The 72,089-nt window shown below is 40.7% G+C and overlaps 4 protein-coding genes across 4 annotated transcripts; 1 reads left to right on the top strand and 3 right to left on the bottom strand.

Moving 5' to 3' along the window:
- Positions 1 to 11,941: 11,941 nt before the first annotated feature.
- Positions 11,942 to 16,467, bottom strand: LOC104211776 (autophagy-related protein 8f-like). The gene is made up of 6 exons (XM_070165359.1): positions 16,415 to 16,467; positions 15,742 to 15,786; positions 15,589 to 15,644; positions 13,439 to 13,491; positions 12,945 to 13,063; positions 11,942 to 12,299 (listed from the first exon to the last, which is right to left on the bottom strand). The coding sequence occupies exons 2-6, from the start codon at positions 15,776 to 15,778 to the stop codon at positions 12,196 to 12,198; spliced, it is 369 nt and encodes a 122-aa protein (XP_070021460.1). The 5' UTR covers positions 15,779 to 15,786; positions 16,415 to 16,467; the 3' UTR covers positions 11,942 to 12,195.
- A 21,847-nt stretch (positions 16,468 to 38,314) lies between these two features.
- LOC104225811 (uncharacterized) lies at positions 38,315 to 39,067 on the bottom strand. The gene has a single exon (XM_009777675.2). The coding sequence runs from the start codon at positions 39,065 to 39,067 to the stop codon at positions 38,315 to 38,317; it is 753 nt and encodes a 250-aa protein (XP_009775977.2).
- Positions 39,068 to 48,656: 9,589 nt separating this feature from the next.
- On the top strand, positions 48,657 to 49,085 carry LOC138882627 (uncharacterized). The gene has a single exon (XM_070163230.1). It carries the CDS (start codon positions 48,657 to 48,659, stop codon positions 49,083 to 49,085), a length of 429 nt encoding a protein of 142 aa, XP_070019331.1.
- Positions 49,086 to 59,466: 10,381 nt separating this feature from the next.
- LOC104225810 (vesicle-associated protein 1-2-like) lies at positions 59,467 to 64,077 on the bottom strand. The gene is made up of 8 exons (XM_009777674.2): positions 63,881 to 64,077; positions 63,708 to 63,778; positions 63,540 to 63,621; positions 62,550 to 62,665; positions 62,180 to 62,335; positions 62,025 to 62,066; positions 60,473 to 60,550; positions 59,467 to 60,045 (listed from the first exon to the last, which is right to left on the bottom strand). Exons 1-8 carry the CDS (start codon positions 63,936 to 63,938, stop codon positions 59,932 to 59,934), a joined length of 717 nt encoding a protein of 238 aa, XP_009775976.1. The 5' UTR covers positions 63,939 to 64,077; the 3' UTR covers positions 59,467 to 59,931.
- Between the last annotated feature and the right edge of the window lie 8,012 nt (positions 64,078 to 72,089).

A 72,089-nucleotide genomic window follows, 5' to 3' on the forward strand; every position in this document is an offset into this window, starting at 1 on the left:
AAAGCTGAGTAGTAAGAAATCAGGAAATTCCATGTTATAACACTACAGCAAAATAGTATATGTCCAAAATAATGTAGAAATCATTTATCTCGTAAAACAAACTCAGTTTCAGTAAAACCTTTCCTTTAAACATCTTTCAATAGTTTCAAACAACTGATGAAAACAGTAAGTGAAAATGAAAGAACGTAAACGGACCCTCGGGAAAAATGTGTACCATAAACCGCCCCTCGGGCAAAATATAATATCAATAGAACCAGCCCGTCGGGCTATAATATCAATAGAACCAGCCCCTCAGGCTATAATATCAACAGAAACAGCCCATTGGGCTATAATATCAACAGAACCAGCCCCTCGGGCTATAATATCAACATAACCAGCCCCTCGCGCTACCTTACAGTCATTCATAGTCAGCCCCTCGGGCAACAACATGAATCAATAACAACCCCTCAGGCTACATCACATCACTCACACTAGGTACCCGCGCTCACTGGGGTGTTCAGACTCCGGAGGGGCTCCTACAGCCCAAGCGCTATAACAAGCCATCTCGTGGCATAATCAATCAGGCCCTCGGCCTCACATAATAACAAGCCACCTCGTGGCATAAATCAATTAGGCCCTCGACCTCACTCAGTCAGAAACCTCTCAAGCCACTCGGGAAAAAGTAAAACAGGATGCTCAGCCCAAAATATCATTTAAAGTATCAAAACAGAGTAAATACGGCTGAGTTATGAAATTAGTAAAATACAATATGACTGAGTACAGATATTAAGTCAAAAACAGTGAGGAATAGTAGTAAAAATCCCCTGAGGGTCCAAATAGTTTGCACAAGGCCAAAATACAGTATTCAGCCCGAAACATAATAATATTTTCCAAAATATAGTGATATCAAACAAGTTTCAATCAAATATGCGACTTAACAGTCGCACAGGACGGACCAAGTTACAATCCCCAACGGTGCACGACCCCACGCTCGTCATCTAGCATGTGCCTCACCTCAGAGTAGCACCACGATGTGAAATCTAGGGTTTCATACCCTCAGGACAACATTTACAGTCATTACTTACCTCAAATCGGTCCAAACTCTAGCCTGCGATGCCCTTGACTCTCGAATCGGCCTCCAAATGTTCCAAATCTAAGCAAAATCAGTATATTATCATCAAAATACGATAAAGGAACAAAGCCCAAGCAAAAATAATCAAATTAACTCAAAAATCCCAAAATTGGCCAAACCCGACCCCGGGGCCCACGTCTCGAAATTCAATAAAAATTATATCACTAGAATCCTTATCCTACCACGAGTCCATACATACCAAGAACATCAAAATCGGACCTCAAATGGCCCCTCAAATCTCCAATGAAAACTCTCCTAAACTCAAGCCCTAGCCTTCAATTTTTAACCTTTAAATCCCACTAATTTCATGTCTAATTAGTTAGAAATCACCATAGAATCGAGTATTGAGTTCAAAAATATTACCCCCAAGTGTTACCCTTTGAATCCCTCTTCAATTCCTCTCAAAAGGCTTCAAAGCCGTCCAAAAAGGGTAAGAAATGAGCTAAAAATCGCGAAGGAAGGCTTATATAGTTTCTGCCCAAGTATTTCCGTACCTGCGATCTCCAAGTCGCTTCTGTGATGCTGCACCTGCGGAAAATCCATCGTAGGTACGGTTTCCACTTAACCCATGAAATTTTTCTTCTGCGACCTTTTTCACGCTCCTGCGGCCTCGCACCTGCGGTCCCCAATCCGTAGGTGCGGTTATGACAGAAGCAGCAACACCAACTGCTTTTTCTCAAGTTCAAACTTTCCAAAAGGCGTCCGAAATCATCCCGAGGCCCCCGGACCTCATCCAAAAATACGAACAAGTAACATATCACTATTCGAACTTATTCTAACCTTCGGAACACTCAAAACAACATCGAAATACCAAATCACCCTCGAATTCAAGCCTAAGGGTTCTAAAACTTCCGAATTCTGCAACCGATCCAAAAACCTATCAAACCTCATTCGAATGACCTAAAATTTTGCACACACATGAAAAATGACACAACGGACCTACTTCAATTTCCGAAAATTTCATTCCGACCCCACTATCAAAAATTTCACTACCAACCGAAAAACGCCAAAATTTCAATTTCGCCAGTTCAAGCCTAAATCTACCACAGACCTCCAAAATTCATTCCTATCATTCTCTTAAGTCCCAAATCACTTTACAAAGCTATCCGAACCATAAAAACCAAATTCCGAGATCATATACTCACAAGTCAACTACCAGTTGACTTTTCCAACTAAAGCTTCCAAAAAGAGACTAAGTGTCTCATTTCTCTCCAAAACCACTCCGAACACAGAACAACCAACACGATGCAATGAAATACAGCTGATCAACACATAAAGAAGCAGAAATTAGAGAAACAGAGTGGTAATTCATGAAACAACAGGTCGAGTCGTTACAATCAAACACCTAGAGAAAGACGTGAAGAAGCTAGGGAATAGTCATTGAAAAGAAATGCTATTGCTCATGCCATGTTTACAAACTATAATCAGAGGAAAAATAGATGAATTTAATCTATCAAGAAATAGATTTTTCATAGTCATCTTAGTTTTAATTGTTTGTGTTTAATTGTTTATGTTTCCATATACTCTTATGTATAGCAACTTTACATTCTGTATGATTCAGTTGTCTTATACCTATTTATCTTAAATTTCATGTTTCACATGTTTCCTATAACAGTTAACAATAGTTAAAAAAGGAGACAAACAATTTAGGTGGTCAAAACCAATAGAGTATTTGATATTGGAGATCCTGGCTGATGAAGTGAAGCAAGGGAAGAAATCAACTAATCAGTTTACGGCCATCTCATTCAACCATGTTTCGGATGCCATTAAGCAACAACTAAGAATGGAATAGTGTACACCTAAGCATGTGGAGAATCGTCTCAAAACACTAAGAAGCACATGGAATACAATGCAAACTCTACTAAATAAAAGTGGTCTTGGATGGGATGATAGCTTGAAAATTATGTTGAGAATAAATCCCCTACAGAAATAATATTCAGTTTAATAAAAGAGGAATAATAACGTAGCACCGAGCTACGGTAATTAACAAGAATAAAATATTAACAACGACACCAGATTTTTACGTGAAAAACCCTTTTGAATAAGGAAAAAACCAAGGCCCCGAGACGAGCAACTAATATCACTATAGCAAAGAATTTTACACTCTGTAGGTCCAAGTAAAATACTACAAAGACCACTACAACATTCAAAAGAAATAACCCTCTTTTGATATTCCCACCTCACTACAATATCACTCATTCTATATTTTTCTCACATACTATTTTCTTATATCCTGTTTGTGAAACCTTACTCTTTCTTCCTAACTCTTAAATATATTTTTCCTCTAAGATTAGTGTGTAGAGATGAGAGTCGAAGCTCTCCTTTTATAGGCGGGGTCCCACTCTCTCAAGCCTACTATAATTGACATTTTCCTCTCACGCCTACAATGTTGACAATGCAAAAGAAAAGGTAGCTGCCAATTTAGAAAAAAGACATAGAAGTCTTTATCAAAGGAAGAAAGTTATCTTCCTTAAATTATGGGATGGACCCCACAAATCTCCCCCTCTAGCCTCATTCACCTAAAGGAGGTAACACCTGAGATTCTAGTTTGAGCGCATGCCGATAAGTTCTTTGCATAGCTCAAATGTGTCTCTTGGTACTACCTTGGTCAGCATATCCGCAGGATTCTCACTTGTATGGATCTTCTTGACCTGCATAGATCTATCCTCTATCCTTTCTTGAATCCAGTGATATCTCACGTCGATATGCTTTGTCCTTGCGTGATATATGGTGTTATTTCTCAAGTCTATTGCACTTTGACTGTCACAATAGACGACATACTCATTTTGATGTAGTCCAAGCTCTCGAAGGAACCATTTTAGCTAAACCATCTCCTTGCCAGATTTAGTATCGGCAATATACTCTGCTTCAATTGTAGAGAGTGCAACACACTTCTGCAACTTTGACTGCCATGATATAGCTCCCCCTAAAAATGTGAACAAGTATCGTATAGTAGATTTACGATTACCAAGATCACCTGCCATATCAGCATATGTGTAGACCTTCAAGATTGGATCAGATCCTCCAAAATACAAGCAATCTCCTACAGTACCTCTTAGGTACTTGAGTATCCACTTGACTGCTTCCCAATGTTCCTTTTCAGGATTTTCAAGAAATCTACTAACAACACCAATTGCAAGAGCAATATCAGGTCTGGTGCATAACATTGCATACATCAAGCTTCTGACTGCTGAAGAATAAGGAACTCTAGCCATGTTTCCTTTCTCCTCCACGTTGTAGGACACATATTCTTGCTCAACTTAAGATGACTAGCTAAAGGTTTGCTGACTTGCTTAGCATTCTTCATGTTCAAGTGTTCCAGTACACGTTTAATGTTCTTCTTCTGATATAGCCACAACTTTCTGCTTGTTCGCACTCGAACTATCTTCATATCAAATGACTTGGACAAATCTCCCTTCAACTTTACGATCAGATCCTTGTGTCCTATAATCAACATGTCATCCACATACAACAATAATATAATAACGTTATTATCATAAAATCTTTTGAAGTATACATATGGATCAATATATGTCTTCATGTAGGTTTGACTTCTCATAAATGAGTCGAACTTCTTATACCACTGCCTTGGCACCTGCTTCAACCCATAAAGACTTTTATTCAGTTTGTACACTGTATTTCCTTTTAGCTGCTTCAAATCCTTCTGGTTGCTCCATATAAATCTCCTCTTCTAAATCTTCATGAAGAAATGCAGTATTCACATCCAACTGCTCCACTTCAAGATCTAGGCTAGCTGCTAAGCGCAAAATTGTTCGAATAGAAGTCATTTTGACAACAGGTGAGAAAATTTTGTCAAAATCAATACCTTTCTTCTATTCGAAGCCTTTAACCACCAATAGAGCTTTGTATCTTACCAGCTTGCCATTTCTATCTTTCTTTAGTTTAAAGACCCATTTGTATTTGAGTGATCTTTTACCCTTTGGAAGTTCAACCAGCTTGTACGTGCTATTTTGTTTTGTAGAGATTCCACCTCTTCTTGCATGAATTTCATCCACTGGTTCTTTTCTGGATGGGACAGCACCTCCTTAAGACTTTCTAGCTCCCCCTCATCACTGATGAGCACATACTCTTTGGAAGGGTACCTGCATGACTCTACCCTTGGCCTCTCTGATCTCCTTAGAGGTTGAGGTTGTTCTTCTCCCTGAGTGGGGTGCTCCACTTGCTCGACATCATCATCAAGTTGCTCCCCCTGCTCAATAACCTCATCACGTTACTACCCTTGCTCGTCAACCTCGTTAGTCGTACTTTTTGTACTTGTGGGATAGTTAGAAGAAGAAGGAATGGTAACAAAGTTAGGAATTATACCATTCTTGGAATTCTCTGGCACATCATCAGCAGTTCCAACTTCACTTTCTCGGAAGACTACATTTCTGCTTCTGATGATCTTCTTTACAAGATCCCACAATCTGTACCCGAACTCTTCATCTCCATATCCGATGAATATGAAGGGAATGGATTTATCATCCAATTTTGTTCTTTACTCCTTTGGTATATGTGCAAAAGCTCTGCGACCGAACACCTTCAGATGCGAGTAGGATGCCTCTTTGTTGGTCCAAACTTTTTCTGGGATGTCAAACTCCAATGGAACTGGTGGACTCCTATTGATTAGGTAACAGTCTCTATGAAGTGCTTCACCCTAGAATGACTTAGGTAGTTTAGCCATTCTGAGCATGCTTCTCACCTTCTCAACAATGATGCGATTCATCCTCTCGGCTACGCCATTGTGCTGTGGGGTTCCAGGAACTGTCTTTTCATATCTGATCCCATGACTTGAAAAATATTATTTAAATTACCTTGAAATGTACTTACCTCCATTGTCACTTCGGAGACGTTTTAGCTTTCGACCCATCTCTCTTTCCACTAGAGCATAAAACTTCTGGAAAACTTGAAACACCTGATCTTTGGTTTTCAAAATATAAACCCATAATTTTCGTAAAGCATCATCAACAAAAGTAACAAAATATTTGTTATCGCCCATCAATTCAATTTCCATTGGACCACAAACATCAGAATATACCAAATCAAGTATATTCAATTTTCTTTCAGACGATGTTTGAAATGAGACTCTATGTTGCTTACCAAATAAACAGTAGTCACAAGGTTTTAACGTTATACCTTTGGCATAAGAAATGAATGATTTCCTAGAAAGAATCTGCAATCCTTTCTCGCTCATATGACCCATCCTTTTGTGCCATAAATCTGCAAAAATCTCATATTGTACCTTATTCAATTCACCTTTGGCATATTTATGCATTTGTCCTGTACAACGTGCCATGAAAAACTCCTTTTGCAATTACAAATGATCCCTTGATGAGTCTCCACTTTTGATTAGCAAAATAGTTCTCGTATCCATCTTAGTCTAAAGAAATTTCCGAGATCAAGTTCATCCGCAAATCAGGTACATGCCGCACGTCGTTTAGAACCAATGTGCATCCGACATTTGTCTTAATAGAAATGTCACCAATCCCCACAATCTGTGAGTAACTTGCGTTACCCATTCTTAATGCTGAGATCACCAGCTATATATATGCAAAAAAGATCTCTTACAGGTGTGGCATGCAAAGATGTCGTTGTGTTAACCACCTATTCCAACTCTGGACCTGACAGGTGCATGCATTCCTCTTCCTCATTTATAAAGAGGACAACATTATCATTGTTTTGAACTATGGCGGTTATGTTGTCGTCATTCTTCTGGCCACTGGTTTCACCTTTGCCCTTCCTTGGATTTGGGCAATCTCTTTTGAAGTGACCAAGTTGATCACAATTGTAGTAATTTCTGGATCTTGATTTGGACCGGTTCTTAGACTTCCCACGAGCTCTGGATCAACCGTAGTTACTCGAACTCCTTTGATAACTTCTTCCTTTAGCTTTTGTGATGAAAGCATGTCCTTGATTTTCAGTCTTCTTTCTCATCTTCTCATTGAGTAGAAGAGTTGATGTGATATCTTTCAACTCAATGGTAGTCTTACCATAAAGAATGGTTATTTCCAAAATATCGTACGAAGATGACAACGAGTTCAATAGCAAGATGACTTTATCTTCTTCCTCGATTTTTACTCCGAGATTGGCAAGCTGTGTGATTAGTCCGTTAAACACATTTAAATGTGACAAAAAATTTGTACCTTCACCTATGTGTAGGGCGTATAGCTGCTTCTTCAGGTATAATTTATTTGTTAGTGTATTGGACATGTATAGGCTTTCCAACTTTGTCCAAATGCCACATGCGGTGTTTTCATCAATGATGTTATTTACCATATCATCTGATAAGTGCAACTTGATTGCACTAGCAACCCTTTCATCCAAGTCATCACAATCCTCAGCTTTTATGGTATTAGGATTTTTGCCATCAGCATCTAGTACCTTTTGTAATCCTTGTTGGATGAGCAGATCCCTCATCCTTCTTTGCCATGTTGAGAAACCGCTATCTCCATTAAACTTTTCTACCTCGTACTTTACTCCGGATATTTTTGTTTTTCATCGAGTATAATACTACCGATGGTGAATAATATTTTTGTGAACGAGCAGAACATGTGCTCTGATACCAATTATTGGGAATAAATCCCCTACTAATAATATTCACGTTAATAAAAGCGTAATAATAATATAGAACCGAGATACGGTAATTAACAAGAATAAAAGAGTAATAACGATACCAAGATTTTTATGTGAAAACCCCTTTTGAATAAGGAAAAAACCACGGCCCCGGGAGGAGCAACTGATATCACTATAGCAAGGAATTTTATACTTTGTAGGTCCGAGTAAAATACCCAAAGGCCACTACAACACTCTACTATGTGTCTTATGTGAAAAGGCAATTTGTATCTATTGTTACCCATCAAATTGTTAATGTTTCATGCATTTGCGCCTTCAGGAGGAGTTCGAGCAGTATGCTGAGTAAGCTAAAACTTTGCCTGAGAACACAACTAATGAAAACTTATACTACCATTATTTTATTTTATCCATTTTGTAATTCTTTCCTTTAATTTGCTAGTAACTTCTTGTTAGCTTGATAAGGATAAAGAGTAACATTTTTAATCCTAATAAATGTGTCTGTTTGTTGGGTCACATAGCCTTGCATTGGATTTGATTATTTTGTTACGTTAGAATTTACATTCTAAATTCGATGGATTGAAGTTTGGAGCTAGTCTTTCCTGTAGATTCTTCGTTTCCTTATGTTTCATTGGGCAACAAATACATGGTCTTTGTACAGGAACATCTTGCTTGTAAGATATTTATATAAAAATACTTTTTTGCTCATATTAAGAAGGAATTCAAGTGGCAAAGACTGAGTTACGATAGTCGTGGTTAGTCCCAAGTCACATAGTCGTTTACTGTCTGTTTAGCTGGATTAGCTGCTATATTGGTGATTTTCTGTTACTGTCTTGCTTGTCCCGTTTCTTAAACTTTTTGCTTTGTCGTTGTATTGTTGGCTCATCCTACTCATAAGGAGTTCATTAACAAAATGATTGAAATATTTGAAAAAATATCCCTCGTGTGTGGGAATGATCGAGCTAGGAATGATTATGCTAAGTCGCTTGATGATATAAGCTTGGATTGTAGTTCAGAGAAAGTTAATGATAATGACATTGAAGGACCATCAAAGGAAAAAGATGTGCAAGACGTAGTAAGTGAAACTTCTCAAGTCAAAGCACGTCGTTAAAGAAGTCGCTTCTGATGCGCAAGATGTGTTCGGTAATATATCAACAAAGCTTGGAGAAGTAGCAATGACAATTAGTAAGATAAATGATAGTCGACTAGATATGACAAGATTGTATGAAAAAATTAACAGAAGATTCTAAAGAAGAGTTCTTAGGTGAAGGTTTTGATTATTTGGTGCAAAGTGATATGTTAGCTAAGGCATTCATGAAAAAAAATCAGAATCTCCGCAAGGTTTAGCTGGAAAGATTCAAGTGACAACATTAAAATACACAAATGGAGTTGGAAGAACAAAGCTAGAATAGGAAGCAATTGCTTGACTGAAAGCGCTCTCCGATGTCACTGTTGAAGCTTGAATAGTTAAAATGTCTCGGGTCATCCTTGAAAGAACCGGAAAGTGTTTTTCTTTATCCTTCCACCATTGCAAAAGATTAAAGGAGCCCAAGCAATAATGGGTCGTTTGGTAGAGTGTATAAGAATAGTGCGGAATAAGGTGTATAAGTAATGCATGGATTAGTAATGCATGGGTTAGTAATGCAAGCATTAGTTATGCAAATATTATTTCTTATCTACTGTTTAGTATCGTGTATTAAAATTATAATGCATTGCATAATTTTTAAAAAAAATAGTTGCTTACAAAAATGCCCTCCATATTTTGTAGCTTTAAGGGACTTTAAGGATAATTTTGTCTTTAACCACGCTAATGCATGCATTAAAGCCTGGGTATTACTAATGCCATGGTTTTCAATGCATTACTTATGCATAGGATAATGCCAAGTATGATGTATAATTAATACAAGTATTAGTTATACACAAGTTGAAAAAATGTACCAAACAAGGTATTAGTAATGCATAAAGTTAATGCTTGCATTATTTTTTCTAATATCTCTTACCAAACGACCCCTAAGTGTTCTTGCTCCCCCAGTTCTTCTAGATGATTGAGAATCATAAGAAGAAGGAGTTGGAACATTTGGTCTAGCATGATTTAATGCAACTTGATAAGCATTATAAATAGTTTGAGCATTTATTCTAATTGAGGCTATTGCTTCCGGAAGTTGAGGCAACTCATCATCTTCAAGTGCTAAACCATTATAAATAGTTTCATACCAAATTTGAGGACATCCTAATTTCATACAAGGATTTAACAAAGCAGCAACACCATAAATAGGGGAAATAGGAAAAAATATTTTTTTAACTTTTTTCTCATAGATACAATATCAAGTTTATTAATTTTTCCACCCTTTGAAAAATGAGCAAACAAATTTGCAAGTTTTGCAATATAAACTAAACAGTTAGAAATAGTAGAATAATATTGCCCAGAAAATTCATTTGTAGAAATATGAAATTTTTCTAAAAAATCAACAAGTATTTTAACATTAGCCCAATCCCCATTCATAAGGCGCTCATCATCATCACTTACATGTGCATTAAACGTTGAGTTTATGGGGTTTCTATATTCATATGCAACAACCAAACTTTCATACATATAATTCCATCTAATTGGACAAGGTTTAAGAACCTTCCTTTCTCTTAGGCCACATTCATCGCATCTTTTAAAATATTGTCTCAGTCTACTTCTATGGTTTGAATAAAAAAGTCAGTTAAGAGCCATCTTATCCTTTTCAATTTAAATATTTAAAATTCTCATACCATCACCCACAATTAAATGGTAAATATGACAAATACTTCTAACATGAAAAATGTTACTAAATGCAGGATTTAGTATAGTGGTAAGCAAGTCTATAGCATTTGTGCTATTAGTAGCATTATCCATTGAAACCGACATTATTTTATCACTAATGCAAAAATATCTGCAAATATCTGTAACTGTGCTAGCAATAAACTGTCTTGTGTGATGTGAAGCAATTATGCGTTTTTGCATTATCCAATCCTCATCAATCCAATAACTAGTAATAGTAAGGTAATCATAATCGTTACCACTTCTACCAATATCAATTATAATAGCAACACGACAATTGTATGAGTAAATAAATAGCACAAATATTGTTCATATTCATGCTTATATTTATAAATATCGCTTTTTACGGTTGTGCGAGGAAAAAACCTTTATAAGTAGGATTAAAATATTTTCTAATATAATGCACAAACGAAGGGCCAAAAGGAAAACTATAGGGTAAGCACATAACAGTTACTATTTTTGCCAATTCTTCCCGATTTTTTTTGGATCATAACATAAAATACTACCGATAATAATGTTAATTCCCAGTTAAAATTGATTTAAACTGGTACTAGGGTCAACCTGTCTAAGACTAGGTACACTTTTCCCCGGGCCAAAGCTTTCTATTATCCTACTATTTCAATCTTTTTGCCAACGGTTGTTTTTTAAATTAGCCAAATGGTTACCCTTTTTTCAAAAAATTATCATTGGGCCCATTTGGCCCGCCAAGGGACCAGTTCGATCCCGGTCCCTTGGCAACCCAAACGGTCCCGGTCCTAACAGTTTGTAGTCAAGAACCGGCCTACGAGACCGGCCCGAACCCACCTCTAATGGTCCTACCAATCCCAGCCCACTTAGCATGTTTGGCTCGTTTGGCCCGCGGTTCCGGGCTTGGACCAGCCCACTTGCCACCCTTTTGGACAGTTAAAGTAAGGAGTCACTTGATCAAGTTTTATATAACTTCCAAATGTCAAAAAATTAATATATATATATATATATATATATATCCTATATTTGAAGAAAATGCATTTTCAACTTCATACCCGAGGACTTCCACTCTCACTCGGAATCCCTTAAAGTAAAATTCGACATATTGGATTCCTTTTACATAGAATGGGGCAGAGAGAGTAACACAACTTGAAATATAGTCCTTTCCTATTTATTGGATTCCTTTTACATAAAATGGGGCAGTTAGAGTAACACAACTTGAAATATAATCCTTTCCTATTTAGAGCAAATTCTTTCACAATGTCAAAAACAACCAACAACAAACCCAGTATAATTTCATAAGTAGGGTCTATAGAAAATACTGTGTATTTAGAACTTGCGAAGGTAAAGAGACAGTTTCCGATAGACCCTCGACTCGAGCCAAGACCGTCATTACAGTAGTGGAAAAGCCTCTCTACCTTCGCAATGTCAAAAACACCCAATGGAGTGAATGATGTTGTATACTTATCTCATCAAATCACAGATACTGATCCAGAACAGTAATACCAATATACCATTGTTAATGAGATTGAATCCAACTGGTTATTAAGATCAGTTGCCAGGAGATCCTGGCATTTGGTTTTCTTGAACTATACACAGTTATAGGTTATATACAAATTTGTAATATTATTAAAACCTATACAAGATGGAGGCAACAACTGAATATTAGCAGGACACAGCAGCGTCGATGGACGATGAAGAGAACTTTTAAGAAAATGACCGGAAGTCGCTGCCATGAAAGCTACACTAAGTTGAGGTCGCCAAATGTGTTTTCACCACTGTAGGTAACATAGAGGAAACCATCTTCATCCTTCTTTTCATCATAGATTGAAGACATGATTGCCCCTGCAAAAAAAAAAAGAGCTTGTTGCTTTAGATTTAACTATTATACGCTTTTCTTGCACGATCAGGCTGCGTAAAAACTAATTACACGTAATTATGGTATGACACCCTAGGCAAATCTCACATCGACAAAACACGAGAGATGCTGGATATATAAGTAGACAAGTCTTAGACTCTAGTGACGCGTTTTAAAGCCCTGCAAGCCTAGGCCCAAAGCGGACAATATTACTAGTATGTTGGGCTGTTACAATTGGTATCAGAATCACTCCGTGTGCAACCTTGAACGGTGGTGAGGCAAACCTCAGCGAGGACGCGGAGTCCCCAAGGGAGGGTGTATGTGACACCCTAGGTAAATCCCACATCAACAAAATATGGGAGAGATGTTGGGTATATAAGTAGACAAGCCTCAGATTCTGGTGACGCATTTTAAAGTGGGCCTAGGCCCAAAGCGGACAATATCACTAGTGGGTTGGACTGCTACATATGGATAGGTAACCTGTAAAAGATGGTAAGTGACCTATTACATATAGTAAAAAACATTGGTAGTGTGAAAATCTTTTACTGTGTTAGTGTATATAAGAATCCTAAAAAACTGCCCTACTGTTAATAAACGAATGTAGTATTAGCACATTAGTGATTAGCACTCACCTGTTGGTGGAAGGACATTATCAACAAATATGAAAATTGCCTTTTCTGCACTCAATTTAATCCTTTTGCGAATGACATAGACAAACTGCCCTACAGTTAAGTCGGCTGGGACAAGATACCTGCAATTTTGTCAATTCGGCAACATGAATAAGCATTTGCTAGTAACAAAACCAGATGCCAAGATATTATGCGTTAGTTCGGTGGTGAAGATAGCCGTTGTTATTTAGCCAAACTAGTGCATAGGTTATTTTAATACGTTACATGATTGTTACCAAGAATTAGGTAATTTTACGGGCAAAACTAAAAATTCATAACCAGGTAGGAGAAGGTAAGACCAAAGTTTTGGAAAAGGTCATTTACTAAGTAGAAGTGAATATACCGCATGAAAACGGCGCATAACTAACAAAAGAAACAGGAGCAAACATTTACAGCATGACGTAGCATTTCAATCTTTATTACGAAGAAAAGATTACTAATAATTGATGAGTGCTCACTTTTTCTTGTCAATGTTGGGAATATCACTCTTTTCAGCCTTTTCAACGATGACCTGCACATCATAAAAACAGAGTCAAGAGTACGCAAAAAGAATAAAATATTAAAGCAACAATAGTTGAGCCAAATTGACTACTCCACCAAACATGAGAAGCCCAAATCCTGTTGTACATAGAGATAATTCTGAACAATGACGATCATGTATTTTGTAATGTGTCATACTCTAAGTTGCTTGTTGATATGCATCGTAGATTTATACTTATAATTATAAGAACAAAATCTTCCCAGAGCAAAGTCTAAGCCCTTTCTGATTCAAAATGCAGTTAGGCATCATCATATGATCGACAATGTTGCTCAATTAGCTTCCAATTTAACCATAGTCATAAATCCCCTAAAATGGAAACATCAACAGTCTTCGAAAACTCGAAAAGCATAATTAGTATAAATACTTAAAAACTACTTTGAATTTGATGTGACATGTTTAAATCTTTTACACATCTTCCAACTATACCATATGTTTAGTACTCTCATATATAATGACTCATTCAAACTTCAAACTCAATTCTCCGTGAAGTAAACTAGATGAATGAAAATGGGATGGAGGGACATTTCACTTTCCAGGTTGTTCATTGATGTTTAACCATGCATCATCTCGCAATATGTTCCCATATTAATGCTTATCAAAACTTCCACTCCATACCTTTATTACTTGGATTTCTGCATTATATCACATCATAAGGTAAAGTTGTAAAGTTGCTGCCATGTGACCAGGAGGTCACGGGTTCGAGCCGTGGAAGCAGCCTCTTACAAAAATGCAGGGTAAGGATACGTACTATAGACCCTTGTAGTCTGTCCCTTCCCCAGAACCCGTACATAGTGGGAGCTTAGTGCATCGGGCTGCCCTTTTATCACATCTTAAGGTGGAATTTCAGTATATGAGATTAGCCAATGAACGTTAGGCTATTCCTAAGGATATTGGAAAGGGCAGAGGGCAGCCCGGTGCAAAAAGCATACCGCATTCATGTAGGGTCCCGGAAAGGGCCGCATCCTAAAGAGTGTGATGTAGACAGCCTAACATAATGCAAACATTAGTAGCTACATGCAAAGAAAAAAAAAAAAAGATAAGTTCTAGCCAACTTTATATTTGTCAAATTCCCCACTATGAGGTGCATTTTATTTCCTCGGGACTCAGAACAAACAAGATATGCACACCTTTGCAAAACATTAATACAGTAGCTGCAATTTCGAACTCACCAAATACCACCAGTCCACAACACCTTCCCAAAAATGAAATTAAAAGCATATCAAAAAGGAATAAGGCAAATTTGAGGGCGACCACAACCTTCATTTTGTACAGTAAGACTTCAGTGGTATTAGACATAATTAGTACTTAAGGCAATAGCAAACTAAGAAAAGGAAGTCCAACAGCTAATTTGAACATTATGTATCAGATTTACTCATTTAAATTGTATCAGAAATCGCTTAAATGAAGGTAGGAGTAGCCAGAAAGCCAAAAAGGCAGCTGAAAAGTGACACTAAATATTCAAAGAACATATAGGTATCCAATATTTACGAGAGACGCAAGCCCTCGTAAATAATTTCCACGACAATCTAGGATTAGACACCAGACAAAAGTCTCCACTAGATGGCCATAGAAGATTATTGTCATGGACAGTGGCGGAGGCAGGATTACTGCCAAGGGTGTTCAAAAAAAGAAAAAAGTTAGAACGGTAATCGCTTGTTGGAATAGAACCAATGACCTTTCAAAGGTTTTGAACCCCCTTGACCACTAAGCTATGCTTTTGGACTGCGTCAAGGGGATTCAAAACATAATATATAGAGGTAAAAAACAAATTTTGCCTTACATATACAGCGTAATTTTTCGGCGAAGGGGACTCGGGTGAACACCCTTCCGCCCCTGGTCATGGATCGTGCATTCTGCACACTAAAAGATCAAGAGACAGCAATTTCACCTCGCCGACAACTCAAACTCACTGTGCATAAACAGCATACTTATTTGTTACTTTCTGGCAACTATTCCAAATACTTTACTCCATCAAAGTCACTTACATTCACATTCAACCAAGCAGCTAGAAAACAACATTAAATCTATATAATGCAATAAAAATTCCAGTTAAAACTTAATTCTCACCGGAATCCTATCGGGGTACTTTTCCCTAATCCTAGAAGCTTCAGCACGCCTCTTCTCTGCATACAGAATCAGATACTAGTAATAACCCTAATCATATTTAGAAAAAAGAAAAGTATAATAACTAAAGCCAAAAATCAGAAGTTCAATATATACCAAGATCATGTTCTTGCTTGAATGAACTCTTTGCCATATTTGCCTGAATTCAACCATCAAAAAAGCATAAATCTTTATGTTAAATTAACATACCCTTTTATCAGAAAAGCCAATTTCTTCAACCGAAAAAAAAAAAATACAACCCATATTTCTCTACAAAAAAAAAAAAAAAAAAAAAAAAAAATTAAACACCTAAAAATTTGGAAAAAAAAATAAAATGATACAAAGTTAAAAAGACCATCAAAAGAGCAAAAATCTTTATGTTAAACTGACATACCCTTTAACCTAAAAAAGCCAATTTCTTCAACCCAAAAAAATAAAAAAAAAATAAAAAATACAACCCATAGTTCCCTACAAAATAGAAACTAAAAAATAAACACCTAAAAATTTGGGAGAAAATAAACTAATAAAAAGCTAATAAGAGCATCAAAAATCTGATTTTGCTGCTTCAAAAATAACTACAGAAATTAAGTAATACAGTAAACTCTAGCGAAAAAAACACCCAACTGATAAAGCAAGAATTTTGGACTCAATAAATCAAATTAAACCTTAATTCCAAATTAGTTCTATGCCAATCCTTAAAAAAAATGAAATATCTGCAAAATAAAACTAGAAAAAAAACATAAAAAGAAGATTAGGAGTAATAACAACTAAAGAGAGTAAAGATTATACCTTTTTTGTGAAGAATGATTGAACAAGAAAGGGAAAAAGGAGAAATAAGATAGGAAAATTGGATGAGTTGATTGTTGAATAAATAAGCTTTGCTTTGGCTTTGTTTTTGGACTCTTATGTATAAATAAATAAATAAATATAATGTATGTGGACTAATCTTTAATCATTATCCAAATTCCTTAAATATAGTTTTTAAAAGTATTATATATTGGGAAAACTTGTGTGGGATTGCTTAGAGATATGAGCAGACGTGGGTTTCAAGGCAAATAAAAGTCAAAATCCTTTATTTTAGTTTTTTTTTCTTTATTTGTATTTTAAAAAAAATTAAAACTTTAGGAAAAGGAAGTAAATATTGAAGGTGGTTCAAAGTCAATAATGACTTCATTATGTCATAAGTTATACTTTTCTTATAAAATTTTGTTGCATAAGGGGTAGGGGAAATAAAAAATGCTCGGAGGGGATTATAAGCAGAAAAATCAAATTCTCACTGTTTGCAACAAATTTTAGTAAGACGAAAATAAACTGTCACAAAAAAGAGATTTTATTGATAAATATTTGTGAGTACAATTCTATGTATTCTTTGATAAAATCGACAACGGTTTCCTTTTTCACCTCCTTGAGTGGAACAACTTCAGCCCATGTAGAGAAGTAGTCTGTAGCGGCCAATATGTACATCTATTCTTTTGATTACTTTGGAAGTAGTCCAACAACGTCAAATCCCCATGCATCAAAAGTCCATGAAGCTATAGTTGGGTGAAGAGGCTCTGGAGGTTGGTGGATGTAGTTGGCATGAAATTGACATGCTTGACATCTTTTGGCATGATCCATGCAATCCTTCACCATTGTCGCCCAGTAGTAGCTTATCGTTGTCAAATCCGCACTACTACAAAGTAGGAAGAGAGAGTCGCAATAGTTTTTTACCCGATATGAGGGTCGAGATCAAATTCCTCAGGGAGCTACGAAGGGAATTGAGTATTTGTCTAGACTAGAATCGTGTAATTGTTCCAAATGTCACTTCCAATCATCTTTTGATTTTTCTTTAACAAACTAATATTATCAACTACTAATTAGAACTAAATTATGCTAATGAGAAAATTGCTAGAGTTGTATCTAATAGGTAGAAAGACACTAGGGTAGTGACTTTCACCTAGGTGGCTAATTGACGGGTAAATGCTTCTAAGGTTCGATTGAGATGATTGGGGAAATATGCTATAATCGTTGCACAATTTTACTCACTCTTACACCTCTCGATAGAGAGAGTGATTTTGCCTAATTGACTCTTTCGAAACCAAATAGGTAGGCAAATTAGCTCAAGCAACTAGGGTTCAAGTCGGGTAATTACTCTCGAGGTTTAACCCTTTAATTGGGACTATCAATTCTCTTGAGTCCATCCCAATTCCTTGTTGGATCAATTTTGGAGACTTAGGCTTTCTTTCTCAAGAAGAGCCAAGTCAACTTAGCATAAACCAGTGTTTGCAACCACCAATTCATAGATTAAACCATAAAATTATCCCAAATAGCAAACTTCCATAGTCAATCTAACCCTAGATGGAAACACCCATCAATTACCTACACTAGAGTTGAGCCACAACCCTAGCTAATGGGTTTAGCTACTCATGCTTGAAGAAGAAAATAGAGAAATAGATGAAGAACAAGACATATTAATTAAAATCTAATGTAAATACAGAGAATCTATCATTAAATCTAAGTTGAGATGCCAAAAATGGTTACACAATAGCTTCTCACGAGCGCAACCTTGTTCAGAAAATAGCTGATACCCTAAAAAATAGAAAAATATTCTATTTATACTAAGCTGGAAAAATTGGACACAAATGCCCCTGCGGGGTCAGTGCGGACCGCACAGAATGGACCGCGGTCACACTAGGCTCTTGGACTTGAAGTCTTGGCTCTTTGAACTCAGGCTTCGTGGACCGCGCAGAATGGACCGCAGCTGCGGAGGTCTCTAATGCGGTCCGCACAAACATGACCACGGACCGCGCTGGTTTGATCCTTATCAAATTACATCTCTCTGATCTTCTCTTATGAAGATCACATAATGGCAATGCGGAAGCGGAACCTTCAGTGCGGGCCGCGCAAGATCGAATGTGGCCGCACTGCCTTGAAGCTTGATTTGCTAGCTCTCTGAATCCTTTAGTGAGGACCGCACAAAGTGTAGTGCGGCCGCACTAGGCCTTTTTGTCCTGAGTTTGCCTTGTCTTTGGTACTTGAGCAGGTTTCACTCTTTTGAGCCGATCTTTGACATTTTGTCACTTTGTCGATCAAACCTACAATCAAGCACAACTTATGAGCCTTTTGAGACTATTTTGTAAAATTTATAATCAAAGCGTAAGCAGGAAGGAGCATAAAACACGTCAAAATTCCTAGTTATCAACTCCCCCAAACTTAAGCTTTTGCTTGTCCTCAAGCAAACGAAATAAGACCCACCCTTTTAAGGGAAAATCCAAGTATTTTTAGCTATCCTAAAGTAACCTCAACAAGCATCAATTGGGACTAACAATTGCCCTCAATTCGAATGAATCATTAACAACATTTAATCTTTGATAAACCATGGATCAAGTGTGACACAAGAGCATCAAGAGTTGACTCATTACATCAAAGAACTCTCTCAGTTACTTTGGTCATTGTGGAACCCAAACTCACATATCTTCAACTCTCCCTAAGCAAACCTCACCTTTTAGAGTATTAGCACACAAATCGAGGTCAATGGGAATTCACTCATCTCTCTCAAGGAAAGGTCACAAGTCCGGCTCTAAGTACCATATGCTTGCCCCTCATGTAAGTATACACTAATGCAAGTTTCATGCTACTCAAGATCATATAGGGCTTTTGTTGAGTCATTGTGAAGGTTTTTGGTTCAGGGTAGGACATGTTTAGATCTAAGTGGGTTCCATCTTCCCTTAAGCACTTCTTTTGATTCATTTGACACAATTCTCTTGACTCTTTGAGTCATATTACTTCTTTCTAAGGGGTTAGAGAGACACACTGTCACTCTTTCTCATGCAATTCAAAACATTTCTCCTTTTTCAACTTTCCACACCTTTTTCTCTTTTGCTTTTTCTTGAATCCCTTTTTATTCTTTTTCACATTGGGCTTTCTTTTTGTCTTTTTATTTTCTTTCTTTTTCATTGTCTTTCCTTTTCTTCACTATTGTACCTTTTATCACTTTGTTCCCTTCCTCGTCTCTCCCCCCAAACTTATACTTTTGCCATGTGCTCAAGGAAAGATCGGGTGCCAAGAGAGAGTATCTTTTAGAACGGGTATAGGCTTGTATCATGGTTTCTAAAAAAAAGGTTTAAGGCTCAAAAGGGTTTACTAGGGATCATATCATTGGTAGGCTATGGAATTGTTCGACTATCATTTGGATCAAGGAGAGCCTATAATCACTTCTCAAGTCAAATTTCACCTAAGATTTCGCCTCAACAAACATTCAGGGCAAGTTCTAGACCAATAACTCGGGGCTTGGACTCGTAATTCGATTTCTCACCACATAAGCTAAAGGATTGCTAAAGACATAGAGTCGGGGGGCCACAACAACCTTAGATGTGATTTGAGCACACAATGGTCCCGAAAGTCCACTTGATGATTGTTGGTCAATGCAAGAGTCTTAAGGTCACGACTTTCACCATCCTAAACACAATATTTTGTCTTTGACCATGGGATCAAAGGCAAATGTGCTAGGCCCAAGTGAAGCTTTGCTTGAGGTATCCTTAACTATAAACTACCAAAAACAAAAACGGACTCAAACCCTTAAGAAGGTTGACATGCTATCCATCATCGGGAAGAGCCACCCGGTTCACATAATACTCCACCTTTGGAAAGAACCGTGGCATTAAGAAGACCAAACGCTTATTGAAAGCGTCAAAAATGAAACAAAAAGCTATGAATATAATTAAGAAGCTAACAGCGAAAAATATTGCAAAAATAGAACGAATATATACAATAGGGGATTTGAATATACAACGGGGAATGAATATATACAATGATGTAACTTTATATACAGACCAAATGAAAGATAAAAAGTGCGATAAAAGTAACTAAATGTAAAGTTATATATATACCCAAATGAAAATCAAAAAGGTATAAACTAAATTAGTATATATGTATAGTCATCCAAAGATAAAGGGCGCAACCCCTCAAATAAAAGTTGGCATTGTCCCCAATGCCAACTAAATCAGATAAGCGCCAAAAATAAAATAGAGGAAAGATATACAGACTCCCTTAGCCGTGTCCCTCTGCATCGGATCATGGGTGGTCCCTGGGTCCTCTATATGCTCGGGAACCTTAGAGTGGTTCCTGGTATCCTGCTGCTCAGCTGCTGGGACCTGTGCCTGGACCTGGACAGGCTGTGTATCAGATACATCCTGTGGCTGACTGGAGGAAGCCTCCGGTGGGTCCGTCAACTGGATGATGGCATCATCTGCGCTCGGGATCATCCTCCTCCTCTTCGGAGGTCGTTGTGACTGCTCCTACTGTGGCTCTGCTGCTGGCACTGCTGCTGGGGCAGGGTCCTCAAACAATAAGTCTAAAGGCAGCTGGTCTGCCTTCAGTCTATCCATATCCGCCCGTAGATCCTTCACGGACTCCTTGGAGGCCCGTGTCTTGTGTAACTTCTTGTTCTACTTAGCAAGCTCCTTTAGAGCCTTGACATGTGAATCCACTGCCTTTGCCAAATCAGCCTGGGTACTGAGGATCTTCTCCTGGTTTTCAATTATCTTCTTCAAGGCATCCTCACTGTGGGACCTGTGCTGGCTGAGGGGCCGACTGAGCTGCAATGGTGGAGGTCAAGGTAGATAACTTGGATGATGCAGTATATATCCAGTTGTTTAAACTCTAAAGCGTCTGGCTCAGCCAGTGGGCAGTGATAGGATGGGCCCAAGTAGATGGAATCTCTAGGCCCGCTGATGTGGAAGGGCCTAGAAGAATATCTGAAGTGGAGGGTCCGGGAGGCATCTCAGTATGAGTGGAGGCAGGCTCAGCTGGGGTCTCTACCACAACTGGCTCTTTAGACTGGCTAGTTGAGGTAGAAGCAGGGGCTTTGTAGTTCTTGTCCTTTGGGTTGTCATTCCCCTTCAAACTATACTAGGAGAACGGGGATGTCGCCTTGACCTTGATGTCGTATGGTCTCTTGTCCACCTGCAAGTCCCGGAAGTACATAGTAAGGGTGTTGGGGAAAGGATAGTTCTGGTCGCTCTCGGCACCTACTATAGAAATGATCCGGAACATCACATTCCCCACGTTGATGGGGTACCCCCACCATAATGAAAGCAACCAAAACAACCCGGTGGAGAGGAAGTGTCTGGTCATGGGTAGTAGGGTCTAACCGGCTGCACACAAATGTCTCCCAGCCCCTCGCCTCAAAGTTTAGGGTCCTCCGTAATATTTTGACCCCAACAGTCAACCACTCCGGAACGGTACCTGGGATTGCCAAGTATTGAGCTAACCATGTACGGACCTCCTCGCCCATCTCCAGCTTTGCCATATAAAGAGATTCATCCTCCTCATTGAAGCCCAAATATTCATCCAGAGACTTCCCATCGAACAACACCTTTTTATTTCGAACCTTAGTCACTTTGGAGCCATTGACGATGTAAGCACGTGATTTTTGCTTCACGGAAATTACTCCGAAAATTAAAAAAAAAAATCAAAATATATGCATAAGTGTTTCTTGTCATTAGTTGATTTTTATTAAATATTAATTTGTGGGTGTATAATTTTATTTTTTGTTGTATTTAAGGGTTTTGTTTGAATTAAAGTGGAAAATAATGGAGGATACCCGGTTTTGGGCCAGAAAATCAAACAAAAATAGGCCCAAAATGAACTGGCCCAATGAGCAAAATGGTCCGCCCCCTTTAAGCGTCCAAACGGCATCGTTTTGTCCCGGTCAAGCTGGGCCGTTGATCTCAAGTGGATCGACGGCCAGGATCACACCCCCAGATCCATTTAACATAACCCGACCCAATAACCGGTTCAGCCCAGCCCCTCACTTAAACCAAACGACCCCGTTTAAATATCAAACGACCCCGTCTCATTTCTCACCATCAGATCCAAGCCGTTGAGATCATCTGATCTAACGGCTCAGATCCAATCCCCTACTCCGTATATAAGCTTTCCCTCACACCCCACGCCCCCTATCCGAACCCCACCCTTCACTCGTCTCCTTCCCCAAGCCCTGAAACCCCCAAACCCTAGCAGCCGCCCTAGTTTCCCTTTCACCAGAACCCGGCGGCATGAACGCCGGTGACCACCTCCTGAACACCCTAAGACCCTCTCACTCTCCTGAGCATGGATCTATTACCCTCTAGCCTCGAATCACCTTCCTTCGTCTCGAATCTTCATTTGAAGATTCGAGTCGAACCCGGACCTATACCCAAACCTCACCATCTTCATACCAGACACTCCCCTGACCCTCCTCGTGACCAAGCCAAGCTTGGTTTGGTCCGAATCTACCCACAACTTCTAAAAAACCAGATCTGAAAATCCAGACCTTAGAACACATGCACCTGGGGATCCGGTTAGCCTTAACGGGGGTTTGAGGTCTAATAGACCTTAATCAAGGTGTTCTCATGTGAGAACACCCTGATTAAAGTTTGTTCGGCCTCAAAGGGTCAGAGTTGAGTCAGATTTGGATCAATTTTGTTTGGACATTTCTCGGTAAGTTTTTCTTTTCCTTTTTGTTTTATTCCACTGCTAATTAAGTTGTCAGCATGTTTCGTTGTGTTTGTTTGTTATTTTGTGATTTTTTCATTCTGATTTCTTCCATCTCTGTCAAAGACCTTTTATTTGGTCGATTGTTTTCTGTGTGTGATTTTAATGTATCCTATGATAAACATGTCCGATTAGGATAGTCGTCGCATAAATAATTCATATAGGTTCCCAGTGATGGACCAAAGTTATCCGAAGCCCTTTGGGTCCCTGTATGTATTTGTTTATATGAACGACTGATTGTTACCTGTTATAATTAGTATAGTCGACTTGATAAATGTCGTCGATTAACTTCCTACGACTGAATGTTCAAAATATTCTAATACGTACAACCTCACATGACTGAACAAACCTGTATTGTGATTTGAATGTTGGACATTATCTATGAATGCTAGTTTATAACTGCATTGTAAACAATTAAAAGAACTAGGCTAGGGCAGTTCTGAAATTGAACTTTCAGAAGTTCAAAATGCCCTGAGGCTGCAGTGATGTAGGACAGTAATAATCAAGGGCTAACAGGGGTGGTCTGGGTTTGAAAAGAACAGAAAAAAATTAGCTGACAAGTAGGGTACTAAATTAAGATTAAACTAATGCCAATGGGGAACAAGACACAAGAGTATGGGGTTTAAAATGAATACTAAAATGAGCCCATAACTCTTGATTAAAGAATAAGCCAGGCGTGGGGAACAAATGGCTGGCATCAAAAGATGCTTAGGCATGGGTTTAAAGGGTATGGGCAGTCTGCAAATTGGCAGAATCCAGGCAGCTTGCTGCACTGGGTCGTTTGGCTTATAAATAGGCCATTTCAGAACTTAAAAGGCTGGATTTTTTTTAGTCTTCAGAAAAAAGAGAAAACAAAGTGAAAATTTTCAGAACACTTTAACTAAACACTGCCCAAAACTGCACGAGGAACTAAGTTGGTTGAGCTATTCTGGCCAAGTCAGTTATTCTAACTAGGGTTATTACTGTTCCATTAAGAGAAGGCTGTGTGTTTTCTGCTGTGATTGTTACTACACTGAGTTTTCTGTGTGCTGTGGATTGAGTTTTAGTCTTCCTGATTGTCGGAACTGTACTGGGTATTTGCTGAGCTTTGTGGTTATTGGGTTTTCTGTTGCTGTTACATTTGGTATCTTGGGTTTTCTGCTGGTTCATTACTCTTTTTCTGGGATTGTTTGTTTGGGGCTCGACCATCTGTGGTTTCTTTTTGTTCTGGAAACTGTTGTTGTTTGTCTGTGGACTGTGGAGAACATTTGTGGTTGTTGGTTTGCTGCTGTGTTGTTGCTGTTTGGTTGTTGTTGTTGTTGCTTGTTGCATACTACTCAACTGATTACTCTCCTTCTTCCTTTCCTTTCCTTACCAGGTACACGATTAATACCACCAATGTAATTTGAAAGTTTGAGCATGAATGCAAAAGAGAAGACCTGCAGATTGTTTTTATATATACATGGACTGTTGTATTAAATGTCATGTAGTATATAATAGTTACATTTTCGTTTGGACAATAGAAGTAGCCTACATGCTTAGTATATCAATGTAGGTTAGTGAATGCTAGTTCATATATGTATGCTGTTAGATGAAAATATTCCCATTGCAATAAGTTGTATCTTAGACTTAGTTTGATGGTGTAGTATATTCTCTAATGTAGGCCAAGTATGAAAACTATCCACTATTAGTTAAGTTCTTTCCCTTCTGTCGAATTGTCGCATATAAATTGATAAACTCATTTTCAGAACAAAGAACCAGTTCAGGGCCTCAACCTCATGAAGGTCGAGCCCAGATCGAAACAGACCAAGCAGGCCCGTATCGGATAAACAGTGGCCCAAGTCTGGCCCATCTCGCATGAGCTAGGTTTGGGCCCATAATGTTCGATTAGTTGTCCATGGGCGTAATCACGTTTTTTGATTATTCTGTAAAAGCATTTTGAATCCTGTTATAAATAAGCCTGCAAGCATGTAATCAACTAGGGCTATCTACTGCTTTCAATTAGTAGAGACAAACGCGACAAGAAACGTAGTTGCTATAGGATATCCTTTTAAAAATAGAACGAGATGAGCCTCGACAAACAAAATGTACAAAGCTGCGGGGCCCTCTAGAAATGTATATATTACAATACTTAGAATTCAGGAGGGCCGCTTAGCGAATTTCACGGTCTTCCCAAAATAATAACGCGATAGTCTCTTTTAGGCGCGTGTTTAATATTTTACTTTCTTAAGCCTGGGTATGCATTTCATGCGACCCGTATCCAAATCCCAAAACATCAAGTAAAACGTGTTCCGGATTGTGGGTGCATTTCATGTGACGCAGTCCGAAGACATGTTTAAGCGATGTTCACATTCTTAATAATAATAATTATGAAAGCGGTAAAAAGTTAAAATTTGCACATAAGTTCATATTTGTACAAAAATCAGATAATCAAGCCGAATATAATAGTTGAGCGACCGTGCTAGAACCACGGAACTCGGGAATGCCTAACACCTTCTCCCGGGTTAACAGAATTCCTTATCCGGATTTCTGGTACGCAGACTGTAATATGGAGTCATTCTTTTCCTCGATTCGGGATTAAAATTGGTGACTTGGGACACCCTAAATCTCCCAAGTGGCGACTCTGAAATAAACACATAAATCCCGTTTCGATTGTCCTTTAATTGGAAAAAACTCCCTTGTACCCTCTCGGGTATGTAAAAAGGAGGTGTGACAGACGATGTGGGTCACATTACAGTAAAACTCCTTGACCAAGTGTTCATTTGCCTCTCTACAGTTATCTATAAAGTGATCCCACCCCATTCTTGTTCTAAATTGTCTATGCACATCGGGGTTTAGGGGTAGAAGATCTCTATCTACGAAACTCCTCTCCAAAATCAGTTTTCGCACCGGCCACCACTCCCTGAATTTGTGGTATGCTACTTGGCTTACAAACCTATCCTCTTAGACTTTTGGTTTCATAGTACGGGCAATCCCCCAACCTGAGGCTCACCACCCTCAGGTACCTCCTCATCTCCCTCATCACTTCCACCTGCACTCTCCCCGGATAATGAAGTTGTGGGGGAGGTGGAGTACTCGCCACTACCGGCTGCTAAGCCCTCAGACGACTCAGTGGAGACATGATCTGCTGCTTGGGCAGTGGGTGTGGGTGGAGGAGTATCATCAGTCAATCTCATTCTCCCGGGCCAGTCAGGGACATATTCGGGCACAAAATTAGAGGAAATATCCTGGGAAGGCATGTACTCACTCCCCGACTGGTCACAAGCTCTATCAGTAGCTTTAATAGTTTTCCACATCTTTTTAATACTTTCTCTCACTTGGGGAGTGCATCGGATCATCTTCTTGCCCTTGCCTCCCTGGGAGGATTCACCTCTCCCGGGTTGTTTTGAGCTTCTTCCTCTTTGAGTAACCATTGTCTGCATGCACAAGCATCTAACTTTGTTAGTATCAGTAGAGACAGTGAGACATTAGTGCAATAAGAATTGCAAAACAGAATAACACAATTGCAGAAATAGTTGTAGAACATGGCTTGTGCGGACCGCACAAAAAGGAGTGCAGCTGCACTGAGACCACCGCGGACCGCACAGAAACAACCGCGGTCCGCACAGGGGTGGGACTCATAATACCTTCCCCTCTGAATTTGACCACCGCGAACCGCACAAAGTAGTACCGCGGCCGCGGTGGACCAGTGCGGACCGCACAAAATACAGTGCGGTCGCACTGGGCTTAAGGTCACCTTGCATAAGTTCATCGCCGCAGTCCGCACCAAGTGGTAATGCGGACCGCACTAGGGCACCGCAGATTGCACAAACTTGATCGCGGTCCACGAAGGGTGCCTAGTTATGGCACTGAATTAGGGTTCGAGATGTAGCTACTAAGTTCAAATTTACACCTAGTTAGGGTCCCTATTCAATTTACCCACTACATTATACTCAAGAAGTCTACCAAAATAATCATTTGAATTGAACTAACCTAAAAACTGAAGAAATACGAGAGGAGAAACTACCAGCTAATAGAAATAAAGCTAAAATGAAATTAAACAACTAAACTAAAAAGAGTTGGGTGAAATGTTACCAGGTATTAAAATGGTATGAATCAAGGCAATGCAAATACGCAGGTATGATCAAAGGAAGAAATATGAACGGTGCTTTAGGTCTCTGAGAGTTAAAAATGCGAAAAGTGTAAAAGGGGATCCCTGGGTTCTATTTATAGAATGACCGCTGGGAGCCATTCTCACCTACCAGCACAGCCGCACAAAATGGACCGCAGTCCGCGCTGGGTTTGTTCAGAAGAGGTTTGAGAAGGCAACCTCTACGGTCCGCACAAAATAGACCACAGCCACAGAGGTCCACCGCGGTCCGCACGAAATGTAATGCGGTCGCGGTGGCAAACTTCAGAGAGTCCTCACATTGGCTCACACGAGAGCAGTCCGCACAAAGTGTAGTGCGGCCTCACTGGCAACTTTAGAGACTTGTTCAATTTTCCATCATGTCTTACACTGCATCAACATAACCCTGCAATATCTCACAACCAATTAGCACAAAAATCAATCCTACACTACAAAGAAAATCAAAGAAAACAAGAAGAAAAAGACATGTGTTGCCTCCCAAGAAGCGCCTGATTTAACGCCGTGGCACGACGCATGTTACCACCACATCACTTGAGATGAAGGAGCGCCACCACATGGTTGTTATCAAACTTTCCAAGATAATGTTTGACCCCGTGCCCATTAACTCTAAAGACTTCACCATTTTTGTTTTTCAAATCAAGAGCACCAAAAGGGGTCACAAACAAAACTTCAAATGGTCCACTCCATTTGGATTTGAGCTTTCCCGGAAACAGACGTAACCGGGAGTTGAACAAAAGAACCAAATCACCTACATTGAACTCCTTTCCACGAGTATATTTGTAATGAATGTACTTCATCTTATCCTTATACAAGGACGAACTGGAGTAGGCATGGAATCTAAATTCATCGAGTTCACTTAGTTGTTCAACACGAAGATTAGTTGTAACATCCCATACAAGGTTCAACTTCCTCAAAGCCCACATGGTCTTGTGCTCTAACTCAACCGGAAGATGGAATGCTTTCCCAAACACCAACCGATATGGAGACATACCAATCAGGGTTTTGTAAGCCGTCCGATAAACCCATAAAACGTCATCCAACTTCTTCAACCAATCGGTCCCATAAGAGATATGGGACCGATTTAACCGTCTTTGACAAGATACTTTTGATTACTCTATTGGAGACTTCCACTTGACCACTAGCTTGAGGATGATAAGGGGTCGAAACTTTATGATTGACACCGTACTTGGAAAGCAATGTGTCGAAAGTGTTATTGCAAAAGTGAGATCCCCCATCACTAATAATCGCACGAGGAGTGCCAAACCTTGTGAAGATGCTCTTTTTAAGAAATGCAACAACACTCCAAGCTTCATTGTTAGGCAAAGCCACGGCTTCAACCCATTTTGAGACATAGTCAACCGCCACGAGAATGTAAGTATTCCCATAAGAGATAACAAATGGACCCATGAAATCGATGCCCCAAACATCAAAGATATCCACTTCAAGAATGGTATTGAGAGGCATCTCATCCCTTTTTGAAATTCCGCCCGCTCTTTGGCAATCGTCACACCTCTTTGCAAAATCACCCGCATCTTTGAACAAGGTGGGCCAATAGAATCCACAACTAAGAACTTTCGAGGCGGTCCTCACCCCCACCATGATGACCACCATAGGGTAAAGAATGGCAAGCCTCTAAGATACTCAATTGTTCTTCCTCTGGGACACATCTACGAATCACACCATCCGTACAAATCTTGAACAAGTATGGCTCATCCTAATAGAAATCCAAACTATCCCGCTTGATCTTCTTCCTTTGGTTAGAATAGAGCTCACACGGGATTACTCCTATCACAAGGTAATTGGCAACATTGGAAAACCATGACATATCATTCATTGACACCGCAAAGAGTTGTTCATCGGGAAATGAATCATTGATATCAAGGCCATCACAAGGCCTCCCCTCCTCCTCCAAACGGTACAAGTGGTCCGCCATTTGATTCTACTGAAGTAGTAACACCCATCTCATCAATCTTGCCTTGGAGTCTTTCTTTGTCATCAAATACCTAAGGGCGGCATGATCGGTGTGCACTATAACTTTGGCCCCCAGAAGATATGGTCGAAACTTTTCCATTGCAAACACTATAGCCAACAACTCTTTCTCGGTGACTATATAGTTCCTTTGAGCCTCATTCATGGTCTTTCTTACGTAATACATCGGATGAAACATCTTGTTAACCCTTTGAACCAAAACAGCTCCAACCGCAACGTCTTTTACGTCACACATGAGCTCAAAAGGCAAGCTCCAATTTGGTGCGGTAATGATAGGGGTAGTGGTCAACTTAAGCTTGAGAAGCTCGAATGCTTGCATACATCCCTCATCGAACACAAACATTGCATCCTTTTCTAGCAACTTGCATAAGGGGTGTACAACTTTTGAAAAATCTTTTATAAACCTCCAGTAAAAACCCGCGTGCCCAAGAAAACTCCTCATGCCCAAGAAAACCCGCGTGCCCAAGATGAAGTACCTTCATGAAGTACCTTCATGCCTACTCCAGTTCGTCCTTGTATAAGGACAAGATGAAGTACCTTCATGATAAATATGCTCGTGGAAAGGAGTTCAACGTAGGTGATTTGGTTCTCTTGTTCAACTCTCGGTTACGTCTGTTTCCGGGAAAGCTCAAATCCAAATGGAGTGGACGGTTTGAAGTTGTGTTTGTGATCCCTTTTGGTGCTCTTGATTTAAAAAACAAAAATGGTGAAGTCTTCAGAGTTAATGGACACCAGGTCAAGCATTATCTTGGAAAGTTTGATGACAACCACGTGGTGGCGCTCTTTCATCTCAAGTGATATGGTGGTAACATGCGTCGTGCCACGACGTTAAATCAGGCGTTTCTTGGAAGGCAACCCATGTCTTTTTCTTCTTGTTTTCTTTGATTTTCTTTGTAGCGTAGGATTGATTTTTGTGCTAATTGGTTATGAGATGTTGCAGGGTTATGTTGATGCAGTGTAAGACATGATAAAAAAATTGAACAAGTCTCTAAAGTTGCCAGTACGGCCGCACTACACTTTGTGCGGACCGCACTGGTGTGAGCCAATGTGAGGACTCTCTGAAGTTTGTCACCGCGGTCACATTACATTTCGTGCAGACCGTGGTGGACCTCTGCGGCCGCGGTCTATTTTGTACGGGCCGTAAAGGTTGCCTTCTCAAACTTCTTTTGAACAAACCCAGCGCGGACCGCGGTTCATTTTGTGCGGTCGCGCTGGTAGGTGAGAATGGGTCCCAACGGTCATTCTATAAATAGAATCCAGGAATCCCCTTTTACACTTTTCGCATTTTTAACTCTCAGAGACCTAAAGCACCGTTCATCTTTCTTCCTTTGATCATACCTGCGTATTTGCATTGCCTTGATTTATACCATTTCAATACCTGGTAACATTTCACCCAACTCTTTTTAGTTTAATTGTTTAATTTCATTTTAGCTTTATTTTTATTAGCTGGTAGTTTCTCCTCCCGTATTTCTTCAGTTTTTAGGTTAGTTCAATTCAAATGATGATTCTGGTGAACTTCTTGAGTATAATGTAGTGGGTAAATTGAGTAGGGACTCTAACTAGTTGTAAATTTAAACTTAGTAGCTACATCTCGAACCCTAACTCAGTGCCATAACTGGGCACCCTTCGCGGACCGCGGTCAAGTTTGTGCGGTCCGTATTACCACTTGGTGCGGACCGCGGTGATGAACTTATGCAAGGTGACCTTAAGTCCAGTGCGGCCGCACTGCATTTTGTGCGGTCCGCACTGGCCCACCGCAGTCACGGTACTACTTTGTGTGGTCCGCGGTGTTCAGATTCAGAGGGGGGGGGGTATTCTGAGTCCCACCCCTATGCGGTCCGCGGTGGTCTCAGTGCGGCCGCACTTCTTTTTATGCGGTCCGCACAGACCATGTTCTGCAACTGTTTCTGCAATTATGATATTCTGTTCTGCAATTTTTACTGCACTAATGTCTCACTGTCTCTGCTAATACTAACAAAGTTAGATGCTTGTGCTTGCAGACAATGGTTACTCAAAGAGGAAGAGGCTCAAAACAACCCGGGAGAGGTGAATCCTCCCGGGGAGGCAAGGGAAAGAAGATGATCCGACGCATTCCCCAAGTGATAAAAAGTATTAAAAAGATGTGGAAAGCAATTAAAGCTACTGATAGAGCTTGTGACCAGTCGGGGAGTGAGTACATGCCTTCCCAGGATTTTTCCTCTGATTTTGTGCCCGAATATGTCCCTGACTGGCCCGGGAGAATGAGATTGACTGATGATACTCCTCCACCCACACTCACTGCCCAAGCAGTAGATCATGTCTCCACTGAGTCGTCTAAGGGCTCAGCAGCTGGCAGTGGTGAGTACTCCACCTTCCCCATAGATTCATTATCCGGGGAGAGTGAAGGCAGAGGTGATGAGGGAGATGAGGAGGTACCTGAGGGTGGTGAGCCTCAGGTTGGGGGGATTGCCCGTACTAGGAAACCCGAAGTCTGGGAGAATAGGTTTGTAAGCCAAGTAGCATACCACAAATTCAGGGAGTGGTGGCCGGTGTGAAAACTGATTTTGGAAAGGAGTTTCGTAGATAGAGATCTTCTACCCCTAAACCTCGATGTGCATAGACAGCTTAAAACAAGAGTGGGGTGGTAGCACTTTATAGATGACTGTAGGGAGGCAAATGAACACTTGGTCAAGGAGTTTACTGTAATGTGGTCCACATCGTCAAGGGCTCCAAAGTGACTAAGGTTCGAAACAAAAAGGTGTTGTTCGACGGGAAGTCTCTAAATGAATATTTGGGCTTCAATGTAGAAGATGAATCTCTTTATATGGCAAAGCTGGAGATGGGCGAGGAGGTCCGTACATGGTTAGCTCAGTACTTGGCAATCCCAGGTACCATTCCGGAGTGGTTGACTGTTGGGGTCAAAATATTACGAAAGACCCTAAACTTTGAGGCGAGGTGCTGGGGGACATTTGTGTGCAGCCGGTAGACCCTACTACCCATGACCAGACACTTCCTCTCCACCGGGCTATTTTGGTTGCTTCTATTATGGCGGGGTACCCCATCAATGTGGGGAATGTGATGTCCCGGATCATTTCTATAGTGGGTGCCGAGAGAGACCAGAACTATCCTTTTCCCCAACAGCCTTACTATGTACTTTCGGGACATGCAGGTGGACAAGAGACCGTACGACATCAAGGTCAAGGCAACAGCCCCGTTCTCCTAGTACATCTTGAAGGGGAATGACAACCCCAAGGACAAGAATTACAAAGCCCCTGCTTCTGCCTCAGTTGGCCAGTCTGAAGAGCCAGTTGTGGTAGAGACCCCAGCTGAGCCTGCCTCCACTCATACTGAGATGCCTCCCGGACCTTCCACTTTAGATATTCCTCTAGGCCCTTCCACATCAGCGGGCCCAGAGATTCCATCTACTCGGGCCCATCCTATCACTGCTCACCGGCTGAGCCAGATGCTTCAGAGTTTAAATAACTGGATGTATACTGCATCATCCAAGTTGTCTATCTTGACCTCCACCATTGAAGCTCAGTCGGCCCCTTAGCCAACACAGGTCCCACAGTCTATAGAGTATGCCTTGAAGAAGATAATTGAAAACCAGGAGAAGATCCTCAGTACCTAGGCTAATTTGGCAAAGGTAGTGGATTCACATGGCAAGGCTCTGAAGGAGCTTGTCAAGGAGCACAAGAAGCTGCGCAAGACAAGGGCCTCCAAGGAGTCCGTGAAGGAGCTACGAGCGGATGTGGATAGACTGAAGGCAGACCAGCTGCCTTTAGACTTAATGTTTGAGGACCCAGCCCTAGCAGCAGAGCCACAACAGGAGCAGGAGCAGCGACCTCCGAAGAGGATGAGGATGATCCCGAGTGCAGATGATGCCATCATCCAGTTGGCGGACCCACCGGAGGCTTCCTCCCGTCAGCCATAGGATGTATCTGATACACAGCCTATCCAGGTCCAGGCACAGGTCCTAGCAGCTGAGCAGCAGGATATCGGGAACTAGTCTGAGATTCCAGAGCATATAGAGGACCCAGGGACCGCCCATGATCCGATGCAGACGGACACGACTTAAGGAGTCTTCATATCCTTCCTCTATTTTATTTTTGGTGCTTATCTGATTTAGTTGGCATTGAGGACAATGCTAGCTTTTATTTGAGGGGGTGCGCCCTTTATCTTTGGATGACTGTACATATATACTGATTTAGTTTATGCTTTTTTGATTTTCATTTGGGTCTATATATAACTTTACATTTAGTTACTTTTATCACACTTTTTATCTTTCATTTGGTCTGTATATAAAGTTACATCATTGTATATATTCATGCCCCGTTGTATATTCAAATCCCCTATTGTATATATTCGTTCTATTTTCGTAAAAGTTTTCGTTGTTAGCTTCTTAATTATATTTGTAGCTTTTTGTTTCGTTTTTGACGCTTTTAATAAGCCTTTGGTTTTCTTAATACTACGGTTCTTTCCAAAGGTGGAGTATTGTGTGAACCGGGTGGCTCTTCCCGATAATGGATGGCGTGACAAGCTTTTTAAGGGTTTGAGTCTGTTTTCATTTTTGTTTTTGGTAGTTTATAGTTAAGGGTACCTCAAGAAAAGCTTCACTTGGGCCTAACACATTTGCCTTTAATCCCATGGTCAAAGACAAAATCTTGTGTTTAGGATGGTGAAAGTCGTGACCTTGAGACTCTTGCGTCGACCAACAATCATCAAGTGGTCTTTCGGGACCATTGTGTGCTCATCGTTTCTAAGGTTGTTGTGGGCCCCCGACTCTATGTCTTTAGAAATCCTTTAGCTTGTGTGGTGAGAAATTGAATTGCGAGTCCAAGCCCGGAGACATTGGTCTAGAACTTGCCCTGAATGTTTATTGAGGTGAAATCTTAGGTGAAATTTGACTTGAGAAGTGATTATAGACTCTCCTTGATCCAAATGATAGTCGAACAATTCCATAGCCTACCAATGATATGATCCCTAGTAAACTCTTTTGAGCCTTAAACCTTTTTTTTAGAAACCATGATACAAGCCTATACCCGTTAAAAGATACCCTTTCTTGGCACCCGATCTTTCCTTGAGCACATGGCAAAAGTATATGTTTGGGGGGATAGATGAGGAAGGGAACAAAGTGGTAAAAGGTACAAAAGCGAAGAAAAGGAAAGGCAATGAAAAAGAAAGAAAAGAAAAAGACAAAAAGAAAGCCCAATGTGAAAAAGAATAAAAAGGGATTCAGGATATTTCCTCTGATTCTGTGTCCGAATATGTCCCTGACTGGCCCGGGAGAATGATATTGACTGATGATACTCCTCCACCCACACCCACTTCCCAAGTAGTAGATCATGTCTCCACTGAGTCGTCTGAGGTCTCAGCAGCCGGCAGTGGCGAGTACTCCACCTCCCCCACAGCTTTATTTTCTGGGGAGAGTGCAGGCGTAGGTGATGAGGGAGATGAGGAGGTACCTGAGGGTGGTGAGTCTCAGGTTAGGGGGATTTCCCATACTAGGAAACCCGAAGTCTGGGAGGATAGGTTTGTAAGCCAAGGAGCATACTACAAATTTAGGGAGTGGTGGTCGGTGCAAAAACTGATTTTGGAGAGGAGTTTAGTAGATAGAGATCTTCTACCCCTAAACCCCGATGTGCATAGATAGTTTAGAACAAGAGTAGGGTGGGAGCACTTTATAGATGACTGCAGGGAGACAAATGAACACTTGGTCAATGAGTTTTACTGTAATGTGGCCCACATCGTCAAAGGCTCCAAAGTGACTAAGGTTCGAAACAAAAAGGTGTTGTTCGATAGGAAGTCTCTAAATGAATATTTGGGCTTCAATGAGGAAGATGAATCTCTTTATATGGCAAAGCTGGAGATGGGCAAGGAGGTCCGTACATGGTTAGCTCAGTACTTGGAAATCCCAGGTACCGTTCTGGAGTGGTTGACAGTTGGGGTCAAAATATTATGGAGGACCCTAAACTTTGAGGTGAAGGGCTAAGAGACATTTGTGTGTAGCCGGTTAGACCCTAATACCCATGACCAGACACTTCCTCTCCACCGGGCTATTTCGGTTGCTTCCATTATGGCGGGGTACCCCATAAACGTGGGGAATGTGATGTCCCGGATCATTTCTATAGTGGGTGCCAAGAGCGACCGGAACTATCCTTTCCCCAACACCCTTACTATGTACTTCCGGGACATGCAGGTGGACAAGAGACCATACGACATCAAGTTCAAGGAGACAGCCCCGTTCTCCTGGTACAGCTTGAAGGGGAATGACAACCCCAAGGATAAGAACAACAAAGCCCCTGCTTCTACCTCAACTAGCCAGTCTGAAGAGCCAGTTGTGGTAGAGACCCCAGCTGAGCCAGCCTCACTCATACTGAGATGCCTCCTGGACCCTCCACTTTAGATATTCCTCCAGGCCCTTACACATCAGCGGGCCCAGAGATTCCATCTACTCGGGCCCATCCTATCACTGCCCACCGGCTGAGCCAAATGCTTCAGAGTTTAAACAACTGGATGTATACTGCATTATCCAAGTTGTCTACCTTGACCTCCACCATTGCAGCTCAGTCGGCCCCTCAGCCAGCACAGGTCCCACAGTCTATAGAGGATGCCTTAAAGAAGATAATTGAAAACTAGGAGAAGATCCTCAGTACACAGGCTGATTTGGCAAAGGCAGTGGATTCACATGGCAAGGCTCTGAAGGAGCTTGCCAAGGAGCACAAGAAGCTATGCAAGACACGGGCCTCCAAGGAGTCCGTGAAGGAGCTACCGGCGGATGTGGATAGATTGAAGGCAGACCAGCTGCCTTTAGACTTATTATTTGAGGACCAGCCCCAGCATTAGTGCCAGCAGCAGAGCCACAGCAGGAGCAGGAGCAGCGACCTCCAAAGAGGAGGAGGATGATCCCGAGCACATATGATGCCATCATCTAGTTGGCAGACCCACCGAAGGCTTCCTCCCGTCAGCCACAGGATGTATCTGATACACAGCCTGTCCAGGTCCAGGCACTGGTCCCAGCAGCTGAGCAGCAGGAGTCTGTAGCGAAACAGCTTCAGCCCATTTAGAGAAGTAGTCTGTAGCGGCCAATATGTACATCTGTCCTTTTGATTACTTTGGAAGTGGTCCAACAACGTCAAATCCCCATGCATCAAAAGGCCATGAAGCTATAGTTGGGTGAAGAGGCTTTGGAGGTTGGTGGATGTAGTTGGCATGAAATTGACACGCTTGACATCTTTTGGCATGATCCATGCAATCTTTCACCATTGTCGCCCAGGGTCGCAATAGCTTTTACCTGATATGAGGGTCGGGATCGAATTCCTTAGGGAGCTAGGAAGGGAGTTGAGTATCTGTCTAGACTAGAGTCGTGTAATTGTTTCAAATGTCACTTCCAATCATCTTTTGATTTTTCTCTAACAAACTAATATTATCAACTACTAATTAGAACTAAATTATGCTAATGAGAAAATTGCTAGAGTTGTATCTAATGGGTAGAAAGGCACTAGGGTAGTGACTTTCACCTAGATGGATAATTGATGGGTAAATGCTTCTAAGTTTCGATTGTCATGATTGGGGAAATATGCTATAACCGTTGTACAATTTTACCCACTCTCACACCTTTCGGTAGAGAAAGTGATTTTGCCCAATTGACTCTCTCGAGACCAAATAGGTAGGCAAATTAGCTCAAGCAACTAGGGTTCAAGTCGGGTAATTACTCTCTCGAGGTTTAACCCTTTAATTGGGACTATCAGTTCTCTTGAGTCCATCCCAATTCCTTTGTTGGGTCAATTTTGGAGACTTAGGCTCTCTTTCTCAAGAAGAGCCAAGTCAACTTAGCACAAACCAATGTTTGCAACCACCAATTCATAGATTAAACCATAAAATTATCCTAAATAGTATCCATAGTCAATCTAACCCTAGATGTCAACACCCATCAATTACCCACACTAGGGTTGAGCCACAACCCTAGCTAATGGGTTTAGCTACTCATGCTTGAAGAAGAGAATAGAGAAATAGATGAAGAACAAGACATATTAATTAAAAGTTAATGTAAATATAGAGAATCTATCATTAAATCTAAGTTGAGATGCCAAAAATGGCTACACAATAGCTTCTCACGAGCGTAGCCTTGTTCAAAAAATAGCTTATACCTTAAAAATAGAAAATTGTTCTATTTATACTAAGCTAGAAAAACTGGACAAAAATGCCCCTGCAAGGTCAGTGCGGACCGCACAGAATGGACCGCGGCCGCACTAGGATCTTGGACTTGAAGTCTTGGCTCTCTGAACTCAGGCTCCGCGGACCGCGCAGAATGGACCGCGGCCGCGGAGGTCTCTAATGCTATCCACACAAATATGACCGCGGACCGCACTGGAATGATACTTGTCAAATTACATCTCTTTGATCTTCTCTTACGCGGACAACACATAATGGTAATGCGACCGCGGAACCTTCAGTGTGGACCGTGCAAGATTGAATGCGACCTCACTTCCTTGAAGCTCGATTTGCCAGCTCTCTGAATCCCCTAGTGCGGACCGCACAAAGTGTAGTGCGGCCACACTAGGCCTTTTTGTCCTAAGTTTGCCTTGTCTTTGGTACTTGAGCAGGTTTCACTCCTTTTGAGCTGATCTTTGACATTTCGTCACTATGTCGATCAAACCTGCAATCAAGCACAACTTATGAGCCTTCTGGGACTATTTTGTAAAAATTTATAATTAAAGCGTAAGCAGGAAGTAGCATAAAACACATCAAAATTCCTAGTTATGAGTAGCCTATCCTCTTGATGCGAAAATGGAGCTTGGGACCAGATTGGTGTGCTCCACATGAGCCAGAATGTGCTTCCTCCATCGCTTGGCCGGCTTATTCTTTGTCAAGACATCGCAAGAATAGTCCTTCAAAAGAGCGGCAAAATAAAGTCCCCTTGTAGAAGATGAATCGTGGTGCTCTTTGTTTGATGTCTGTTCTTTGTCGCGGATCTTCAGGTAACTTTCCATGTTCAAGGTACTCTATCATTGATTGCCTCCAATCTTCTTCTTCAATTGCTCAAACAGACGTATGATGACTTTCGTTGATTTAAAGATCCAGAAGTCTAGGAATAACCTATCGATGATGCACATATACCTTTGTTGACTCATTCTCTCCAAGTGCCATCGTCGTGGCCAAGTTAGCCAAAGCATCAGCCTTGCGATTTTCTTCTCTTGGGAAGTGATTTAAGAACACTTGGTCAAATTTTTCAAGTAAACCAGAAGCGTATTGATGGTATGGCAATAGATCTTCCTTCTTTACCTCGTAACTCCCCAAAAGTTGGTTGATGATCAGCTTAGAGTCGCTGTAGATCTCCAACTGTAGAATCTTTATTTCTATTGCCATTTCGAGACAGAAGATCAAAGCTTGGTACTCTGCAGCATTGATGGAGCATGTTTCATCTAAAACAAAAGATAATGGCAAGACTTGCCTTTCTAGAGAGATCAACCCAACACCTGCCCCCGTACTGTTGCGACGTGCAAATCCATTAAAGAACATTTTCCATGGTGGAAACTCTTCGATGAACAAAACGTCTTTATCTGGAAACTCATCTGAAAGCTCCCATTCTGTCGGAAGAGGGTGATCAGCCAGAAAATTTGCTAGTTCTTGTCCTTTCACAGCTTTTTGAGGTGTGTATGTGATCTCATATTGGTTGAACAATATGGACCATCTTGTTAGGTGTCCAAAAAGAACAGATCGAGTCATCACAAACTTCATGGGATCTGCTCGAGAGATTAGTTTGATGGTGTATGCTTCAAAATAATGCCTTAGCTTCTTTATCGCATAAAGTAATGCTAAGCATATTTTCTCAACAGGCGTATAGTTCATCTCAGCTCCTATCAGATTCGGCTAAGGTAGTACAAGGCTTGTTCCATTCCTTCCTCATTCTCTTAAGCAAGTAGTGCTCCAAGTGAACGTTCATATGCCGCGATGTAGAGTATCAATGGCTTCCCAAGCATTGGTGCCCCTAACACAGGTGGATTCAGCAAGTATTTTTTGATGCTTTCAAAAGTATTTTGACATGACTGATCCCAATAAAAAGGGATATCCTTCCTCAATAGATGATTGAAGGGTTGAGATCGTCCGGCTAGATTAGAGATGAACCTCCGGATGAATGCTAAGTTTCCTTGGGGACTTCGAAGCTCTCTCAAGTTCTTTGGCTTGGGCATTTTCTGAATGGCGTCAATCTTTGCAGGATCAACTTCAATTCCATGATGACGCACAATGAAGCCAAGAAACTTTACTGAGATAACTCCAAATGCACACTTGAGTGGATTCATCTTTAGGTCGAATTTTCTTAACCTTTCAAAAACAATTCGAAGGTCTTCAAGGTGGTAACGCCTACTCTTCATCTTCACCACCAAGTCATCGATGTAGAATTCAACCCTCTTATGGAGCATTTCATCAAAGATGTTTTGCATCGCGCGTTGGTAGGTTGTACCGGCATTCTTCAGACCGAAAGGCATCACTTTGTAGCAATATATCCCTTTTGGAGTTCGGAAAGTAGTACACTCTTCTTCTTTTGGAGACATTCTGATTTGATTGTATCCGGAGGACGCATCCATGAATGACATAGCTTTATGCCCTATTGTAGCATCAACCATGAGTTCAATAATTGGTAGCGGGAAGTAATCTTTTGGACATACCTTCTTTAGGTCTCTAAAGTCAACACAAACACGTATTTGACCATTCTTCTTCTTGATAGGTACAATATTCGATATCCATGATAGGTACTTTACCTCTCGAATAAATCCCGCCTCAATGAGCTTATTGACTTCGACTTCAATTTGTGATACAAGCTTGGGTCGAAACATGCGTTGTGACTGCTTCACAGGGCGTGCTCAACTTTTGATCCCTAAATGATGAACAACTACCTTAGGGCTAAGACCAGACATTTCTTTATACGACCAAACGAAGACATCTTTGTACTCGGTCAACAGCTTAGAGTATTCCTCCTCCTCTTGAGGCGTAAGAAGCGTACTAATAAAGGCGAGGCGTGGATCTTTCGGAGTACCTAAATTGAGTTCCTTAAGCTCATCCATAGTTGATTGCCCGCCATCTTCTAGTTGAGGTGGAGCCTCATGTACTTCATCATCAACGTTAAGGCATGGGCTATCTTCCACAGTTATATGATAGGATGTTTCCACAAAGTCTGACTTTTCTCTTTGACTTCCTTGGATGGTCGGCATGGCTTCTTTCTCTTTCTTTGCTTCTTTACGAGGCTAGCAAGTGTGAACAATGGTTCTCCTTTGCACCTTTAGTGGACCATCTGTGGATATTGACAAAATAGACTTCCTCTTCATACGTGATGGGAAAGCACTATAGATTTCTTTGTCAACAACAATTTCAAAATGATCCCGCTCCTCATGGACTTGCTCCTTATGTTTTGACAGTATATTTCTAGATGTCGACTTCCTTGTGGTCCCTAGGTGATAAAAGACAGAGTTCTTTGAGGTAGTGGAAACTTATTTTAGATGTTTGGAAGATACACGTTCACCTTTGTGACTTAGCCTTTCAAACACCGAGACCGGAGGGGTTGAGCCTCCAATGCGATATAATACTGAAGCCCATTGTTTTATTTTCTTGCCCTTAACTTCCTTCATCTCCTCTACCGAGGTGTATTGTGATGAAGCTATCTTTGCTTCTCTTTGATGAAATTGAAAGAGGATCTGCCAAACTAAACCCCCAACCCAAACTTTGGAGTGGCGACGTAGTGCCCTTGCTTTCTCAACTTCATTTGGGACTCACTGAGCCCATGTATCTTTTCACCAGTGATTTTGTCTTTGAGTTCTCCTAGTTGTGATGGATTGGAGAAGTCATAACCAGACTTTTCAAGCCGTATGAAGGCCTTAGGATCATAGTGCCCTTTTATTTTATTAGCTTGGAGATTGCCTTTAGCAGACTCACAAGTCACGAATGGGATTTGTGCAACTGGGACAATCATAAGCTCCTTCAAATGTTGGATATCTTTGTGACTCATTTTCTTCTTTGGAATACATTCTTGTAGAAAAAGGTTGCCCTTTCTTTCGACGTTTACATGGAACATAGTGAAATACCAGATGCTCCTCAATCTTTATCTGTATGTCACCTTCAGATGATGATAGCTTAATGGAGACTTCTTCTATTCCCTTATTAGGCAGCTTGGTGGTAGTCCATTGAGCCTCATTTTCCTCTTCTGACTTGACATCAGCTTCTCCACTTTCGGTTCACAAGAATCTAGGTAGAATTTTGCATCTGCAAAGTAAGACTCCGTCTCAGTGGAAGGCTTGATGTCTGCATCAATTTTGACTATCTCACCATCTCTTCTGCACTTCAGGCATTGATGTAAAGTATATTATACCACCCCATTCTCATGAATCCAGAGATGTCCAAGAAATAAGTTGTATGATGTTTTAGCATCTATGACGTGAATCAGGATGTTTGAATTCATCTCACCAATTAATAATTATCATACCTATGGCTCGTTGTCCTCCTTGGTTGAAACCGTGGATTGTTAGGTTACTTTTGGATAACTCATCGATAGAGATCCCAAGCTTTTTTAGTACCATCCTTGGCATGATGTTGACAGCCAAGCCATTATCAACAAGTATGAGATTGAGATGTCGTTCCCGAATGGACCCTACAACAAACAAAGGTCTGTTATGTGGCTTAGACCCCAACAATAAGTCATCATCTGTGAATGAAATTGTTGCACAACATATGACAACTTTTCTGTGATCGTGATGTTCATGTGTTTTCATTGGAGTAGGCTCATCGTTGCTTTCCATTATTTTTTCAGTACTAGAAACTACATGAGTTGCACTAACGTGACCTCCATGAAGGAATTCTCCAAGAAAGAATTCATGCAATGTCATGGGCTTTCGGAACATCGACGATAAGGCACTGCTAATCTTCTTGCTAGTAGAAGATTTGATATTTCTTGGTGATTGTAGCCTATATGCATTTCTCATCATCTCTCTTGAATTAGGAATTCGTAGCCTCAAAATTGCCTGATGTTTTCACTTCTTGTGAGTGACTACAATCCAACCCTCATCGTCTTTGTCTTTGGAGTGATTATCTAGCTCTAGTGAACCTTTAAGAGTTTTCCTTGTAAGATCAACTTCAACGGGCTCGAAACTTCCAAATTGTAAGAATGCAGTGCTTGACATGTTATGCAACTTTGAACACTTCTTTTCCTTGAGCGCGATATGATAACTAAGGACTCTAGTCTAGTTTATGATCCTTTTTGCTTGAGTTTTGGACTAAAATGTTTACAAGTATTCCCCAAAAGCTAAATTATTGTGATTGTTTGTAGTGTTTGGTCAAAAACGGTCAAGGATGTCATAACCAGCTCAAAAAAGCAGTGAAACCTGCACAAGTCAAAGCAGCGCTATAGCGGAAAATCCACCGCGGACATAGAAGACCCACCGCGACCGCGGTCCTTTTATCGTGGTCCCGGTGGAAAGGATTCAGAGAGTTGTCATTTTTGGAATTCAAGCTACCGCGGTCCGCGGTGATTTTATGCGACCGTGGTACCCCTACCGCAACAGCAGTCCTTTTACCGCGGTCTGCGTAGAAGAGATTCAGAGAGCCTGGAGTCTGAGCTAATGCTGAAGACCGCGGTCCGCGGTAGACTCACCACTGCAACGGTCCATTTTTTTCTGTCAATGGTACCTCCGTTAGGGGCATTTTTGTCTGAAAAAATTGGTTGTGTATAAATACTACTTTTTCAGATTTTTAGGTTATCTTACGTTAGCTGAGCACGTGAACCGCTGTTTTTGTCTCTTTTGAGTAATTTTGTAGCTTACTTAGCAATTAATCTTAGTCTCTTATCTTGTAATTACACTTTATGGATTATTCTTCATCTCAATCTATGATTTCTTCTTCAATTATGAGTAGCTAAATCCATTAGCTAGGGTTGTGGCTCAACCCTAGTGTGGGTATTTAATGGGTCTCTTGTTTTAGGGCTTAGATGTTTATGGGTAATGGATATTTGGCCTGATTTATGATTTCTATGTTGAATTAGAGGTTGAAAACACTAATTTGTTCCTTTTTGACTTAGACTCTTCTTGAGAAAGAGAGACTAAGTCTACGAATTTCAGGCCAACAAGAAATTGGGGTGTATTCAAGAGATTGATAGCCCCAATTAAAGGGTTAAACCTAGAGATAGTAATACCCGACTTGAGCCAATATTGCTTGCACAAAAAGAATACCCAATTGGGCTTGAGAAAGCCAATTAGGGCAAAGTCACTCAAACTACAGAGAGGTATAGAGTGAGTAGTTTCGTGCATTGGCTATATCACGGTCCCAACTATAACATTATTGCCCTAAGTTTGAGATCCCATTAGATACTCATCTAGGAGAAAGTCACTTCCCTAGTGTCTCTTTACCCATTTAGAAAACCCTACAAAAATATCCATTTAGCTTAATTTCTTGCATCAGTAGTATTAAATTTAGAAGTAACAAACAAACAAGAATGATTGGAAGTGCAATAAAAGTACTACACATTGCTATATTAGATAGGAATCCAACTCCAAATATATCTAGCTCCTTGTGGATTCGATCCCGACCTTCTCGGGTAAAAGTTGCATCGATCGCTCTTGCCACTATGTAGTGGTGTTAGGTTGGAACCCATCATTTTTTGGCGCCGTTGCCAGGGAGATAAACGGTTTTGGCTATCTATTTGACTTGTTTTGTGTTTTGTTTTCCCTTCCTTCTGTGTTACTAATTTGTGTGTGTCATCAATTCAGGTATAAAATGGCGAACAACGACAATCTTGGAAATGTTATTCCGGGGAGGAGGTAGATGACAATATTAATGATGAGGTACCTATAGTGCCTCAAGCTCAAAGGAGAGGCCTCCAGGCCAATGATAATGTTCCAGACCCTTCCCCGCCTCCTCCAAGAGTCGTTCCTTGGGTGCTTCCAAAAGAAGGATATACTAGTGCAATTGTCCCACCCCGGATCTGGGCGGGCAATTTACAAATTGCAAATATGATGTTGACTTTGTTGGAGCAGCGAGGGTATTTCACAGGTGCTACCCATTAGAATGCATATAAACATCTCAAGGGATTTATGGATATGTGTTGGAGAAACAAGCAAACAAATGTATCAGAGGATGCATTGCGGCTGAGATTATTCCCTTTCTCACTTATCGGGAAAGCTTGGGACTGGCTCGAGAGGCTTTCCAACCATTCTATCACTACATGGGATGAGTGGGCCAATAAGTTCATAGCCAAGTTTTTCTCACTAGAACATATGGAGGCATTGAGGGATGAAATCATAGCATTCAAACAGGAACCAAATGATCCCCTTCATGAAATCTGGGATCGATATAGAACTATGGTCAAGGAATGCTCCAACAATGATATGACTGAGGCAATGATTCAACAGACATTTTATTGGGGTATAAACATGACCAATCAATATGTGGTGAACCAGTTAGCAGGGGGTAATTTCATGAAGCTGCCTTATGCTGAGGCTTGTGATATTCTTGATGAGATGGCTGATACTTCTTCAGCTTGGCAAAATCGAGCTAATGTGCCACAGGGTGACCTCACTGTCATTCACTTGCACAAAGAGCTCCATGACCATGGCCAAGCAATAGCAGAGTTGACTACAACAATGAACTAGTTGGCAAAAGCTCAGTTACAACAAGTTCAAGCCCCTAGATGCTATGGAAGGTGTCAACATGTTGGTCAACAAGAGGCGACAAAGAGGTCAACAAGGTCAAAGTAGTCTGGATCAATATGACCAAGGTAGTGGTGGTTTCAATAAAGATGAGGGCTATGATGAGCAGAATGAAGAAGAGCAGTATGTGAATAATTACCAAGGAAAAAGGGGCAATGCTCCTAACTAACAATAACAGTGGAGATCCCAAGGCAATTAGGGAAATCAAAACCAACAAGGAAATAGCAACTGGGGTAACAACAATCAAAATTGGGGCAATCAGAACAGCAGGGAAACTAGAGTGGAAACAACAACAATTGGGAGGAAACAACAACCAAGGCGGTTGGAATAATGGTTGTTTGGTTTGAGAACCAAACAACCCTCCTCCATTTCCATCCCAAGGTCCTAGCTCATAAAATAATGAGATGGGAAGGATTGAGATGATGTTTGAACAAATGATGAAAAAGAACACCGACTCTGATGCCCAGTTAGCGTCTCATAATACTTTAATCCGAAACTTGGAGGTTCAACTTGGCCAGATTTTGCAATCTTTGAATACTCGCCCTAAGGGGTCTCTACCTAGTGATACGGTAGTAAACCCAAAGGGTGGGAACAATACCGGGCATGCAATAGCGGTGATTACTAGAAGCGGACGAGGTGGTGAAGTGAACACTTCCAAGAAAAAAGAAGTTGTGAATGATAAGGTTGAAGTGCAAGATGATGATGTCCCTTTAGTTGATGACCAAGTGAGTGAAGAGAATGTGAATGTCGAAGTGAGGATTGATATTCATGATAATGAGGTGGAGACTCAACATGACGTGAACCCGTCTAGGGAACACGTGATAGACATGCCAGAAATGGTAATGCCCAAGGCTAAAGCTCCTTTGCCAAGGCCTCCTCCACCTTACCCTCAAAGGCTTGCGAAGCAAAAGAATGAGAACCAATTTAAGAAGTTCATAGAGATGATGAAAAGCTTATCAATTAATGTTCCATTAGTGGAAGCTCTTGAACGAATGTCGGGTTACGCCAAGTTCATGAAAGACTTGGTGACAAAAAAGAGATACATGGATTGTAAGACCATAAAAATGACTCACCAAGTAAGTGCAATTGTGCACTCAATGGCTCTAAAGCTTGAAGATCCCGGCACGTTCACTATTCCATGCACCATTGGGAGTGCAGATTTTGCAAAGGCATTGTGTGACTTGGGAGCGAGCATCAATTTGATGCCTTACTCCATCTTCAAAACTTTGGGTATTGGCCAACCACGACCTACTTCAATGAGGTTACAAATGGAGGATAGAACAATGAAGAGGCCGTTTGGTATTATTGATGATGTTCTTGTTCTAGTGGACAAGTTCATTTTGCCTGCTCACTTTGTGATTTTGGACTGCAAGGTTGATTATGAGGTTCCGATCATATTGGGAAGACCTTTCCTTGCAACTGGGAAGGCCTTAGTTGATGTAGAAGCAGGGGAGCTCACCTTCCAGGTGGGTGATGAAAAAGTGGTCTTTCATGTGTGCAAGTCAATGGAGCAACCTAATAGTACTGAAGTGTGCTCTTTTGTGGATCTTGTCACAGAAATGATAGTTGATGATACGAGTACAATGATCAATATGGAGGACCCTATAGAAGCGGTATTGTTGAACCTTGATGTCAATGAGGATGAAGGTCGGGTGGAGTGTGTCAATGCTTTGCATAGAATGGGCTCTTAATCTTATGAGCCTCGAAAGCTCTCTTTGGATCTCGAGAATAAAAAAACTCCACCAACAAAGCCCTCAATCAAGGAACCTCCCATCTTGGAGTTGAAGCCGTTGCCTCCACACCTCAGGTATGAATTCTTAGGCCCTAGTTCAACTTTGCTAGTTATTCTTTCCTCTTGTCTTACTAACATGCAGGTAGATGCCACATTGGTCGTGCTCTAAAAATGGAAGAAGGCAATTCGATGGACTCTAGCTGATATCCGGGGGATAAGCCCCGCCTTTTGCATGCACAAGATTATTCTTGAAGATGATGCCAAGCCCTCCGTGTAACATCAAAGGAGGTTGAATGAGGCTATGAAAGAGGTTGTCAAAAAGGAGGTGATCAAGTGGTTGGATGCAGGGGTTGTGTACCCCATCTCAGATAGTTCTTGGACTTCACTGATGCAATGTGTGCCAAAGAAGGGTAGTATGACAGTGGTTACTAATGCGCAAAATGAGTTGATTCCCACTAGGACTGTCACCGGATGGAGGGTGTGCATGGACTATTGCAAGCTGAATAAAGTGACCCGCAAAGATCACTTCCCATTGCCTTTTCTTGACCAGATGCTAGATAAACTTGTTGGGCAGGCCTTCTACTGTTTCTTCGATGGGTACTCCGAGTACAGCCAGATTTTGATTACTCCGGAAGATCAGGAGAAAACAACCTTCACTTGTCCATATGGCACCTTTGCCTTTTCTAAAATTCCATTTGGGTTGTGTAATGCACCGGCTACATTCTAGTGGTGTATGATAGCCATATTTGCCGACATGGTGGAGGACATTTTGGAGGTATTCATGGATGACTTTACTGTTGTGGATGACTCGTTTGATGAATGTCTGAAAAATCTTGACAAGGTGTTGGCCCGGTGTGAAGAGACCAATCTTGTGCTTAATTGGGAAAAATGTCACTTTATGGTAGAGGAGGGCATTGTCCTCGGCCATAAGATTTCAAATCATGGTATAGAGGTGGACAAGGCTAAAATTGAAGTGATCTCAAAGATTCCTCCTCCTACTTCAGTCAAAGGGGTTAGAAGTTTTCTTGGGCAGGCGGGGTTCTACCGAAGATTCATCAAAGTCTTTTCTAAGGTAGTGAACCTTTTGTGCAAGTTATTGGAAAAGGATGCCAAGTTCGTGTTTAATGATGAATGCATGAAGGCTTTTGAACTTCTCAAGTACAAATTGACAATCACTCCCATTATTACCGCGCCTAATTGGAGCTTACCTTTTGAGCTCATGTGTGATGCAAGTGATGTTGCGGTAGGAATGGTCTTGGGTTAAAGAATGAACAAGATGTTTCACCCGGTGTATTATGCAAGCAAGATAATGAATGATGCTCAAGTGAACTACACGGTGACGGAAAAAGAGTTGCTAGCAATTGTGTTTGCAATGGAGAAATTTAGGCCTTAACTCATGGGGGCCAAGGTGATAGTTCATACTGACCATGCAACACTTTGTTAACTCATGGTGACAAATAAGGATTCCAAGGCGAGATTGATGAGATGGGTTCTATTGCTTCAAGAGTTTGACTTTGAGATTGTCGATCGGAAAGGGAGTGAAAACCAAGTGGCGGACCACTTGTCCCCCTTGGAAGAGGAGGGGAGGCCTTGTGATGGCCTTGAAATTAATGATTCATTCCCTGATGAGCAACTTCCCTCCGTATCTGTGAATAGCATGACTTGGTTTGCGGATGTTGCCAACTTTCTTGTGACCGGTATTGTTCCATATGAACTCTCTTCTAGCCAAAGGAAGAAGCTCAAATGGGATAGCTTGTACTACTATTGGGATGAGCCTTATTTGTTCAAAATTTTCAATGATGGTGTGATTCGAAGATGTGTTCCGGAAGAGGAGCAACTGAGTATTCTTGATGCTTATCATTCCTCTCCTTACGGTGGTCACCATGGTGGGGCAAGGATAGCTTCAAAGGTGCTTAGCTGTGGATTCTATTGGCCTACATTGTACAAGGATGCGGGTGATCTTGTGAAGAGATGTGATGAGTGCTAGAGAGATGGCGGAATTTCAAAGAAGGATGAAATGTCTCTCACCACTATTCTTGAGGTTGACATATTTGATGTGTGGGGCATCGACTTCATGGGACCTTTTGTAATTTCATATGGTAACACATACATTCTGGTGGCCATTGATTATGTTTCCAAATGGGTTGAGGCCATGGCTTTACCCAACAACGAGGTCCGGAGTGTTGTTGCTTTTCTCAAGAAGAGTATATTTACTCGGTTTGGCACTCTTAGAGCAATCATCAGTGATGGAGGTTCTCATTTTTGCAATAAGGCATTTGATACGCTGCTTGAAAGGTATGGTCTCAATCATAAGATTTCAACCCCTTACCATCCTCAGGCTAGTGGGCAAGTTGAGGTCTCCAATAGGGAGATTAAGAGCACATTGTCGAAGACCGTCAATGCAAATAGGACCGACTGGTCCAAGAAATTGGATGATGCTTTATAGGTGATTTGTATGTATCCGTACCGGTTGTTGTTTGGAAAAGTTTGCCATCTACCAGTTGAGTTAAAGCACAAGGCCATGTGGGATTTGAGGAAGTTAAATCTTGAATGAGATGTTGCAGCAAATCTTCGGGTGGAGCAACTTAATCAGCTTGATGAGTTCAGGTTCCATGCCTATTCTAGCTCGTCATTGTATAAGGACAAGATGAAGTACTTACATGACAAATATGCTTGTGGCAAGGAGTTCAAAGTAGGTGATTTGGTTCTCTTGTTCAACTCCCGGCTACGACTGTTTCCAAGAAAGCTTAAGTCAAAATGGAGTGGACCTTTTGAGGTGGTTCTTATGACTCCATTTGGTGCTCTTGATTTGAAAAACAAAAATGGTAAGGTCTTCAGAGTTAATGGGCACAGAGTCAAGCACTATCTTGGCAAGTTTTATGATAGCCACGTGGCGGTAATGATCCATCTCAAGTGATTGATAGTAACCCGCATCGTATCGCGATGTTAAATCAGGCGCTTCTTGGGAGGCAACCCATGTGTTTTTCCTCTTATTTTTCTTTGATTTTCCTCTTAGTGTAGGATTTGTTTTTGGACTAACTGGTTGTGACATGTGTTTAGGGATGTTTGATGCAGTGTAGGACTAAGCTGGAAAATGTGTCACTCTCTGAAGTTTGGACCGCGACCGTGCTCCATTTTTCGAGGACCACGGTGGCCTTATCGCGGGGGCGAAATTTGATTGCGGTCAGCGGTGCTAAACAATCCAAAGTGGGGGTTCTCTAAAATTTCAACCACTACCGCGGTGTATTTTTTGCTGTCAGCGGTGGCTTACCGCTGTCGCGGAGCATTTTTCACGGTGGTCTCAAAGCAACAGCTCTTATGAACTTTACAACCCAGTCCGTGGTGCATTTATTGCGGCTGCGGTAGGTAAGAATGTGCGGGTCCTAGGGCTTGTTTATAATAGAACCTCAGGCCCCCCTTTTACATTTTTCGCTCTTTGCATTCTCAAACAGCATAGACTATTGTTCACTCACTCCCTAGTTTGCACAAACACAAGAACTGAGCTTCATTTGTTTCACATTTCACATCTGGTAAATCCAATCAACCCTTAGTCTTTAATTTTGTTTTTATTTTCTTTTAAATTGATAGTTATTACTTCTTCTTCTTCCTTTTTCTTTCAGTTTTGACTCACAGTTCCATAGTTTTAATTAGATTAGGTTTCAATTAGTTAGAAATGGTTATTAACTACCTAGCGGGGTTGATAATGTGTTGATTAATGCCAAAATGCTTGAAAATTAGAAACCCTAGGTATTGAGCCCTAATTTGCCTTTCGCGGTCCTTTGTTGTTTGATCGCGGTTCGCTATCATTTATGTTTTGTGAGATTTTAAGTCTTGATAACCGCGATTAGCGGTGGCATTTTCCGCTGACAGTGGTGCCTCTCCGTGGCCACGATGATTTTTCCGCGGTTCGCGATGATAAAGTTCAGAGAGATGCATTTGAGGGTATGCGGCCGCGGTTGATTTTCCGCGATCCGCGGTGCACTCACCGTGGATGCGCTTCTTTTTCTGCGGTCCGTGATACTATTGAATCAGAGAGGGGGTAGTCTGAGTACCATCTCTCCATGGCCGCAATGCATTTTTCGCGGTCCGCAGTCTGGTGTTTTGTTCTTGAACAGTCAACTAATATTCTACACTACTTCTTGTAGTATTTGCACTAACAAATTTCAACTGATTGTACTTGTAGACAATGGTTAAATCTAGAGGATCTGGTGACAAACAAAAGGGTAGAGCAGAATCCTCTCGGGGTAGGGGATGAGGCATGATTAAATTGACCCCAGCGGTTCAGAAAGCAATTGGGGAAACCAGAAAAAACATCAGAGCTGCAGATAGAGCTGCTTCCCATTCCGAGGAAAGTGAGTACTTACCCTCCCGTGAGGCATCAGAGTCTGATTCAGTGCCTGAATATGTACCCGACTTCCCGGAGTGACATAAGTTGAGAGATGAGCCCAAACCTTCAGCCTCCCTTACTGCTCATGCTCCAGTTCATGTATCTTCTGAGTCGTCTGAGGGCTCAGCAGAGAGTAGTGATAGTTCAGATTCAACCTCACCTACACTTTAGTCACCTGGACAGGATGTAGATGTCGGGATACCGGATGAAGAGGGAGGGGTGTGACTCAAACTGGGGGTGTGGAAAGAACTAGAAACCCCGAGGTGTGGCAAAAGTGGTTCGTCAATGAGTTGGCTTATCGCAAGTTCCGGGAGTGGTGGCCTCTAAGGTCCCTTATTCATGAGTTCTAGTTCATAGAGAGGGATCTCTTGCCGCACAACCCCAACGTGAAACAGAAATTCAATGAACGAGTGGGGTGGGATTACTTCACCAGCACGGTGTTAGAGGCAAACAAGCACTTAGTCAAAGAGTTTTACGCTAATGCTTCCCACATCAAGAAGGATACTAAAGTGCGGAACTTGAAAGTGAAGTTTGATGGGAAGACAATAAATGAATACCTGGGCTTTAATGAGGAAGATGAAGCATTTTACTTGGAGAAGGTAGCACTTGATGAGGCAGCCCGTCCGTGGTTGGCATCATATCTATCTCTCCCGGTCACCACCCCAACATGGTTGACAGCAGGGGTTCCTATCTTGAGGAAAACCCTAAACTTTGAGGCGAAAGGGTGGGAGACTTTTGTATGCAGCAGGCTTGACCCTACTACCCATGAAAACACATTGCCGGTATCTAGGGAAATATTAGTGGCAGCTATTATGGCGAGGTTCCCGATAATATCAGGAATGTCATGTCTAGGGTGATCACCAGAGTGGTCAACGAGGGTGACAGATCGTATCCCTTCCCAAACTTCCTCATAATGTACTTCGAAGATCAGAAGGTGGGAAAAGAAACTTTGATGTGAAGGTGAAACCTAAAATGCCCTTTTCATGGTACAGCCTCAGTGTCTAGACAAACCCAAAGCCAAAGAATCCAAGGGCAAAGCCACTACCTCTACTGGCCAATCTGAAGAGCCAGTAGTAGTAGTAGTCACTTCTTCTTAGCCTCCCACTGCCATACTAGAGCCTACCGCCGAACCATCTACTTCCACTCCTGCAGATATTCCATCCTCCTCAGCATACCAATTGATTGCCCACCGATTGAGCCAAACACTCTCCAGTATCAACAACTGGATGCAGGCAGCAACTTCTAAGTTGTCTGTACTATCTAGTTCAGTGGTAGCCCAGTCAGTGCCCCCACAGCCACAGGTGCCGGCTTCAGTAGAGGAGTCTCTCAATGAGCTTATGGACAACCAGAAGAAGCTCCTTGACAACCAAGAGCTGATAATGGATGCTCTTGCTGATCAAGGGAAAACACTTAAGGAGCTGAGCAAATACACAAAGAAGTTGAAGAAGACGCAGGCATCAAATGAGTCAGTTAAGGAATTGAGGGGAGAAGTGGAGAAGATGAAGGCAACTGACCATTTGCCTTTGGAGCTACTATTGCATGATCAGCCTCCAGCAACTCAGACAGAGCAGGTTTCGGAGAAGGATATTGAGAGAGCACCAAAGAGGAGGAGGATGATCCCCCAAGTGGATGATGTTGAGATTGAATTGGAGGAGATGGAGGGTGTTGCTTCTGGCCAGCCACAGGCCCCCGGGACAGATGATCCAGGTTCCCAGCCACAGGATCTCGTGCTACCACAAGACCCTACTCAGTCACAGGACCTCATGCATACGGAGGATCCATAGGGTGTTTTCTTCACTCTCTATCTTTCTTTTTGAGCTTATTTTTGGTTAGTTAGTATTGAGGACAATGCTAGCTTTCATTTGAGGGGGTTCCCCTACTTTGATTTTTGATTTGGTAGTTATATTTGGTAGTTGGATTGTAATTATGACAATATTTTCCTTCTTTGTGCTTATTTTTTCACTTTTGGTATGTATATAACTTTACCTTTTATTTTACTTTTCGTTGTTGTTCTATCTTGGCTTGTTTATAAAGTTACTCTCATGTATATATTCCTTCTTATGTATATTCATCTAACCCTCCCCCCCCCCTTGTACATATGCAGTTTGCTTTCTGCATTTTACTTCATAGCTTCTTTCGCAATTTCCTTACTAGTATAGTTTTTTATTTCATTTAATAGTTTTTTTCGGTTCGTAGCTTCTTATTTTACAATTTTGTGTGATCAATAAGCCTTTGGTTTTCTTAATGTCACGGTTCTTTCCAAAGGTGGAGTTTGTGTGAACCGGGTGGCTCTTCTCGATGATGGATGACATGACAACCTTCTTAAGGGTTTGAGTCTTTTTTTTTCTTTCATTTATGTGTAAATAGTAGTTAGCGAGCAATGGTGCCTCAGGCAAAGCTTCACTTGGGCCTAACACATTTACTTTTGACCTTATGGTTAAAAACAAATTGTTGTGTATAGGATGGTGATAGTTGTGACCTTGAGACTCTTGTGTTGGCTAAACAATCATCGAGTGGTTTCTCGAAACCATGTATGTTGCTCAAATCTTAGCTAAGGTTGTTGTGGTCCCCGACTCTGTTTCTTTAGCAATCCTATAGCTTGTGTGGTGAGGTATTGATTTGCAAGTCCAAGTCCCATGCCAATAAGTCTAGAACTTGCCCTGAATGTCTGTCTAGGCAAAATCCGAAGTGAAGCTCGAGTTGAGAAGTGATTATAGGCTCTCCTTGATCCTAATTGAGACTTGAAAACATTCATATCCTACCAATGATGATATCCCTAGTCAACCCCGTTGATCTATAGTCCTTAGTCTTTCAATAACCATGATACAAGCCTTTATCCGTTCTGAAATAATCCTGTCTTGGCACCCTATCTTTCCTTAGCACAAGGCAAAAGCATAAGTTTGAGGGTAGAGAAGAGAAATGCAAAAGTGATAAAAGGTACAAAATGAAGAAAAGGAAAGGCAAAAAGAAAAAGAAAGAAAATCCAAAAAGTCAAAAAGAAAGTAAACAATGTAGAGGAAATAAAGGGATTCAATAAAAGAAAAATATGAAAGGCATGGAAAGATTAGAAAAGAAAAAAAAGGATTGAAATGAACAACAAAGAGTGACATTGTGTCTCTTTATCCCCTAAAGAAGAAGTAAATGACTCAAAGAGTCAAGAAAATATATGCCAAAATGAAGCAAATGAAGTGCTTAAGGGAAGATGAAACCTTCTTAGACCAATACATCCTACCCTGAACCAAAAGTCTTCATTACATTCCCACAAAAGCCCTATATGATCTTGAGTTGAGTGAGCTTACATTAGTGGTGACTCACATAAGGGGCAAGCTTATGGTACTTAGAGCTGGACTTGTGACCTTCCTTTGAGAGAGATGAGTGTGTTTTCTACAATCCTCGTTCTGAGTGCTACAATCAAAAAGTGAGGTTTGCTTATAGAGAGTTGAGGAGTATGAGTTTGGGTTCCACAGCGACCAATATAACAGAAAGAGTTTCCTTGATGAGTTGAGTCAACTCTTGATGCTTTTGTGTCGTACTATAGCCATGGTGCTAAAAGGTTGTGTATTGTTGATAATGCATTTGAGTTGAGGGTAATTGTTAGTCCTAATTGATTCTTGATGAGGTTACTTTAGGACAACTGAATTTTTCTTTCTTTTATCTTGAGGAGGTGGGAATTACTTTGTTTGCTTGAGGACAAGCAAAAGCTTAAGTTTGGGAGAGTTGATAACTAGGGATTCTGGTCTAGTTTATGCTTCTTTTTGCTTGAGTTTTGGACTAAAATGTGTACAGGTATTCCCCAAAAGCTAACTTGTTGTGCTTGTTTGCAGTGTTTGGTAAAAAAGGGGCAAGGATGTCATAACCAGCTCAAAAAAGGAGTGAAACCTGCACAAGTGCAAAACCAAGTCAAAGCAGCGCTATAGCGGAAAATCCACCGCGGACGCAGAAGACCCACCGCGACTGCGCGCTTTTTATCACGGTCCGCAGTGGCAAGGATTCACAGAGTTGTCATTTTTTGAATTCAAGCTATCACGGTGATTTTATGCGACCGCGGTACCCCTACCGCAACAACGGTCCTTTTACCGCGGTCTGCGGAGAAGAGATTCAGAGAGCCTGGAGTCTGAGCTAAAGCTGAAGACTGCGGTCCGCAGTTGATTTACCACGGTCGCGGTAGCCTCACCGCTGCAACGGTCCATTTTCTGTTGTCAGTGGTACCTCCGTCAGGGGCATTTTTGTTTGGAAAATTTGGATGTGTATAAATACTACTTTTTCATATTTTTAGGTCATCTTACGTTAGTTGAGCACGTGAAGCGCCGTTTTTTCTATTTTGAGTAATTTTATAGCTTACTTAGCAATTAATCTTAGTCTCTTATCTTGTAATTACAATTTATGGATTATTTATCATCTCAATCTATGATTTCTTCGTCAATTATGAGTAGTTAAACCCATTAACTAGGGTTGTGGCTCAACCCTAGTATGGGTATTTAATGGGTCTATTGTTTTAGGGCTTAGATGTTTATGGGTGATGGGTATTTGGCTATATTTATGCTTTCTATATTGAATTAGTGATTGGAAACACTAATTTGTGTCTTTTTGACTTAGGCTCTTCTTGAGAAAGAGAGACTAAATCTAGGAATTTCAGGCCAACAAGGAATTGGGGTGTATTCAAGAGATTGATAGCCCCAATTAAAGAGTTAAACCTAGATATAGTAATACCCGACTTGAGCCAATATTGCTTTCACAAAAAGAATACCCAATTGGGCTTCAGAAAGCCAATTAGGGCAAAGTCACTCAAACTACCGAGAGGTATAAAGTGAGTAGTTTCGTGCATTGGCTATATCATGATCCTAACTATAACATTATTTCCCTAAGTTTGAGATCCCCTTAGATACTCATCTAGGAGAAAGTCACTTTCCTAGTGCCTCTTTACCCATTTAGAAAACCCTACAAAAATATCCATTTAGCTTAATTTCTTGCATCAGTAGTATTAAATTTAAAAGTAACAAACAAACAAGAATGATTGGAAGTGCAATTAAAAGCACTACACATTTCTAGATTAGATAGGAATCCAACTCCAAATATATCTAGCTCCTTGTAGATTCGATCTCGACCTTCTCGGGTAAAAGCTGCATCGACCGCTCTTGCCACTCTGTAGTGGTGTAGGGTTGGAACCGATCACGATACTTGCATGATTTTCTTCTGTTGTTTCATCCATGTCTATGATGATTTTTTCTTCACTTACAAGAGCCATGATTTTCTCATTCAAGACGAAGCATTTCTCTGTAGGGTGGCTAATGACGCGATGAAACTTGCAGTATTTCGGATCGCCAACTTTGCCAATTTTCTTTGGCCTTTTTGATTTAGTGAGATCGATGACTTTCTTGTCCAATTGTTCATCAAGGATTGTGGGCACGTCTGAATCTGAAAATGTATAAACCTTTGCCTCTAATTCCTTCGAGGTGGGATGACGCTTCTCCTCTTTGGAATATTGACTTAGGGTCTTATCCTCCTTCACTTTTTGCTTGGTAGTGACCTTCACAGAAGTTGCTTTCACTGCCATTGATTCTTTGGTTTGGTTCTTTGATGCAACATTTTTCTTGAACTCATTTTAATCAGCAAATGGAGATGCCTTTCCATGACTTGTGATGCTTAACTCCATGTCGTGCACTCGTGTTGCAAGTTCTTCAAAAGTTCGCGGTTTGATCCCTTGTAGGATGTACAAAAGGCCCCAGTGCATTCCTTGAATGCACATCTCCACAGCAGATATTTCTGAAAGGCGATCTTTGTAGTCCAAACTTGACGCTCTCCAACGATTAACGTAATCTACCACGGGCTCGTTCTTTCTTTGCTTGGTGCCTGTCAACTCTATTAGGCTTATTAAGGAATTCCTTCTCAAGTTGCTCCCAGCTATCAATGGACTCGGTCTCCAAGTCAATACACCAGTCAAATGCATTACCTTTCAGAGAATGAATAAATTGTTTTACCAAAAGGTCACCATGCGTTCCATCATTGCTACAAGTCTCAACAAAGTGGGCAATATGTTGCCTTGGGTTCCCTTTGCTATCAAATTGATGCAGCTTTGGTGGTTGATAATTGGTTGGCATGGTTAAACAATCAATCCTCTTAGTATAAGGCTTAGAGTAGTACAACGAACTTTGTGATGGTCCGCCATATTGAGCTCAGATAGTGTTTGTTATCATGTCTTGCAATTGTTGGACAGATAACTCCGCAACTGAAGTGGATTGTTTTTCCTTTTGAATGTTTAACTTTGCAAATAATTCCTCAAAAGCTATTTTTTGGGAGGTAAAGACAGGTGAACGAGGAGGGACATGGATCGACTCTCCAAGTGCATAGGCCTCCAATTTGTTCATGAGTTGAGCGATTTGAAGGTCTTTGCCTTCAACGGATTTCTTCAAGACCTCTATAGTCTGTTCCATCATGGCAAACTTTTCGTCCACGTTAGTTGCGTCAGTCATCAAGGCATTGACATTCGTTGAAACTGAAGAATCCTCAAATCCGCCAAGGTTTGAGGTTGTTTGAGAAAGTTCTCCAAACAACGAGAATGGGGTGTTGCCCCCAGAGATTGCGGTTGCGAACGTCATATGAGATTTGCTCTTCTTTGCCATCTCTAAGGAGGCGAAGTATTCGGATCCATCCAAACCACTAGCCTTGAACTTGCTTCGAGTGTTTGGGCCAACATGACTGAGCTCGGTGGATACGGCAACAGTAGCATCTTTGCATGAAACATTACACTTGCGGAAGGCCATTGTAGCAGTAGATCTGAAGTTTGTAGTTTTCAACTTGCAAGAAGGAGAGATGAAGAGCAGAATTGGTCCCACTGGGCGTGCCAAAATTTGTTTGCAATAAATTTCCGTAATACGAAAAATAAACTGCAACAAAAATAATATAAAGAAAAAGAAATTTTATTGATAAATATTTGTGCGTACAATTCTATGTATCTCTTGATTCTCCTCTCTAAAATTCTCCGTGATTTGAGGGCTTGAGAAGCGTCTTTCTTGAATGTAGGATGATGCGGACCTCCTTGTGATGTATTTAATTGCCAAGATCATCGAGCAAGACTTTGTTGTTACGGGTTAATCTCCGGAAAGAACTCCGTTGATCACACCTTTGTTGAAGAACTAAGCATTTGATGCTTGATCTCTCTGTTTGTGGATGCCTTCACCAATTGCGGAGTGTTCTTCTCCAACTCTAAATGTCCACCGAGAGTTATGTAACCCCTCTATTTATAGTTGTAGGGGATGGATAGTCCAGCTACATATGAACTCTCTTGCTTGATTCTGATTGGCCCATTTCATTTTTGCCCTTTGGCGACCTGTGGTTGGTTCTTACTTTTTGACTTAGACTGCCACATCATTTAACACGTGGCATCATCTTGTTGGCTTTGGATTTGACTGGACATGTCATGTCACTTGACATGTGGTACGAGTCTGGGCCTTAAGATGAAGAGAACATTGGGCTCGAAAATAATAAAATGAACTAATTTAACTTGTAAAACCCAAATTAATTATTTAATCCAAATTTTGTATGGATTAGACCCAATAAATTTCATATGTCTACACTCACCAACAAAATAAATATTCAAATGGGCAACCAATTGAGTAGTACTAAATTTGGATTGCCACAAAAATAGCAAAATAAGTTTAATAAAATGTTAAAATGTGATGTGCAAATTTCTTATTTCTTTATCAACGCGGGTGGACGGTGGTATGAAAAATGAACGGCTGAGATGGACGCTTGGGCTAGAAAACATGATAAAGCTTCGCTACAATTACAACGAATGTTTTGCATCATTACACCATCCTTTGAAATTTTAAGTACTACTATCAAATTAACAAGAGAATAAGTTGAGGACTTAACCTTGATTCTTCAAAATTATTTGACATGTGATAAAATAGGAGGCTATCGATAGGAATGGCAATGAGACAGAGCCGAGATGGATCACGATAGGGCAAGTAAAATTTGTGGCAAGGTAAGATTTCATCCACCACTGCCCTATTGTCATCTCTAGCTATCGGTCCATGGTTGATTCGCGAGAAAAATCGTCGTGACTCCTTCAATTTTAATTATGTGACAATAGTTTGACAAGACAAAATTTAAGAAGAAGAATTTTTTAAAAAATCTTGTGACCTTAAACATATTATAATATTTGTCTACTTAAAAAATTATTGAAACTTATTGTCTTAAACTTGTTATGATTTAGTGTAACTATAAAAATTTCTCACTAAATATAAATTAGGAAGTTTAAAGTTAGATTACTCTTCTTACATACAAAAAAAGTGCCATTATTTTTTAAACGGACTAACAGAAAAATAATATTGCATAAAATGTGTGTGTGAGAGAGAGTGTGTAGTTGATGTTCTTCCCTATTTATTTTTCTTAAAAAGAAAAGAACAAGAAACTTTCCTTCTTTGGGGCACCACAAAAATAAACAATGAAGACCTAATCAAGTCTTGGACATTGTAATAGGGCAAAGATAGTAACATGATCTTCACAATGGGAGAAATAAAATAGACTAAATTTTTATTTTTGTTTGATAATCACCTCGACCATCCCTGCTACCTGCTACCTGCTACCTGCCACCAACATAGTTACCAGTAACTCTGCCTACCAAAGCTGAAAATTAGACTACTTTATCTAATAGATACAAAGTTATTAGGACATTTTTTCAAGCTAGAATTATCATCCATAATGCTTAGTTACTAAAGTAGTTGCAGCATCTTTTGAGCCAATTAAATACCACATAAAAGGACAATGTTTTCCTACTAATGAGTTCAACTAACTATGACAAAAAATCACCATTGTTTCAACCACTGGCCAGCCTCTCTTTTTTCTCCTCGATGCTTCTCTGAGTTTGAGAAATGAACATTTAATTGAATATTTGATTACTGCTTTAACTTTTGAGGATGTAGCCCAAAGCTACACCTATCAAGCCAACAATGATGACAAACATGAAGGAAGCACCACCACCGCCGCGACTTTTGCCAACATCGCGCCTCAGAAGTTCCTACAGATAGTGTTTCAGAAGTAAGTCATTGTAACTAAAAGATACAACCACTCTAATCCAAATTATACAAAGGAGACTAATAGTCTGATTATGCAAGTTCAGCAAACAACACGGATTAAAGAGGACGGTTTCAGTAGGTTGACGACCAGTGTAAAACTAATCTAATTATGATGATCCTCACAATAAAAAATACCCCAACTTGCTAGGGATTGAGGCATAGTTGTTTGTGTATGAAAGTTCAGCTGGCTCTCACTTAAACCATTAGAATGAATCGACTATTCAGGTGAAAGGAGGACACAAATAATGGCAGGCAGAGGGATTTGCCTATGAAACTGCTCATAGATATAACAAATTCCATGGCCTCTCTACAAGTGTTGGAATTTTAGGAGGCACAAGAATCAGAAATAGAAAGTAATGTTACCCTTACCAATTCTTGACGAATTCTGTTACTGTGATGTAGAAAAGCAGTTTTCTCCTCCGTCAATCTGTAAATAACTGATTTTGCCTGAAAAGATACGTCCAGATTAATCATGTTGATGCGGAAATGTAAGGTAAGGACGCAGGGCAATATATCCTTTCAAGCAATATCTATAAAATCATTTAACAGCAAGCATCAAAAGTTTGAAGGATTTAAGAGTAGCTGCAAACGCGTTTGCAGAAAAAGCTTGACTCGTTCGAGGACACGGAAACAATGTCATCACTCTTCAGTAATTAGGGATTAATACCAAGTGAACCCACAAAGTTCCTCAGCTACGTAGTTGAAGTCAATGTTTCACCATGGCATCTCAGAGATAGAGTCCGAAGTCCATTGTAGTTGAGGTCATTGTTCCATATATAGATCATCAACATTGAAAGCATAAATAAGCTATCTCCGACATAATCTACTATCTAATAATTTAGGGTAAGAACGGATCAAACTTCTCTTCAGATCACTACTAAATTCGGATGTTTCATTGTCAGCAAATGATTCACTTTAGTTAGGGACAATACACGGAGAGGTAATATGACTAGCCAGCATCTTTTGTGAATTAGGATGACAAGACAACTGTACTCACGCAAAGAGAATAAAGAGACGAATGGAGAATGAATCACGAAGAGAATGATGATCCCTTAATCGCAGATTAGGTTCCAAGCGAAAGATACCAAAATAAAGGGAGCGCGCTATAGGACACTAGCTGGCCTTTACTTGAGCCCATCTTTCTAAAAAAATATCTCTAGCCAAACGCAAATCGTCGAGTTCAATTGGATCAACTAGATATCAAGATAAAGCTTGCAGCAAAAATTAATACTAAGGCCCACTCATCTTCTGTTCATCTTTCTAGTTTGTACTTGATTAAACAAATGACTCCAGCCATCGCAAGCCCTCCCTACCCGCTCCCTCTCCCAAATTTCCAAAGCCAATTATACACCTACCTGTTTTTCAAACTTACAATCATCTCAAGGCATTTGTACATTAGTTGGTAACATGTCGTAGATACTGCAATAAACTCGAGTTGTTTTCAGTCTACATCTCTACCTCCTAACTTATTTACACTTCTTTAGATAAGAAATGTTTTGAGATCATTAGGTCATTCAGAAACATCTCAAAAGACACAAGAAACTCTGCTAGATTATGTCAGCATTAGACACCTTCCAATAACAAGAATGCGCTTGCTAAGGGAATGTTGATTCTTCCCAAATACTACAAATCAGTAACCATGAATACGCCTCATAAGCATTAGACACATAGGAGATGTTTAGTACTTCTGCATGTCAATCTATACTAACTTACCACATGTGAATATCGGCAAATAATAACATCCATAGATACACACAGGTATAGAACATAAAAGAAAATTTGACATTCATACACAAAATTACGGTATACGCATATAATATTGACTATCAACAGGACATAAGTAAACAAAGACACACATATGTTATTGACTTTAATGGGACGTTAATGTATGGAACAGTATGGAATTGTATAGAAATTTCACCTCTGAAGATTTGTCATGAGTTTCAAGGAATGTTCTTGTGAGCTGCAGGTAACAATGATAAGCGTGAATAATCAAGATTCACTAAGAGTAAGATGAAACATACAAAAAGAATCATTAAAGCCGATAAATAAGGAATAAGCGATTCAGTAAACAACCTCAGAACCATTTTGACTGCCATTCTCTGTCAAGGATTGTCTTGGCGAAGAACCTTCTTCTGATCCTTCTGCAACGGGAGATGGTGGTTGCGGTGGGGGAAGATAAATCACTTTCAATTTGCACTCTTCCACAACGCGTCCAGGCTCCTTATTGAACTACAAAGGGATCAAAAAACTTCACTAAGCTTAAATGGTTGTGTAACGACAAGGACGACTAAAAGGTGATCCGTATTTTATCGTTCATTTCTTAAATCAAACATTTCATTACGGTTAAGTTAAATATGACAACAAAGATACACCTTTCAGTCTTCACAGACACAAAATTATAAAGCAATGAAAAGGAGAAAATTCCACTTATTTGTACAATTACCATTTCTTGGGTGATGTCTTTCGGAGAGGTACCGGCAGTTGCAACTACACTCTGAAGCAGAAACTTGTCTTTGCATTGCATGTCAGCAGGCGCCTCCTTCTGCGCTTGCATTGTTACTGCCAAAAAATACAAACTAATATCAGTTAACCAAGAAAACAATCTAACACTGATAATGTGATGCTGAACAAGGACCAGAAAGGATGAATACTTATAATATCCCAATTAGATGAACTATAAGTTTTAAGTTTAAAATTTAAGCTGCACTGATAAGCTTAAATGGAGCGACACCGACAGTATGGATTCATATACATCACACCAACTTAATTGGGATTGAGGCATCAGGCATAATTATTGTTGTTCATTTGAACTTCTTTAGAATCTAAATACCGGAAATGACTTCCTTTTCTCGTTCTCTTTTTTTAGACGGTGGTGTTTGGACCATTTTAAGCGCACTTCGACTATTCCACATATACCTCCTACCTTCTGCCAGCATACATTTACACCGGGACGAGATTATTCCAAATACTCCCTCCATCTCAATTTTTGACGGTATCTGACTAACATGCAACTTTTGAAGAGAAAAAAAAGACAAATTTTTGACCCATAAGTTAAATATACATAAAATACACAAACAACACTTTCTACAAGAAGTTTAAGTACTATGCACTAACGGTATAAAAAATATTCACACAATCAGGTCACTTATTAGGTAATTACGTAATTGCAGGTAAATCTCTTGATTAACATTAATTGACAATCAAGTAAAAATGATAACTACCATGCTATCATACATTAAAATTAACTGTATATTACTTAAATACTTCTATAAAACCACACGTTTATGTATAATTGGAGCCAACAACAAGTCACATCAATTCTTATAAGAGCATATTTATAAGAGCAAAAATTAAAAAATTAAAAAATTAAAAAACGTCAAATAGTTTCTAAATAAAGAAATATGAACAATTTTATGAGATACATAAAAAGTACCAATGACATCACAAGTGGATCTTGGCAAAACAATGCCAGTGTTTGGACGAACACAATATTTTTTGGGATTCGTAGTTTTGACCTGAAAAAAATAAATAAAACAAAATATATAAGAAACAAGAAATTTAAGAATTACAAAAAAAGAGAGTAATTTGGAACAAAATGTACCTTAAAGGCAACATGATTTTCAGTTTTATTTGATAATTGAAGGGAACAAGATATCTGTTTCTTCAGCTCAACTGATCAAACCCCATTACAGATAAAAGGAAAAAAAAAACACATTAAAAATTAGAAAAAAGAAATGATGAAAATTAACATAAATTAAGGAGGATAATTTTTACATGGGAATTTGAGCTCAAGAGGATCGATGTTGAGAAGTTCTTGTTCTGCACTGCTCATTTTCTGTTCTCTTTTTCGTTTTTTCTTCTTTTTTTGGTTCAGAAAGTGAATTAGAAAAAGGAAATTTGATTTCTTAGTTCTTTACTTTAGTGATTACAGACTTTTGGGGGTGATCCGTATATGTCTCACTTTCCCCTCTGTCCCTCTTTCCACATTGGCGGATTATATACATTTAATGTAAACTCGAATTATATAAATATATTTTTAAATTTTAAGTATTACTCCCTCTATTCTAATGTCAAACTTTTAATTTTGATTGTAAATTCGGACATAAAATTTTTAATTTTTTAAAAACAAAATTTAAAGGTAGTCACAATAGGGCGGTCAAATTTGGCCCAATCCCAAATGACCCGTCCAGCCCACTCAAAGTTAGGTTAGTTATTGACCCGTTTATTTATTCAACTCAGTCCATCTTGATACAACACATCTCAACCCATTTAAAGTTGGGCTGATTTTTAAATGCCATATAATGAAACCAAAAGTCATGGCGAAGTGATGACTATTGGTCACTAGGCTGTTTGATATGGACCTATGACAAATGATGAAAAATGCATATTTTGAGTATATTTTCATATTAATTCTTGCGTGAGTCACCGGAGTTCACGTGGTTTTTGAAGTGAAATATGCTCATTATGTGTTTCTTATGTGTAGGAACGAGTTTGGATGATAAATGATCAAAAGATGACAAATTGACACAAAAAGAAAGAGATGGAAAGAATTGGGAGTTCGTCCAATCTCTTGCGTGGCACGAGAATGGACGCGAAAAAGGAGGAAAATGAAGGTACAAAACAGCGAAGCGAAGCAAAGGCACGGATCGCTTCGCGAACTGAAAAATTGCAAAAGTTAAATCCGCATCTATGGTCGCGCGCTACGCGAAGATAGGCGCACCTTCCAGTTCTCCTATTCGATTTTGGATTGCCTTGGACGGCCCTCCACCCTACCTAGGTCATATGAATACCTCCTAAAACGTAATGTTGGAGGAGGAGACACTACTTTAGGGTCACACAACACCTTTGGAGGCAAGAACACACTTGGAGCAAGGAGAATGATTCAACTCCACGTTTTTCCCTCTTTCTTCCTCTATTTTCATTATTGGTTTTGAATTCTAGTATTGTAGTTTTGCATACTATTATGAAAAGCTAATTTGTTATTAAGGGTTTTGACGAAACCTTTTGGAGGATGAATTCGTGTTAAGTTTGAATATAATTTAGCCTTTGAATTTCTTTACTTATTCATCTACGTGCTTTTTTCTGTTGATTGAATGGCCATCAATTGATTATGCATATTTATTATGTATTGCTTGGGAAAGGGTACATGTTTAGGTAGTTGTCGAACAATGTCACTCCTAACATATATGAGTAATCAATACGGCAGGTTTAAAGGTGGGTTTAGGAATAATAAAGCCTTGACGCGGTCATAGTGAGCGGTGAGATTGTGACAGCTAGCGTAGTTTGGGAGAATATGTCTAATAAACTATTGTAGTTGCTTGGGAGAGAATTACAACACCTGAAATGCTCACGATCAGTAGAGACTAATCAGGCGAAATTATAGGAGACGTAGTAGGAAGGATTCCGGCAAGTGGGGAAATCATAACTCTAGAACTCCTTGATTTTGTCTCCAACCCGTAGTATCTGTAGTTGTTAATTTACTATTTAAATTTATTAGTTCATTAGTTAGACATAAGAATCTTTATATTTATAACTTAGGAATTGTTCGAGCTTGTCTTATTGGTGATAGTAAACAGTTGTAGCTAAACCTTAGTTCTCTGTGGGATTCGACTCCGGACTCTTAGACCAGATTATATTTGCAACAATCGCTTATCTGTAACGACCCGGTCGGTCGTTTTAAGAATTACACCCTGATCCCCTATTAACTGCATTCCCCGTGTTTGTTTCTGCTATTGTGAGTTGCCAGGAAGGTTTATTTGGAGTTTCAGAGAGTTTTGGGACACTTAGTCCCTAAATGAGAGTTTAAGTCATAGAATTTGGATCGTAGTCGGAGCAGCATGAAATGGCCTCGGAATGGAATTCCATCGGTTTCGTTATCTCCGTTGGGTGACTTCGGGCTTAGGGGCGTGTTCGGATTGTGTTTTGGAGGTCCACAACTTATTTAGGCTTGAAATGTCGAAAGCTAAATTTTTGAAGTTTCTGGTTCGATAGTAAGATTTTGATCTAAGGGTTGGAATAGAATTTTGGAAGTTGGAGTAGCTCCGTAATGTTGAATGTGACGTGTGTGCAAAATTTCAGGTCATTCGGACGAGGTTTGACATACTTTTTGATCGAAAGCGTAATTTGAGAGTTTTTGGAGTTCTTAGGCTTGAATCCATGGTTAATTAGACGTTTCGATGTTGTTTTAGGTGTTTTGAGGATTGGTATAAGTTTGGATAGTGGTATATGACTTGTTCGTGCTTTTGGTTGAGGTCCCAGGGGCCTCAGGATGATTTCAGATGGTTAACGGGAAGTTTGGAGTTGGGAATTTGCAGCTGAAGCTGCTGAGTTTGTTGTCATAACCGCACCTCCAACTTGGGAACCGCAGGTGCGAGCCCGCAGATGCGCTTGGAAGACCGCAGGTGCCGTCTGAGGCATTTTAGGATTGACCGCAGATGCGGCCCAGGCACCGCAGAAGCGGCACCGCATCTGCACAAAGGAGATCGCACGTGCGGAAGTTGTTGTTTAATGAATTGTCACAGATGCGACTTTAGTTCTGCAAAACCGGGACCACAGGTGCAGTCCCATGGCCGCAGAAGCGGATTTGCTGGGCAGAACATATAAATAAATGCCTTCGCGAATTTGAGTTATTTTTCATCTCTTTTCAAACCGGAAGAAGCTTTGGGGAGCATTTTCAAGGGAGATTTTCAGAGGAATTCATTGAGGTAAGGTCTTTGGTCCTTAAGCTCGTTATTGTGGTGATTTTTATCATTGTAAGCATGAAATTTAAAGGAAAAACAATGGTAAATTGGGGGTTAGAGTTTGGTTAATTGGAGAGCTTTGAGTGGTGATTTGAGGGAACATTTGAGGTTCGATTTTGGTACTTTTGGTATGACTAAACTCGTGAGAGTGTAAGGATTCCGAATTTGTAAATTTTACCCAATTCCGAGACGTGGGCTTGGGGGGCATTTTGGTCATTTTTCCTAATTTCACGTATTAGCTTAGAATTAATTAGTAGAATCAGTTACGTGAAGTTATATTTACATTATGCAATTGATTTGAATAGATTTGGGCCATTTGGAGTCGAGTACTCGTGGCAAGAGCGTGGTTTCGGGTTGATTTTGAGCTAGTTTGAGGTAAGTGGCTTGCCTAACCTTGTGTAGGGAAACTCCCTTTAGGATTTGATATTGTTGATATTTGAAATGTCTTGTACGTGGGGTAATGAGTGCGTACTTGTGCTAATTATTGAAAAATCTTGTTTTCATTAATTAACTATAATTGTGTTTCTTTTCATGTTTATACTACTTGCAATTTAAGCTTACTGTTAGCTTAGGGAAGCATGTCTAATTCACTTAATTGCTTGATTTGGTCAAACTGCCTTATTTGGATTCTGTGCAGCATACTAGGTTAGAAATACCTGTTTTACCTTGGTATGAAATTTGAATTGAATTGAGTATTCTTCGTGTTGCTGTTGTGTGTTTACTTTGGGACTACGGATTTATATTTCGGGAGATCCCCCTGCACTTTTATATTGGAACTACGGGAATGCACCCGATAGATTCCCCCAGTACTGGATATTTAAATTTGGGACTACGGATCGATATTCTAGGAGATCCCCGCGCACTATGAGTTGGACTATGGGACGCCACTTGGGAGATCCACTGGATATTTACATTTGGGACTACAGGACGACATCCTGGGAGATCCCCGGTTGTTACCTTTGTGTTGAGCTGTATTACTTCTGTGATTATTTTGTCTCTATTGTAGTTGTTGTTGTTCTTACTATCCTGTGTTCCTTCTTACTGTTTGCACTTAATTATATTGTCTTATTCTATACTGTTATACTTTGTTTTTCATCTAAACTCAGTAGGTTCCTGATTTTCCTCGTCACTACCGACCAAGGTTAGGCTTGGCACTTACTGAGTACCTCTATGGTATACTCATGCCTTTTTGTGCATGTTTTTCTTGTGCAAATCCAGGTACTTCGACTCAGCCTACTACCCTTGAGGCGAGGCGATTCTCCAGAGACTTCGAGGTATATCTGTTGCGTTCGCAGACCGAGGAGTCCTTTTCCATTCTCCCTTATAGTATCAACCCTTCTGTATTTACTTTTGTTTATACATTCTGGAGTTAGACATTTGTAGTCATTCAATAGCATATGATTTCATGAGATTCCGAGTTTTGGGAAGTTGTTCACTTTGAGAGTTATATTGTATATGCCGAGCGGTATCTTTAAACCTCACTATATTTATTCTGCAGCTTTATTTGTTTATTTTGTTGTTTTCCCTTTTTTCGCAATTATTAGACTTACCTAGTCGTAGAAACTAGGTGCCGTCATGACACTTCACGGAGGGTAAACTTGGGTCGTGACAAGTTGGTATCAGAGCTCTAGATTTATAGGACTCATGAATCACAAGCCGGTTTATACTCGTGGATCGGTACGGAGACGTCTGTACTTATCTAGGAGAGGCTATGTAATTGTTAGGAAATTTCGACTTCATTTGATTTCCTTGTCGTGCGAGATTTTGATATCACAATACTAAACTTATATCTTCTATTCTCTCACAGATGGTGAGGATACGTGCTACCAGAGATGATTAGGCACCCGCTCCCCCTACTAGAGCCGTCAAAGGTCGGGGCCGGGGTAGAGGCTGAGGATGCGCACGTAGTGTAGCCAGAGCACCCGCACGAGCTGCCACCGAGGTGCCACCAGTAGTTCCAGCCAGAGTCTAGGCACCTTATACGCTACTGCTACTACTACTACTCCAGTGCTCCAAGAGATTCTTGCACAGTTCATGAGCATGTATACCACTCTAGCTCAGGAGGGGTTGCTTCCCCTTGCTGCAGCTACATCTCAGGATGGGGGAGGAGCATAGACTCCCTCCGCCCGCAACTTTGAGCAGCGAGTGCATGTAGATCCGGTCCTAGAGATTATTCCTATACAGCCTGCAGTCCCAGACCAGCTCGAGGATAGGGCAGCGACTTTTGAGGATGAGCAACTGAGGCTTGAGAGGTTCAAGAAGTACAAGCCTCCTGTATCCAGTGGTCTAGCATCAGATGATGCTTTGAGATTTCTAGATGAGTACCACCGTATTCTCCGTACCATGGTTATATCAGGATCGAGCGGGGTTTCCTTTACTACCTTCCAGCTTCGAGGAGCCGCCTATGAGTGGTGGTGTACTTATGAGTTAGACAGCCTGGATGAGATAACTTCCATAACTTGGACTCAATTTTCAGATATGTACTAGAGAGAGTATGTTCCTTAGAGCCTCAGGGACGCATGGCATGCAGAGTTTTGAGCTTTTGCGCCAGGGTACTATGACTATCTCGGAGTATGTTGTCAGTTACACTAGCTTAGCTAGACATGCCCCCGCCTTTGTTTCTACTGTTCATGAGAGGGTTCGCTAGTTTATTGAGGGGCTTATTCCCAACATCAGGTCTAACATGGCTCGTGAGTTGGAGATGGATATTTCTTATCAGCAGGTGGTGAGCATTGCTAGGAGGATAGAAGGCATGCATGCTAGGGATAGAGAGGAGAGGAAGGACAAGAGGTCTCGAGAGTTGGGCCAATATTATGGTGTTATGCTCCAGCTATAGTTCGTCATGGTAGGGGTTATATGAGTCGCCCCTTTCATTCAGCTCTTCCAGCAGCCAATGGTATTTCACCTCCTCCTAGGCCTCAGGAGCCTTATTATGCACCTCCAGTATCTAGTATGCCTCCTACTCGGGGTGCTATTAGTGGTCACTCCAGCAGACCTGGCCCAAGCCAGTCACAACCGCCACATCCTCCCAGGGCTTGTTTTGAGTGTGGTGGCACATGCCATATGGTAAGGGATTGCCCCAGACTTAGGAAGGGTGCACCTCCACAGACTTCCCAATCACAGTGTGCCCCGCAGAGTTCTCAAACTATGGTTACAGCTCCAGTTGCTACCCCACCTGCGCAGCCAGCAAGAGGTGGAGGTCGGGGAGGTAAAGGTCGCCCTAGAGGGGGAGGCCAGGCCAGATATTCCGCCTTTCCTGCCCGTACTGAGTTTGTCGCCTCCGATTCTATCATCACAGGTATTGTCTTGGTTTGTCATAGAGATGCATCGGTTTTATTCGATTCAGGCTCCACATATTCTTATGTGTCTTCTTATTTTGCCCCGTATTTAGGTGTATCTCGGGATTCTTTGAGTTCACCTGTTTATGTTTCTACTCATGTGGGAGATTCTCTTGTTATGGACTACGTTTATCGGTTGTGTGTGGTTGCTATTAGTGGTTTTGAGACCAGAGCCAATTTATTATAGCTCAGCATGGTAGATTTTGATGTTATCTTGGGCATGGATTGGTTGTCACCCCATTATGCTATTCTCGATTGTCATGCCAAAACCGTGACACTGGCTATGCTAGGTGTACCGCGAGTAGAGTGGAGGGGTACCTTAGATCATACTTCCAGTAGAGTTATTTCATTCCTTAAGGCTCAACGTATGGTTGAGAAGGGGTGTGATGCCTATCTAGCTTATGTGAGAGATATCAGTATTGATACCCCTACAATTGATTCAGTCCCAGTAGTACGGATTTTTCTGATGTGTTTCTAGCTGACCTTACAGGCATGCCGCCAGATAGAGATATTGATTTTGGCATTGATCTGTTGCCGGGCACTCAGCCCATTTCTATTCCTCCGTATCATATGGCCCCTCCTGAGTTGAAGGAGTTGAAAGATCAGTTAGAAGAATTGCTTGATGAGGTGTTTTATTCGGCCTAGTGTATCACCTTGGGGTGCTCCTGTCTTGTTTGTGAAGAAAAAGGATGGTTCTATGTGTATGTGTATTGATTATCGCCAGTTAAACAAAGTTACACTGAAGAACCGGTATCCTTTGCCTCGTATTGATGATTTGTTTGACCGGTTTCAGGGTGCACGGGTGTTTTCTAAGATTGACTTGCGTTTATATTACCATCAGTTGAAGATTCGGGAGCCAGATATCCCGAAGACTACTTTTAGGACTCGGTATGGCCATTACGAGTTCCTTGTTATGTCATTTAGGCTGACCAATGCCCCAACAGCCTTCATGCATTTGATACACAGTGTGTTCCGGCAATATCATGACTCGCTCGTCATTGTCTTTATTGATGATATTCTAGTGTATTCCCGTAGTCGGAAGGATCATGAGCAGCACCTGAGGACAATGCTTCAGACTTTTAGAGAAAAGAAGTTATATGCAAAGTTCTCGAAATGTGAGTTTTGGTTGGATTATGTGGCATTCTTAGGCCATGTGGTATCGAGTGAGGGTATTTAAATGGATCCGAAGAAAGTGGAGGCAGTGCAGAGTTGGCCCAGACCTTCCTTAGCTACAGAGATCCGCAGTTTTTTGGCTTGGCGGGTTATTATCGTCGATTTGTTGAGGGGTTTTCATATATTGCAGCCCCTATGACCAGGCTGACCCAGAAGGGTGCTCCGTTCTAGTGAACGGAAGAGTGTGAGGCGAGATTTCAGAAGCTCAAGACAGCTTTGACTACAGCCCCAATTTTGATATTGCCTACAGGTTCGGGGTCATATACTGTCTATTGTGATGCCTCGAGGATTGGCCTTGGAGTGGTATTGATGCAGGATGGTAGGGTGATTGCCTACGCGTCCAGACAGTTGAAGGTACATGAGAAGAATTATCTTGTCCATGATCTCGAGTTAGCTACCATTGTCCATGCCTTGAAGATCTGGCATCATTATTTGTACGGTGTGCCTTGTGAGATTTATACTGACCACCGGAGTTTGTAGCATCTGTTCAAGCAGAAGGATCTTAATTTGCGTCAGAGGAGGTGGTTAGAGCTGCTGAAGGACTATGATATCACTATTTTGTATCACCCGGGAAAGCCCAATGTGGTGGCCGATGCTTTGAGTCGCCAGGCAGAGAGTTTGGGGAGTTTAGCTTATTTACCAGCAGCGGAGAGGCCCATGGAGATGGATGTTCAGGCCTTAGCCAACCAGTTTGTGAGATTGGATCTTTTAGAGCCCAGTCGGGTTCTAGCT

The sequence above is a fragment of the Nicotiana sylvestris genome, chromosome 12, assembly GCF_000393655.2.
Source record: "Nicotiana sylvestris chromosome 12, ASM39365v2, whole genome shotgun sequence".
NCBI lineage: Eukaryota > Viridiplantae > Streptophyta > Magnoliopsida > Solanales > Solanaceae > Nicotiana > Nicotiana sylvestris.

Coding starts and splice junctions, on each gene's coding strand:
- LOC104211776 (XM_070165359.1), bottom strand. CDS start 15,778: ATGGCAAAGAGTTCATTCAAGCAAGAACATGATCTTG. Junction 13,492..15,588: donor AGTACCCCGATAGGATTCCG/GTGAGAATTAAG, acceptor TATGATGTGCAG/GTCATCGTTGAAAAGGCTGA. Junction 13,064..13,438: donor CCCAACATTGACAAGAAAAA/GTGAGCACTCAT, acceptor ACAAAATTGCAG/GTATCTTGTCCCAGCCGACT.
- LOC104225810 (XM_009777674.2), bottom strand. CDS start 63,938: ATGAGCAGTGCAGAACAAGAACTTCTCAACATCGATCCTCTTGAGCTC. Junction 63,622..63,707: donor AAAATCATGTTGCCTTTAAG/GTACATTTTGTT, acceptor TATTTTTTTCAG/GTCAAAACTACGAATCCCAA. Junction 62,666..63,539: donor ATCCACTTGTGATGTCATTG/GTACTTTTTATG, acceptor ATTTTTTGGCAG/TAACAATGCAAGCGCAGAAG.
- LOC138882627 (XM_070163230.1), top strand. CDS start 48,657: ATGTCTCTCACCACTATTCTTGAGGTTGACATATTTGATGTGTGGGGC.
- LOC104225811 (XM_009777675.2), bottom strand. CDS start 39,067: ATGAACTATACGCCTGTTGAGAAAATATGCTTAGCATTACTTTATGCG.